At 33.5% G+C, this 72,089-nt stretch overlaps 1 protein-coding gene and 1 long non-coding RNA gene across 2 annotated transcripts; both read right to left on the reverse strand.

The window, feature by feature from the left end:
- Window positions 1-1,239: 1,239 nt before the first annotated feature.
- On the reverse strand, window positions 1,240-2,189 carry LOC120162880. The gene has a single exon (XM_039172945.1). The coding sequence runs from the start codon at window positions 2,172-2,174 to the stop codon at window positions 1,287-1,289; it is 888 nt and encodes a 295-aa protein (XP_039028876.1). The 5' UTR covers window positions 2,175-2,189; the 3' UTR covers window positions 1,240-1,286.
- Window positions 2,190-4,114: 1,925 nt separating this feature from the next.
- On the reverse strand, window positions 4,115-42,023 carry LOC120162884. The gene is made up of 3 exons (XR_005519583.1): window positions 41,961-42,023; window positions 14,978-15,008; window positions 4,115-4,258 (listed from the first exon to the last, which is right to left on the reverse strand). It is a non-coding gene; the product is annotated as an uncharacterized LOC120162884 (long non-coding RNA).
- Window positions 42,024-72,089: the final 30,066 nt, after the last annotated feature.

Here is a 72,089-nt window from a genome sequence, read left to right on the forward strand (position 1 = left end):
TCAAAAAAATTAAATAAGTCTTAAATTTAAAAAAAAATTAATTTGACCATTAAACACGATAAAAAAATTAATTTAGCCCATCTGTCATGTCATTAATCACTATAGACTATTGTATCAGTATCGTAAAGTATCACATCAATATTGTAAATTTTCACTTAAGTTTTGTAGCAATCAATGATGAAAAACGTTTGTCAAAAGACCACAATAAATATAAAAATAGTTCGAAAGTCATATTGATTTTCTTAAAAAGTACAATGGTCTCATATACCTTTTTTGTATTGAACGCTTATACTCATACATACGTAATACTCAAATTCAAAATTTTAAAGATAAATTCAGAATTTTAAAAAATAACAATAATTTCTTAGTTTTTAAGATTGTTTAATCCGTACAAAGATCTTATAAATTAGGAAACTTTTCGTTTGAATTTCATTAGGCACAAAACAAATTATAACATCATATTAAACATGAGATTCAAAACCCGTCTTCAGGGGTGTTTTGTCTCGAATTTAATTAAATTAACTGATGGAATCGAATTAATTCCGCTAAAATTGTCAGCCACCAAATTAATTTAGTCAGAGAAAGATTGATTTCCTTAATATCCAATTAACGGTTAATTCGATTCAAAATCTGTTAATTAATCGTATTAACTGAAAATATTAAATTTTAATATATTATATATTAAATACATATTTTAAGTTAAATCTCATTAAAAAAATAAGATTCAACTACTTTTTTTAATGATGCTAGACTCATTAAATTGTCAAGGCCTAATTAAATTTCAACCAAAATGAAAAAAAAAATCTCTGTTAAACTCAAATTAATCTAAATAAAAAAAATTATAAAAAATTGATTAATTCTATCAATGACTGAACTTTATTAAGTTTGGTTAATAATTTTTAAAAAAATTCAATTCGATTAATGATTAAAAAAATAATTAATTCAATTATAGGGAATTTGATTGATTCATTGACCGAACTGGTTGTTTGAACACTTATACTCCTATATCCAATAATATATATATAAAATCCAAGGGTCTATTGTTTTAATATAAATGGTGGAAAAGTTTATGGATAGATATAAGACTTTATATTAGAAATATAAAGTTATAAAATTTTGGAATGAAAAAACTTATAAATTTTAAGAAAAAATAAATTATTAATAAAAATATAAAAAATATTTGAATAATATATGGAATAATGGTAAATAGTATGGATAATACTTCACCTTTTATCATCTGATCCACCAATGCTGTTCTTGAATAAATTAATGGCAGTTTTCAAACTTCAATCCCATCCATCTCTGAGAATCTGATTCAATCCTTCAACATACCCTTTGTTTCTCTGCTCTAAATAGTCCAAAGCCTCTGCCACAATCTTCGGATCCTTTCCTTCTTCCCTGCAAACACCGCCTGGTTTTGCCCGTTTCCCATCATCATCACCATTCATCTTCATCTTCCATTTCGAACATAACTCGGAAACAACAAAACACAACTTGTCTGGTCTGAAATTCGATCCCAAATGCTGTGTTGTCTCTTCGCCTTGGCCGAATCCGGCTCTCATCCATATGTACTCCGCCATGCCGTCGATGAGCCAAGGTGGAGCACCACCACTGGACTCGCCATCCCACACCCATATACGAGCCATGGCAAGTTGTATAGCTGATACCACACTGTACTTGAAATTACTCTCCTCCATTATCGATGCACTTAAGCTGATGATGTAAACGGATTCTTTCTCTTTGCTTCTGGCCACACTGACTTTGGTCTTCGACGGGTTATCTTCTCCGGCGGCGGTTAACTGAAGAACGACATGATGAACTGGCTTCTTTGTTTGGTGGGGATGATTGGGGTAAAGAATGTTTTCGACCACGGCGCTTGTGCTCAAGATGATTCGAGTGGCTTCATCGTTGGATACGTAAAAGAGATGGAAGCGTCTCCCCGCCGGGGAGTGTTTGATGGCGGCGCTGTTGATTACGGTTACCTTGAATCCTTTTGATGCTTCGTGTTTTGCCCATACGGAGATTGTTCCGATGAGGATTACCAAGAGAAGACGGCAAATGATACCGGAAGTACTTGGTGAGGAAGCCCTATTTTTAGCATCTTCATTGGCAGCGCCGCTTGTAGCGGTGGCGGTTTTAGTTAAGAGAGGTATGGGAAGGGTGTAGTCCTCCATTAGTGGTGAATGGAAGCTGGGCCATGGTGAGAAAGCAAATATAATGGGGAAATAGAAGACAATGACCGGGAGCCAACTGTTCCACGAGGAAACTCTATCAAGTCTCACGTGGCCTAGACGTGGCATTTGGAATATTTTAGCCCGATACGTTACAAATCTTATTTAGCTTTAGGGTAAAACACGTAAATGGTCCGTGACTATACAATATTGTTTTATTGAGGGTGTTCTTTTGAATCCACTTACTATTAAAAGTTACAAAATGATCACCTGATTATTTATATGTTCCAAACTCATCATTTTTCTTTAAAATATTGGTGGCCGTATGAGATAGACGTTAACTTGTTGACTTGGATATGATAAAATCTAACTCTATAATCGTTTTAGCTATATTTTGTTGATCGAATATCTGTTTACATTATGCCATCGAGCATGTTCTTGAATTGTTATGATGTCGAGTTAGTGCTCAAAATCAACTGTGGTGTCAGTAGTCATCATTAAAATATGATTTTATCATCTCTCATTCAACAGTTTATCATCCAACTCAGACGAGCATCAAATATTTAACAGAAAAGGACAATTTTGGAACATATGAATAGTCGAGGGACCATTTGGTAACTTTTAGTAGTCATGGAACTTAACAAAGCAGTACCCTATAATCGAGGATCATTTTGTAACTTTTAATAGTCAGAAGACTCGTTTTAACTTGAAAAGTGTAATACTAAGTTCAACTTGACTTGAAAACTCACTAGTTTGTCAAGCTCGACATGAACTTGAAATACAAAATTAAAGCTCGACTCGAAAGCTCGTGAGTTTAAAATTTTCAAACTTGACTCCAAATAAAAAGTTGCAGCTCGACTCGAGCTTAAAAAACTTAAACTCAAAATATTCTCAAACTTAGCTCAATTGAAGCTAAAACTCGAGCTCGAACCAAAACCTTAAGTACATAAAAGTCTTATATTATATTTTTTTTAAAATAACAACATATAAATGTTAATATTATAAATAATTGAATTAAAAATCTAAAAATTTAATATACTATTTTTTCGAGTTGCTCGTGAGCTTTTCAAGTCGAGTATCAAGTAGTTCATTTCGGCTCGTTAAGAATTCGAGTCGATTTCGAGCTCGAGTCGAGTTCATTTGATTTGAGAGTTGACCGAGCTTTGATCGAATCGATCTCGAGTGGCTCGCGATCTATCTTGTCTCATTTATAGCCTTCCCTATAATCCGGGACTATTTGTGTACTTTACCCTTAGCTTTATTACTCTATTTAGATAAATATTTATGTTTCATTTCCCTATATATGAGAATATTTGGAATAATTTAAAACATAAGTTAAATGCAAGTGTAATTGAAAGTGACTCCGAATTCTTAAATAATTTGTGAATGCAGAAAAGATAATTATATAGCATGTCAACACACGATAAAGAAAACAACAGATGAAGGCAAATACATGAACCCATTCCTAAAACTAAAGTCAAAGATATTAAGAAAAATTATTCTTTCCTATCAATTTTGATTTGTTATTTATCAATAGTTTTTCTAATAATTAATTCTCTTTTATAGTTTATTTGTTGATACAATCAAATATATTTATATCTACATTTTGTTCAAGTTTATTAAGTCTTTTAACTTTTTCCTTGCACGATTCTCGTATAATCTTCCGTGGTTAATTTTTTTTACTATTGATTATAGAAAATATTATTTATTATGTATTTAGTTTATAATTGTGATGTAAATTTTCATTATAATTTAAGTATTTATCTATTTTTTTCAATAAAACGTGTTGCTTCTATTAAAAAACTTTCTATCGTTCACATTGGTTCACCATAGTTTCCAAAAAAAAAATTAAAACCTAGTGGCAACCGACAAAAGAAATAAAAAATAATGATGGTCTTCATTTGTTTTATTCATATTATCTGCCTAGCAACTGCCGCAGTACGAGGCATGTCACGGCGGTGAAAAGCGGCTGTCCAGGTGGTTTTAATCGGATAGCGGCGGCCGACGATGGAGACGGGTTGTAAGGCACAACACCGAATACATTTGAACCGTTTGAATTGGTGGTGTTTAAGATGGAAGAAGTTGTGCTGCAATGTCAATTAAATGTTAATTTCATGTAAATAAAAGGGCAAACTATACGAATAGTCCTTTTGTTTAGGGTTTGATTGATTTTGGTCACCAGTATAAAAATTAAGGGTAAATGGTCCCTCACATATCGGTCCGTCTGGTTTAAGTCCCTCTGCTATGAATTTCCGTTAATCCCCTTTTTTTTCAAGTCCCTAATATGATTGAGAGACTAAAATTGAATGGGAGTTAACGGCTGAGGGGCTAAAGTTGAATGGATCGATAATATTAGAGATTAAAATCAAACGAATCAATAACATTAGGGACCATTTTCACTTAATTTTTAAATTGGTGATCAAGGTCGGTGATAACTCCGTAAAAAGGTCATATTTGGGACATTTTCACTTAAGTTATTGATTGTCTAAAAGCTCATATAGGATCATATAGATGCATTTAGGAGCATATAGTTGAATGTGGTGAAATTCTATTTGCCGCGACATTTTATTTTGTAATCAGTGCCGCTTTATGGGAAGGTGTTTTATTTGATGATGTGCAGGATTAGGGAGAAATGATAAGCAAAAGGGAATTCCATGACATGATGAGACTACTGAGCAAAATGTGATTGCCGCGATAACTCGGACGGTATTTCTGGGAAGAAAAAGTCAAAGAAAATATTTTTAGTAAGAGCCAGTTGTCATGACATAAAAAGTGATTTATGCAATCAGCCATAATGGAGGGGTCAGTTACCATATTTTCACTGACTCTCACATAAAATGAATGAACTTTAGGGTGCTAGTATAATTTTAACACAAAACCCTAGGTTCATTCTCCCCTATAAATAGAAGATGAAGCCTGACTTTTTGAGGAGACTTGGAGATTTTTAGACAGTCGCCAAGAGCCTAAAAATTCAGAGAAAAAGTTATCTCTTTTTCCGTCAATCGTTTTTACAATGGCATTCCTCCGTTAACAGGCTATAGAGAGTGGCGAACTAGGCGTCCGAGAGGAGCTAGATCACTGGGACTGTTCGTGGTGGCCGAGGGAAGCTCCAATAGTGCACGTCGAAGGCTTTTCCTCCTTCCCTTTGCTCTTTGCTTTCATATTTATCTTTTGGGTTGTAAGGAACGGATTAACTTGCTTTGTGCTTTCTTATTTCGAACCCCACCATGAACTAATCCTATTTGGTGGGAGTTTATTTTGGATATTTAAGTTTTGCTTTAATGAATGGTTATTTTTCTATGTTATATTCTGTTTTGTTTATGAAGCTTAGCGCCTTAAGGTTGTAGGAGCTACGAGAGTAGCCGTTCCTTAGGGGATTACTTAGTATTCGAGAGAATGTCTAGGTAGCACGTCTTTAGTGTTCGAGAGAAACTAGGGAGGAACCATATAAACAAGGGGTTCTAGATAGTAACTAGGCCTAATCCACCTTAGAGATAAGGCTAGGATTTCATTCGACTAAAAGGAGTTGTGTAGGAGCGATAGGTTAGATATTAATGTTGCCGCAAAAAGGTATTGCTGAGACATATCCTGTTATCTGGACCAATAGGATCCCTGCAGTAGCTAACACCGATCAGTTTTGCCAAGGCATCTTCAATCTGTCGAGTCCCTTACTAGAGATAGCATAGGGCACCCTTAGTAAACTCTGTCGGGTAGAGAAGGCATAGAAGTAAGACCATTCTGAGAAGTAGACTTAAATTTCCTAAGTAACTCCTATCACTCATTCCAATAGTAGCTTGTCGTGTGAGGAGTCTAAAGTCCTTATAAGCAAATCCAATATTTACAATTTATTTTGGCTTTACATTTTTATTTGTTTGTACTCAGCACAATTCAATTAGCCATAACATCTCAATCTGCTACCATATTACCATCAGACAATTTCCACAACATCCATTCATTTTGCCACAACATTTTCATTTGCAAATAACATGACTAACTTTACTTAAGTGACATAGTAAAGAGCTTTGATTGAACTTATCAATTTCCTCCAATCTCTGTGGAGACGATACTCACTCATCACTGTATTACTTGTTTGATTGTGTATACTTGCACATATTTCCACACCCATATATAGTACTCACAAATAGCGGACAAGTTTTTGGCGCCGTTGCCGGGGATTGGCAACTAGAATTAATTTGTTTTGTCAAAGTATTTTTATTTTACTTTTTATTTTACTTTTTTTTAGATAGCTTTACTTTTTTATTTTTTATCTATTTCAGGTTTTTCGCGGTGTATGACCAGAAGACATTCGAACGAGCCATTAGAACCGGTTGAACCTGAGATCGAGAGGCTTTTTAGGCAAAGAAGACGTGCTCAACGTGAAAATATGTATCAAATCAGAAATCAATGCATTGGTCATGAGGAAGATAAGGATGCCGAGGCAAATCTAAATACTGAGAATGCAGCCTGACCTCGTGCTATTCGTGATCACTTAAACCTGATCTTAGATGACTTAAATCCTGGAATAGTGGCACCAAAAATTCAGGCAGCCCACTTCGAGCTCAAACCTGTCATGTTCAATATGCTGAATTCCATAGGGCAATTTGGGGGCATGCCAAATAAAGATGCCAGGCAGCATATTCGTAACTTCTTGGAGGTGTGCGATTCCTTTCGCCAACAAGGAGTGAACGAAGATGTTCTAAAATTAAAGATATTTCCATATTCCTTGCATGACCGAGCAAGAGCTTGGTTGAGTGGCGTTCCAGCGGGTTCAATGGAGTCGTGGACTGATCTGTGCAAAAAATATTTGCTGCGGTAAAATCCTCTGAACATGAACACCCAACTAAGGAATGACATTGCTTCTTTTTGTCAAGCTGATGACGAGTCGATGTATGAGTGGTGGGATCGATACAAAGCATTGCTTTGCAAATGTTCAAATCATGGTTTTGAAGATTGAACACAAGTGGTGATGTTCTACAATGGAGTTAATGCACCCACGAGGATGATGCTAGATGCCTCGGCAAATGGGACTTTACTTGACAAATCACCAGCAGAGGCATTTAACATTCTGGATTTGATTGCCGCCAATGATTATCAGTTTCCATCCACAAGGCTTGGACTTGGGTAAAAATCATATGGAGCTTTCGAGCTAGACACTAAGGATTCAGTGTTTGGCAAACTTGCTGCTATCACTAATATGCTGAAGAATTTGTAAAGACCAAGCGAGGTGAGAGAAGTAAAGGCAACCCATTCAACATGTTTATTATGCCATGTCAATCACAATGAGAGTGACTGTTCGACCAATCAAGAATCCATCAATTATGTTGGAAACATCAACCGAGGCAATAACAACCCCTATTCTAACACATATAATCATGGATGGCGTCAACATCCAAACTTTTCGTGGGGAAACCAAGGAACTAGAAATGCTCATCAACCAGCTCGGCAGTAGAATTTCAATGACTCCCAGTGATTTCAATCGAATATGCCATGGCATAATTCCAACAAGGGAGGGTCATCTTCATATAACACCAGTACTTTGGAGGCAACAATGCAAGCGTTCATAGCAACAATGAAGACAATGCTGCAAGACCATGTAACCTCCATAAAAAAACCAAGGGGCTCTGCTTCAGAGCCACAGTTCATCGCTGAGGACATTGGAGAACCAGGTTGGTCAAATTGCCGCAGCATTACAAGAACGACGACCAGGACATCTGTTGAGTGACACTGAAGTCACAAACCTCATGGAAAAGAGCACTGTAGTGTGCTAACTCTACGAAGTGGTACACGAATTAATGTCGAAGACAAGTTTGGGGGAAGATCGAAGGATAATTCACCCAATGAGACTGTACAAGCTGATCAAGAAGTGCTAGAAGAAGGACCAAAGGATGAGTATAAGGATGAGAGTTCATCAAGTAAAGTGACTGAGGGAGGAAACAAAAATTCCAAGGCAAATTCTATTCCCACCCCGTCAGTACAGGAAGCCAGACCCTCACCTCCTTTTCCGTAAAGACTGAAAAAGCATAACAAGGATATTCAATTCAGAAAGTTTGTTGACATTCTGAGTCAACTTCAAATCAATGTTCCTTTTCTGGAGGCTATGGAAAAAATTCCTATATATGCTAAGTTCCTCAAGGAGATTGTGACCAAGAAAAGAAAGGCTGAGCAGTACGAGACAATTGCCACGGCAAAAGAATTTTACTCATCCTTAAACAAGCTACCACCGAAGAGACATGATCCGGGCAATTTTATCATCCCATGTTCGATAGGAGACAAATTTGTTAGGAAAGCACTATGTGACCTTGGCTCAAGTGTGAACTTGATGCCTAAGTCAATTTTTGTAAAGCTAAGATAGGAAATGCGAGACTCACATCCGTCATCTTGCAATTAGCCGATCGTTCACATGTGCATCCTGAAGGGCGAATTGAAGATGTCATTGTGCTGGTTGAGAAGTTCATTTTTCCTGTTGATTTTCTGATTCTGGACTGTGAGGTCGATGCTACAGCACCCATCATCTTGGGGAGACCTTTCCTAGCTACCGTTCATATTCTCATTGACTACGAGAGGGGTGAACTGACCATGAGAGTAGCCGATCAACATGTCACTGTGAATGTCTTCTGATCCCTCAAGTATATGGATGATTATGAAGAATGCCAAAGCATTTTAGAAGTGGATACAATAATCACAAAAGAAGCAGATCAATTTTTCCAGGACAATTTCATTCAGCTGGGACCTGATAAGGGGTTATTCGAAGACTTAAACGCTGGAGAGCCTAATGATTTTTCTATCGAGGAACAATAGGCTAGCTTCCTCAAAGCTAGCCCAGGTACGCGTTTTGAACCTTTGAATTTTGATGAATTTGTTCCTCCCAAGCCCTCATTACAACATGCTCCTATCCTAGAACTTAAGAATTTGCCACATCATCTTAAATATGCTTATCTGGGTAGTAATGAAACTTTTCCTGTGATTATTTCCTCTGCCCTTACTCCTAACCAAGAATCTAGTTTGCTAAGTGTTTTGTCACAGCATAAGAAATCGTTAGGATGGACGATGACAGATCTGAAGGGAATAAGTCCAACTATTTGCATGCACAAAATCCTGCTGGATGAATGCCATGGCAAATCTATAGAGACACAACGAAGATTGAACCCAATCATGAAGCAAGTTGTGATGAAAGAGATTCTCAAATGGCTTGATGCTAGAGTGATTTACCCCATTTTGGATAGCTCTTGGGTGAGTCCCTTCCAATGTGTGCCAAAGAAGGGAGGCACGACCGTGGTGACAAGCGAAAACAACGAGTTTCTATCTACACACACAGTCATCGGGTGGCGAATCTGCATGGACTACCGCAATCTCAACAAGGCCACCAAGAAGGATCATTTCCCTTTGCTGTTCATCGATCAAATGCTGGATTGACTTGTTGACAAGGCATTTTATTGTTTCTTGGATGGATACTCAGGGTATAATCAAATTGGCATCGCACCGGAGGATAAAGAGAAGACAACATTTATGTGTCCTTATGGCACATATGCTTTTCGAAGAATGTCTTTTGGACTCTGTAATGCTCCGACAACTTTTCAGCGCTGCATGCAAGCCATATTTTCTAACATGGTTGAGGATTTCCTGGAAATTTTCATGGATGATTTTTCTGTTTCTGGAGATGATTTTCAAAAATGCCTTAGTAATTTGGCAAAGGTACTGAAGCGATGTCAGAAGGCTGATCTCGTGCTGAACTGGGAAAAATGCCACTTCATGGTAACCGAAGGCATTGTTCTAGGCCATAAGATTTCTGCAAAGGGCATTGAGGTTGACAAAGCCAAGATCGAGGTGATCGAGAAGCTACTGCCACCAACTTCTGTCAAGGGCATTCGGAGTTTCCTTGGACATGATGGATTTTATAGACGATTCATCAAGGACTTCTCCATAATATCCAAGCTCTTGTGCACCTTGCTGCAACATAACCAACCATTTGTATTCGATTAGAACTACCATGGCGCATTCGAAGAGCTGAAGCAAAGACTTATCTCTGCACCGATCGTAGTTCCCCCAGATTGGACGGCACCGTTCGAACTAATGTGTGATGCAAATGATTTTGTCGTGGGAGCTGTGCTTGGGCAACGTAGAGGTAAAATCTTTCATGTTATATATTATGCTAGTCGTACCTTGAATGAGTCACAATTAAACTATACCACCACTGAGAAAGAATTACTTGCCGTGGTATTTTCATTTGACAAGTTTAGGCCATACTTGATAGGCACCAAAGTCATAGTTCACACCGATCACTAAGCTATAAAATACTTAGTGAACAAGAAAGATGCCAAGCCTAGACTCATTAGGTGGATATTACTATTGCAAGAGTTCGACTTAGAGGTAGTTGATAGGAAAGGTATAGAAAACTAGGTTGCATACCATTTATCTAGGCTAGAAAACATTTTTGAATGCCATGACATTTTTTATATTAAAGAAGAATTCCCTGACGAGAAAATTTTATATGCCACGGAAATTCCGTGGTACGCTGACCTCGTTAATTTTCTTGTTAGTGGTGTTTTTCCATATGAATTGAACATCCAGGGCAAAAAGAGGTTTCTGCATGATGCCAAGTTCTATTTTTGGGACGAGCCGTACTTGTTCAAGCAATGTACCGATCAAATGATTCGACGGTGTTTCCCCGAAGAGGAGCAACACGATATCTTACACCATTGCCACATAGCACCCTATAGAGGGCATTTTGGAGGTACGAGGACTGCTGCCAAGGTCCTCCAATCAGGTTTCTACTGGCCATTGCTATTTAAGGATGCCCACAAATTTTGCAAGGCCTACAACAGATGCCAGTGTACTAGGAACATTTCCAGACGACACGAAATACCGCTGCAAAATATTTTGGAGATAGAGCTATTCGATGTTTGGGGCATCGATTTTATGGGATCGTTCCCATCTTCTTTTGGAAACTTATACGTTTTACTCGCAGTGGACTATGTATCCAACTGGGTTGAAGTGATTACGATACCAAGGAATAACTCGAAGACGGTGCTCAAGTTCTTTCACAAGAACATTTTCACTCGATTTGGAGCACTAAGAGCCATTATCTGTGACGAGGGAACCCACTTTGACAACAAGCTAATTGCCAAGGCATTACAGAAATAAGGAGTGCGACATAAAATTGCCACGTCATATCACCCACAAACAAATGGGCAAGCTGAAGTTTCCAACCGTGAAGTCAAGCAGATTCTCGAGAAAGTGGTGAACCCCCGACGGAAAGACTGGTCCCCAAAACTCAATAAACCGCTCTGGGCATACCGGATGGTATTTAAAACACCTTTGGGAATGTCACCCTTCAAGATGGTATTTGGAAAGCCTGCCACCTGCTAGTTGAGCTAGAACATAAGGCATACTGGGCAATCAAGAAGCTGAACTTCGACGCACAACTAGCTGGGGAGAAACAGCTGCTCAATCTGAATGAGATGGAAGAGTTTCGAGCACAAGCGTATGAAAATGCCAAGATCTACATGGAAAAAATGAAGAAGTGGCATGACAAAATTATTTTTCCACGACATTTTCATGTTGGACATAAAGTGCTCATGTTTAACTCTAGGCTCAAACTCTTCCCTGGCAAACTGAAGTCACGATGGCCGGGACCATTCGAAGTCCACCATGTTTACCCGTATGGTGCTGTGGATATCAAGAACATAGACGATGGGTCTGTCTTTAAAGTCAATGGCTAGCGCCTGAAGGCATACCAAGGAGTCCCACCATTACGTGACAAGACTGCACTTCTCTTGCATGAAGTTGATACTGGCCTAACATCTTAAGGATGCCATGACATTTTAGTTTTACTCCTGTGCATAAATAAATGGTTATTTTGTTACTATTTTTATTCAACTTCCTTTTAATTTACTATTTTATTTTTATTTACAAGGTTAGGGTCTATCCAGATTTCAACCGTACCAATATCGGATTCTGAACATTCCAACCCCACACAATTACAAAAGCGCACAAGTCGCACTACCGCCGCACCACCACAAGCATGAAGTCAAGGTACCTTGCATTACATTGAATTTCATAGCATGTAGTTTAGATTTTTCCTTAATTTTTATTTAGCATTGAGGACAACGCTTCTCTTAAGTTTGGGGGAGGTAGGGTTCCCAAATCATTGTATTATAGTATTAGTAGAATGAATATGCCATGACATTAATAAGTGGTTGAATTGGTTTTCTGGAATAAATTAAGGATGCCCGATGATGATGAATTCTTGATGGCTAGGATTGAATGTACATGACTGTTGAGGATGATAGAACCAAATCTAGGACTTGCTTCTTTGAAACCCTTGAATACATGATTGTATGTTTTCCATGCTTACGGAACTTAGAAATTTTTTATAAAAGAACTCTTGCATGTCTAGGCATAAACAATGAAAACCCCACTTTGTAAAAAAAGAAAAAAAAGAAAAAAAATGAAGTTGTGAATAAATGCTTCGGCATATCTATAGAGGGACACTCCGCTATGCCATAGCATTTCCTAGAACCTACAAATAAATAAATGGCAACTATGGTATATGAGTGAATGAAAGTAGTCACGGGATAACTCTACCTTACTAGCTCGGGGGTAGAAGGTCTGCTCCATTTTAACTAGAGTGTGGGATGGTAGGTGTGATGGGCTGACTCCCGTCGTAGCAGTGTTAAAAAAAAGAAAAAAGGAAAAGAAAACAATGTGGGAGTAAAAATTTTAAATATCGTGGCAAAACAAGAAAAATTGCGTAGAAAATTTTTAGGTTTGTTAAGCATGGACTGGATACAAACACGCACATACCCACACAAAGAATCTTGCCCTAGGGGACAATACTTGATTTCTCAAACTAGTCTAGCATGTTGAAGCCAAATGTTCTGAGGGCTGAAATTCTATCCCATAGAACTATTCTGCTTCTGAACTTACCATGGTATTTTTATTTTGCTTAATACTATCCATTGCTTGAGGACAAGCAATAGCTTAAGTTTGGGGGTGTGATAACTCCGTAAAAAGGTCATATTTGGGACATTTTCACTTAAGTTATTAACTGTCTAAAAGATCATATAGGATCATATAGATGCATTTAGGAGCATATAGTTGCATGTGGTGAAATTATGTTTGCCGCGACATTTTATTTTGTAATCAGTGTTGCTTTATGGGGAATGTGTTTTGTTTGATGATGTGCAGGATTTGGGAGCAATGATAAGAAAAGGGAATTGCCATGACATGATGGACTACTGAGCAAAATGTGATTGCCGCGACAACTCGGACGGTATTTCTGGACAGAAAAAGTCAAAGAAAATATTTTTAGTAAGGGCCAACTGTCATGGTATAAAAAGTGATTTCTGGAATCAACCATAATGGAGAGGCCAGTTACCATCTTTACACCGACTCTCACATAAAAGGAATGAACTTTAGGGTGCTAGTGTAATTTTAACACAAAACCCTAGGTTCATTCTCCTCTATAAATAGAAGATTAAGCCTGACTTTTTGAGGAGACTTGGAGATTTTTAGACAGTCGCCAAGAGCCTAAAAATTCGGAGAAAAAGTTATCTCTTTTTCCGTCAATCATTTTTGCAGTGGCATTCCTCTGTTGACAGGCTATAGGGAGTGACGAACTAGGCGTCCGAGAGGAGCTAAATTACTGGGACTGTTCGTGGTGGCCGAGGGAAGCTCCGGCAGTGCACTTCGAAGGCTTTTCCTCTTTCCTTTTGCTCTTTGCTTTCATATTAATCTTTTGGGTTGTAAGGAATGGATTAACTTGCTTTGTGCTTTCTTATTTCGAACCCCACCATGAACTAATCCTATTTGGTGGGAGTTTACTTTGGATATTTAAGTTTTGCTTTAATGAATGGTTATTTTTCTATGTTATATTCTGTTTTGTTTATGAAGCTTAGCGCCTTAAGGTTGTAGGAGCTACGAGAGTAGTCATTCTTTAGGGGATTACTTAGTGTTCGAGAGAATGTCTAGGTAACACGTCTTTAGTGTTTGAGAGAAACTAGGGAGGAACCACATAAGCAAGGGGTTCTAGATAGTAACTAGGCCTAATCCACCTTAGAGATAAGGCTAGGATTTCATTCTACTAAAAGGAGTTGTGTATGAGTGATAGGTTAGATGTTAATGCTGCCGCAAAAAGGTATTGCCGAGACATATCCTGTTATCTGGACCAATAGGATCCCTGCAGTAGCTAACGCCAATCAGTTTTGCCAAGGCATCTTCAATCTGTCGAGTCACTTACTAGAGATAGCATAGGGCACCCTTAGTAAACTCTGTCGGGCAGAGAAAGCATAGAAGTAAGATTATTCTGAGAAGTAGACTTAAATTTCTTAAGTAACTCATATCACTCATTCCCATAGTAGCTTGTCGTGCGAGGAGTCTAAAGTCCTTATAAGCAAATCCAATATTTACAATTTATTTTTCCTTTACATTTTTATTTGTTTGTACTCGGCACAATTCAATTTGCCAAAACATCTCAATCTGCTACTATATTACCATCATACAATTTCCACAACATCAATTCATTTTGCCACAACATTTTCATTTGCAAATAACATCACTAACTTTACTTAGGTGACATAGTAAAACGCTATGATTGAACTTATCAATTTCCTCCAATCCCTGTGGAGACGATACTCACTCATCACTGTATTACTTGTTCGATTGTGTATACTTGCACATATTTCCGCACCCATATATAGTACTCACAAATAGCGGACAGTCAGTTAGACCGAAAACATATAACACTATTAGCATAGTTTACCCTAATAAAACTCTTAGTTTAACTGTAAATAGAAATGAAAGGCTACCTTGTGTATTGATACCAACATGTCCCACTACCTGAAATAATATTTATTTTTTAATATTATAATAAATGAAATATATCAATTTAAATTATAAGAAAATTTAAAAAAATATTATCAAATAAAAATAAATTTATAATAATTATGAACACATCTAATTATGAACCTAATAAATTTATAACGACTGTCATAGGATTTTTTTGGCCAATCCAATCGGTGTTGCAGCACACCGCCACCACTGTCAGCTTCATCGGCGACGTGCGAACAAAACCCAAGTGAGCGATACCTCCATCGCTGCGTTGTCGTCGACCTCCATAGGGGATAAGCTTCGAGTGTTTTTCGATTAATTTAGATTTGGCTGATTTTTGATTGGTTGTTGGTTGCTCGTGGGAAGATCGACCGTTCAAAACAACCCTTATCGAAGCCGCACTCGCCGCCACGCTCCGGCAGTATGCACGAGGCTCCTTTGCTGGTCCAGGAAACCTTCTAGAACGATCCAGGTGGATCGAACCGACCTAACCCGGTCTGAACCTGGTCTGATAGACCGAACTGGTCTGAGTTAACCCGAACCATCTGACTCTTTGACCTTGACCTGAACCATTGACTATTGACTTTAACAAAAAGTCAAATTTTCTAAAAAGTCATATTTCATGTTTTTCGACATCCTAAGTCTGAATCCAAAGTTCGTTTTGCCAAATTCAAACTCGGTAAGCTGTTTTTCGGAATTTTATCTCCCAATTCAATACGATTTTTCATGTTTAAGTTCTGTTTCTAATGTAATTGGTTTTTCCATGTATCAGAGACATTATGGGATGAGGAATTAAAGTTTGAGCATGATCAAATAGAGTTTAACTGGTTAACCGATGTGGCACAAAAGTCGAGGTAATACTCTACTACATTATGTATGCTTTTCAAAACTCATTGATAATTGATAAATGCAAAAATGGAAATGATTGGTTAATAAGGTGTATTTAATTATCATTAGACTCAAACTGAATATAGAATAAAGGCAAAACATTGTATAAGACTCAGACGACTCGCAAAAGAAATTGGTAGACCGATCAGAAATAATTCTAAGTTCAGGGATTAGTTAGTAAATAAATTGACTTCAGGATCCAAAATTCTGATTAAATTCTTTAAAGGTTAAATATCAGGAATACTTGGTTAAAAATTACAAAATAACTCTATGGAGTAAAATTAAAAAAATGTCCTTGTACTGTAAAAAGACAAAGATGGCCCATGAAGGTGAAAATTAACCCATAAATGACATACTTGACCAAGTACCAGAAAAAGTGCATATATTTGGATTAAAAAGAATTACCAAAATATCATCGAGCTACAAAATAACTAAAATAACCTTCGATATTCAAATGATTGAAATGCCCCTAAACCCCAAAAGAATTTGAATACCTTCAACTCTAAGATGACCGAAGTAACCTCGATTGTTGAAATAACCTAAATATCCTAACAACTTGGAATAAGTGAATGTCTTTGGATAAATTCTAGAAACACTAATAAACTTATGTTGTATCATTCCTAAAGGTTATGGAGCATAACTCAAGTATGTTGAGTATTCTTGATACTGATACATGACAAAAATATATAATACCATAGAATACCTGATCGTCTCTTCTAGTTCCGTTCAGTGGTGATTATGAAAGTGGCTAATTCAACCAGTGTAATCAATATTAAGAAGTGATTATTCGTGAAGTATATCAGTCCGGATTATTGACAAGTTTTACAAGGTAGAGATCGATTAGTACGATTTGACTCAAAATCATGATAATTTGATATAAATTCAGAATAATGCAAACTATCGTTTTACCATTATTGGATTAAGTTACTAAGAATCCATCAGAAATTAAAATGTCCAAAATACCCCTATTTGCCTGAATAATGGAAACACTCATGTTATATCTAGATCTTCAATATTCTGATGTAAAGGTTCATGAGTACCTTTTTAATACTTTCGAATCTTAAATGATTTTTGAAACATCAATATCTGAATGTTGATTAGATCTGCTAATGAACGAACCCTTTTTATAGGGACCTCGATTCTGAATTCCGTCCAATCTACAGAAGTTACAAGTTTTTCCTTCTTGATAACGATCAATTGCCTCCGAAAAATAACTAAATATTCTGGTGTGTTCCTTATATGCTACTTGACCATTTTATTTGTATTGAAATTATAAATTGATATCTGGTTAATTTACGATTGTTTTTATTAATTGATATAATGATTTATTGTTTACTTGTTTTACTATAAAATGAAATATGCCTAAAGTATGGATCATGAAACTACTGGTTACTACTTGAAATTTTTTATTGGGACACTATCTGGGTAGGCTGGAGTATGGAGGTTTATCTCTGATCAAGCTGGTAATTCCTTACGGATCTAAGATGACCTTTGGGTAGACTCTAAGGCCCCAAGGTACTCCCTTAATACGAAGACTATATTTTGGTGTACGGTTGGAGGGTATTTATGTGATTTAAATAACTACATTGTAATTTTTACAATATTCTACTGGATCATGATTTTGATATTAAATTTATTGCTCAATTTGAATTCTACTAGATACTATATAGGTAGGAGTCTGGAGTATGAAGGTTTAGCCTTGATCAAGCTGGTAAATCCTTACAGACCTAAGGAGCCCTTGGGTAGACCCATATGCCCCAAGGTACTCCCTTAGGGTGACTCATTTTCTGTGTGCTTAGGGTAACTCCTTGTGGATGCAGTTATGGGGAACTGCATATGGAGTATTCTGGTAGAGGGTATTACAGTGATTTTAAAACTTGTTTTACTGAAATAAACTACTATTTTTTGAAACTATGATCAGATATATTCTGGTTTTGAAGGAACACACTAGACTTTTCATCTCAATCTCTAAAGTCTCTCTCTCTGATTATTTTCTTCAGATTTTGATTTCCTGACTGTTACCTGAAGAAATGATTAATGAAATATGAGCTCGTCGGTAGAACCTGGTGATGTATGTATCATTAAGAAAATTCATGCTTTACTTATACCTGATGGCCTATTGAATTCATATGGTAGTTCAATATTATTGAGCTTCCCAAAGCTCACTCTTTACTCACCATTTCAGGTTAAAAGAATCGATCCAATGCAACTAACAAATTTAGTATTAGGAATTCCTTTGTCTTTGCTTGTAGCATACAATACAGTGTGTAATTAGGGGAACATGTAGGTTGCATTTGAAATTTTTTGTATATTGAGTTTGAAACTTGTATGATTTAAATTCGGTTTGTAATATATGAATGATTTTCTATGCTTTCATTTTATTTATAAATTGTTTTATGATTTTACACATTTTAACAAAAAAATTTAAATTTTCTTGGATTTTTACTGTGGGTCGCTCCGGTGGCCCTAATGTGACACCTCGGATTGGATTGGGTCACCCACATTGATATGAGGGTGTTACATTTAGTGGTATCAAAGCTTAGGTTGAGTCGATTCCTTCTGCGTAGATCGACCGATCGACTGTCATAGGATGTCTGGTCAGTACATGCCCCTAGACTATAATCGTACTTCTCTAAGTCAGAATACCAATAACGTTTGTCCAAATTCTGTAAAGTGCCTCACGAGTAATGTAAGAGTTACTTATCCAAGAAATTCAGACAGGACTCCAAAAATAAAATTGGAATATGTTATCGCTCTATGAGCCTAACATCGTAACCAAGGTCGAATTGTTTCCAATTGATAATTTTGTTCATATTCTTTTATTATGATAAGGGGAGTTATGACGAGAATGTATATTCAGCTGGTTAAGGATTAGTAGAGGACCCGTACTTCTATAAAAGCTACCTGAAGATATTGAAGAATTACTAAAAGCTTCACTTATGCATTTCTGTGACTTGAGTGAATTTCGAGGATGAAATTCTTTTAAGGGGAGGAGAATTATCACACATGAAAATTCTTGAGCTTTATTAAGTATTAATTTAATTAGTTTTAAGGGACAAATTTTTTAGATTATAAATATTTCAGGATAATTCTCAAATATTCATAAAGTTCATGGTCTCAGCCTTGTATTTTCTCATTTTTATTCTATAAAAAAATTAATTAATTTAATAAAATTGGGGACCAAATTGCAAAATTTCAAGACTTGTAGACTGTTTTAACACTTGCAAAAAGTTTAGGGACCTAACCCTAAATTTCCCCTTTTTCTATTGGCATGAAAAAAATAAAAAGAATAGATTATGTGCCACATAGGATTCGAATCCCTATCCCCGGGTTAAGGTCGCCCATGCCCTAGCCGTTTTGGCTAAGGTATTGTTGGTGGTATTTTTATTAAATATATAATATATAAGTTAAAGATATGGTATTGCCCCAAAAATCCCCAAATTAAAAACCCCAATCCCTAGCCGTTGACCCTTCTACTGCCAAATCCACCACTGTCCGACCACCATTGGAGCGCACTGCCACCTCGCCCTGTCCAAATCCCCCTTGGTTTCAAGCTGATAACCATTGTTATTCGTCGTTAATCGACGTTCCATCAAATTATCGAGGAAACCTTTGGTCGAATTGAGTTAACCCGGTCTGAACCGGGTCTGTTAAGCTGAATTGCGTTAACCCGAAATAGCCTGAGTCAACCTGAACTGCTCTAACCTGTTGACCTTGACCCGACCCATTGACCTTGACCTGAATCGTTGACTTTGATTTGACCATTAACCGTTAACTTTGACCAAAAAGTCAAATTTTTTGAAAAGTCATATTTTATGTTTTTCGACATCTTGAGTCCGACTCCAAAGTCCGTTTTGCCAAATTAAACTTGTAAGTCATTTTTCGGTATTTTATCTCCTAATTCAATACGAATTTTCACATTTAAGTTATGTTTCTAATGTAATTGTTTTTCCATGTATCCGAGACATTATGGACATGGAATTAATGTTCGAGGGAGATCAAATGGAGTTTAATTAGTTAACCGATGTGGCTTAAAAATTGAGGTAATACTCTACTGCCTTTTGTATGATTTTCGGAACTCGTTGATAATTAGTAAAAGCAGGAATTGAAATAATTGGTCAATTAGGTGTATTTAATTATCATTGGACTCAAACTGAATATGGTGGACTCAATTAGTAAAGGCAGAACACTATATAAGACTCAGACGGCTCAAAAAAGAAAGTGGTAGACCGATCGGAAACAATTCTAAGTTCAGGGATTAGTTAGTAAATAAATTGACCTCAAGATCCAAAATTCTGATTAAATTCTTTAAAGGTTAAATGCCAGGAATACTTGGTTAAGAAATTACAAAAATAGCTCTATGTAGTAAAATTACAAAAAATGCTCTTGTACTATAAAAGACCAAAATTGTCCCTGATGGTGAAAAATAACCCAGAAAGGACATACTTGACCAAGTATAAGAAAAAATGCATATGTTTAGATTGAAAAGAATTACCAAAATGTCATCGAGCTGCGAAATAACTAAAATAACCTCCGATATTCAAATGACTGAAATACCCTTAAACCCCAAAAGGATTTGAATACCTTGAACTTTAAGATGGCCAAAGTAACCTCGAGTGTTGAAGTGACCTATATATCCTAACGACTTAGAATAAGTGAATGTCTTTGGATAAATTATAGAAACACCAATAAACTTATGTTGTATCATCCCTAAAGGTTATAGAGCATAACTCAAGTATGATGAGTATTCTTTATACATATACATCACATAAATATATAATACCATCGAATACCTTATTGTCTCCTCTAGTTCTGTTCAGTGGTGATTCTGAAAGTGACCAGTTCAACTAGTGTAATCAATATTAAGAAGTGATTATTCGTGAAGTATATCAGTCCCAATTATTAACAAGTTTTATAAGGTGGAGATTGGTTAGTATGATTTGACTCAAAATCATGATAATTCGATATAAATTCATAATAATGCAAACTAATATTTTACCCTTATTGGATTAAATTACTAAGAATCCATCATAAATTAAAATGTCTGAAATACCCCTATTTGCCTGAATAATAGAAACGCTCATTGTAACACCCCTAACCCGTATCCGACTCGAATACGAGTCCGAGATGTCAAATTAACTTTTCAAATCATTTAATTATATAAAATAGAGAAGAATTTTCAAACTTAATTTAAACATATTGAATAATTTACATACATTATATCAAAGGTATACAAAAAGATCTTATACAATTTAATTCTTTAAGTACATCCCAACGTTATTTAATACAATACAGAAACCTACTATTTAATTTCTTCTGATCTGATCTCCGATGAAGTTATGATGTCTCCACCTATATTTGCTTTCAACCTTCTCAGATCCTACGTGTGAAACACTCATACGCTAACTCATAGACTTAGTAAGACATATAAATAAATACTGGAAACTTTAATTACTAATAAATGCATATACATTAAATATAATCATATCATACCAACTCATATAACAAATGCTTATATACTCATGTACCATCATTTTCTGACTGCTGGAGGTCTTCCACGGAAGCTGCTCTCAACCTGACATTGGGGGCAGCCTACTACCTTACCTCCCCCTCACCCCATTACATATGGGAATAGGATCAACTATTTTTTTATATAACAAGTCATATATATATATATATATATATATATATATATATATATATATATATATATATATATATATATATATGTCACATACAATATATTTGTTTTATCTCTTTGTTAGCCCATGTATACTTTTGAGAACTAAAGATATGTGAGTACATTGAGGTTGTGTACATATATTGTCACCACAGCTTGTATAAGGTCCCACTAGGGGCATATAAAATTGTCCCGAAGGACCACATAGAAATGTCCCGAAGGACCACATAGAAATGTCACGAATAATCACATTTATGTCCCGAAAGACGACATATATGTCTCGAAGGACCACATATAACCCTCGACTCTTAGCATGCCAACTATACCCCTAGCTCTTATATCACATAACATGGGCATTATCATTTATATTTATCACATATTCACATATTCATATAGACATTGACATATAGTCACATAGATCACTTTCACATATCTCTTGTCACATGTCTTATCTCTTATGATCATATAATCATATAACTTATTATCACATAACTCATAGTCACATAATTTATCACACATATATACATTCACATAGAACACATATAGAGATGCACTTAACCTCTAGACATATGCATATACTAATGTACATATAAACATCGTATCACTACATGCTTGTATTAATGTACTCAAGTAATCTAATATCAGAATTAGACTCATCGCAAGTCTTAATTCCATAGAATAACTTATACTTAATATCATGTACTCACCTTGGTCTCACTAGTCGATACCAATCTCTTATCACTCTCTCAGAAATTCTTACTCTGTCGATTTGTCCGGACTTTGCTTTTGATCGATATCTACACAAATATACAATCCAATAAATATCAGGATTTGAATTACTCGAAAAGATTCTTACTAATATAAACTAAACAAAACACTAATTTTTTAATTCCAACTTATGTAGTATCGGTACTACAAGCACTATACCGATACCTCAATACTTGTAGTATTGATACCCTCTCACGGTATCGATACATTTCCTTGATTCTGGAATTTTAGCACAAGAATGGTACCGATACCTCCAGATTGGTATCAATACCCATGGTACCGATACTATCACTTCAATATCGATACCCCATGAAGATCTATCCCATTTTTGCCTTATGGTATTGATATTGTTCATGTAGTATCGATACCTACATATAATTATCACTTAATATTGCCTTGTAGTATATGTACTTACTCAACCAGTACCGATACTACTAACCCATATTCTATTTCTTTAACCAGAAAATTACCACCACTTTACCTAAACTCCACTTTTAACACTCCCTTCATACACTAAACTCAACTACATATACTTAAACCATCATTTATCACTATAACACATCATCATCATTAATATTTAACCACAACTCTTGAATTTAATAAATTTACCAAACTTTCATCATGTTCTAAACTCATTTATAATACTTTAGACTTCTTAATCCTTTTTATGACAAGCCAAATTTATCAATAAAACTTTAAAAACTATATCATATCAATAATTCACTTATACACCCTTATAATAATTCCCTTTCTAATTCTCTCTTCTTGTTGTTTTAATCTTATATAAGCTTTCCTTAAGCTTATATAACACCAAAAGAATAAAAACCAACTTAAAAATTCAAGAAATATACATCTAAAACTTAACTCATCTTTAAGATTGAGCTAACGGAAATAAGACAAGAGGAAATAAGCTTCCAGATAACTCTCTCAACCCCACTTATATATCTCTTAATAAGGAGATAAATATCCTTTAAATGAAAAAACCACATTACCCTTCATTCTATCCTTCCCTGTTATTTAATCCAATACCAAAATATTCATATTTGAGGCCCTGAACTTATTATTTTTTCCTAAATTAATAACCAAATTTCAAAAACTTTCATTTTAGTCACTAGCCCTGTTGTTGGGATGTTACACTCATGTTATATCTAGATCTTCAATAATTATGATGTAAAGGTTCCTAAGTACTTTTTTAATACACTCGAATCTTAAATGATTTTTAAAACATCAATTTCTGAATGTTGATTAGATCTGTTAATGAACGAACCCCTTTTTATAGGGACCTCAGTTTTGAATTTAATCCAATCTACATAAGTTATACGTTTTTCCTTCCTGATAATGATCAATTGCCTCCTAAAAATAATTGAATCTTCTTGTGTGTTCCCTATATATTACCTGGCCATTTTATTTGTATTGAAATTATAAATTGATATCTGGTTGATTTACGATTGTTTTTATTGATTGATATAATGATTTATTGGTTACTTGTTTTACTGTAAAAATGAAATATGCTTGAAGTATGGATCATGGAACTACTGATTACTACTTGAACTATTTTATTGGGACACTATCTGGGTAGGCTAGAGTATGGAGGTTCAGCTCTGATCAAGCTGGTAATTTCTTACGGACCTAAGGTGACCTTTGGGTAGACTCATTTAGTATGAGACTATATTTTGGTGTACGGTTGGAGGGCATTTATGTGATTTAAATAATTACATTGTCATTTTTACAACGTTCTACTGGATCATGGTTTTGATATTAATGTTATTGCTCAATCTGAATTCTACGGGATACTATATGTGTAGGAGTCTGGAGTACGGGGGTTCAACTCTGATCAAGCTAGTAAATTCGTACGGACCTAAGGAGACCCTTGGGCAGGCCCATAGGTCCCAAGGTACTCCCTTAGGGTGGCTCATTTGATGTGTGCTTAGGGTAAGTCCTTATGGATACAGTTTTGGGGGACTGCATATAGAGTATACAAGTGGAGGGTATTACAATGATTTTAAAACCTGTTTTATTGAAATAAACAACTATTGTTTTTTTGAAATAAACTACTATTGTTTTTAAACTATTGTCGATACCATTTTTCGCCCGGGTGGGAAAAACCTAGTTTGACTAAGGGGTTTTTCTTTGAAAAGGTTTTGAAATTTAAGGAGTTACCACCAATCATTTTAAGGTGCGATCGAGACACCATAAAATTCGGGTGATTTTAATAAAATATTTTATTTTTATCAAAATATCAAGTTCTAGGGTATGCGAAAACAAAAAAAAAGGTTCAGAAGTTTGTTACGTGTGGGGAAGGATTAGTACCCCCACAACGCCCAAAAATTGGTACCTAGCTGATTACCAGATATTTAGAATAAAAAATCTTAAGCTCAAACATTATATAATTTAAAAATCATTACAAATGCAAAATTAGAAAGGGTATTCGTTTATTAAAGTCAATAGCATTTTCCCCCTAGCATGAATGCGGGAGATCAACTATTGTGCCCAATAATCGGACATTGCTTGATTTTATGAATCATGATGTAGTCTTGAAAAGGATGTCGACATATTTCAGGAATCACCAGTAGTCACCCCTTAAGCATGCTTATGGGAGATATACCTTTGACTCCTTAATAAGTGAACATTGCCTTAGATTTTAAAACATAATGCAATCAAACAATTTATTAATCCTAATTAAACTAAAGGTATATTAAGGCTTTTTCTATCTTAAAGTGTCAAATTACGGATAATTGAATAGCTAGAGGCATAAACCTAAAAATGTAGACTCTAATATTAATCCTACTTGATTTTAACCTGTTATTGAATCGAATAATCGATATGGTCGCTTGAGCATTTAAACGAGGGCCAACTCAGATTACTCTCTAAATTAAAGGGACTAAATTGAAATCTTTATCTAAAGGTGGAGGCTCTATTTAACTTATTTAATTATATTAATTTAAAAATCTATTTAAAGTTTAAGAACTAAAAAAATAAGAGAACTACAATTAGGAGATTTAAATATAAAAGTCTAAAGATTAAGGATCTAAGTATATAATACTTAAAGTTTAAGGAGTAGCCAATAAATCACAACTCTAATAATTGTGCTAATTAACTATTAAAAATTATGGGATTGATTTAAATAAGTTTTAAAAAATTAGTTAATGATTAAAAATTTAGGTATTCGAACAATCGACTCGAGTAATCGAGCATTTTATGTGAAAACTAGAATCGAATTATTCCCTAATTAAGACTAAGGTAAAATCATACTTACTAATCAAATTTTAAACTTAAAGATTCTAATTCATGGACAAATTCTAAAAGGCTAATTAAATTAAATTAAATAATCATGTATTTTAAAGTGTCAAACAAACAATCAATAATAAATAAATAAATAAACAAATAAATACGAATTTTTTATCAAGATCTAACAAATTAAATATAAAGGGTCTAAATCAAATTATCATTAAATTATAGGGATTAAAAAATAAATTAAATATGTAATACAAGGACTAAATTAAAACTGATTAAAAATTAAATAACTAAATCAAAACAAAATAAAAAACAAATTAGTGACCAAGATAGAAAACATGCTAAAATTATAGGGGTTAAACAATAATTATTCATCTTTCAAGCCTAAAATACACTATATAAAAAATGAAAAATTGCAAAATCAATTCATCAAAATTAAAATAAAATTAAATATTCACTGCAGGTAACCAAAAGTGCAAAAACACGCTAAAACTAGGGGGACCTAAGCGTGATTATACCAATCAATATATAGCATGAGTAAAAAAGGGGGAAATAACAGATTTGGTCCTCGTAGGTGACCAAAGTGCAAAAACACACTAAAACTAGAGGGGCCTAAGCATGAATAATCCAAAAACTCCTATATAAAACATACTTCTCTTTTTTTTATTTCATTTTCACCAATTCTTTAAAAAAAACTCAAAAAAGCTCTCCCTAACTCTCTCTCGGCCAGCCTCTATCGACACTTTCCCCGTCGCTCCGACCACCGCCTATGGTGGCCGAAATTCCTAAATCGACCCAAGAAAAATAAAAAAATAGCCCCAAACCTTATTTCAACCTCCTAACCCCAAATCCAAGGTCTAAATCTCCTAATAAGGCTTCTAAATACCATAAAAATTCTCCTAGATGCTTCAACTTCTTTATATCTGGCCACCTCACCGATAAACAACCCCCGACCGACTACCCCCTCTCAGGTTACTGCTCGGCTTCCCCTTTTTTGTTGTGTTTTTTTATTTTCGAAACTAAGAAAGAAAGAAAATACCTCAATATTTTTGTTTTTATATTGCTCAAATAATGAAGGGAAAAAATTCCAATTTTACACTATTTTTTCTGGGTTTTATACCCAATCTTACAGAACAAAAATAAAATAAAAAAAGAATAAAAGAGAAACCTAATCTATACTTGCTTCTGACGATTATTGTGCGTGATGATTTTCGGTTTTTAATGCCTCAAATTTTTTGGGTTTTGTTGAGATATCTGATTGATATGTTTGGGTAGGCTTGATGGTGGCTGATCGGCGCGACTGTGATGGTGGGAAAGTGTTGGAAACTAAGACGCCATAGGCTTTATAATGAAACCATATAAGGTTTGGTGATGGCATCGATGACTACCAACCATATAAATTTGATAATAAAACCTTAAAGCAACAACTGATATGGACTATCAGATTAGATCTGATCTAACAACTGTGGATTCTGGTGGTTGTAGAGAAAATTACAAAACCCTAATCTATATAGGCCTCCTTTTATGGGCTTCGTGTCTTCTAATTTTGTATTTGGGTTTCGGGCTTGAATATTGGGCCCGAGTTTAGGTTTTTGTAAAAAAAATAAGTAATAATATTTTATAATGATAATAATAATAATAATAATAATACATAAAAGTTAAAAAATGGTGATCATATCTACCCCTCTTTGCTCATTGTAGTGAAACAAGAATGAAGCAAAGACACAAAACAACATTTTTCAACATGGTCTCTGCTTGTCAAACTGCGAACTCCTCGCTGGGGATGTCAATCCACCTCCTTTTGTGATGGATAAGACGTGATTGAACAAGTTCTTCTCATTATGAACTTATTCTCTCGGGAACGTTGACCTAACTCCTTCTGCGATAGTTGACCTAAGGTGACGCTGATCCAACTCCTTATGCGATGGACGAGCCAAGGTGATAGGGTCAAGCTAAGTTTGAACTAGTTCTTATTATGAACTTCTTCTCCCTCATCGGATGAGTTCTTCTCATTACAAACTCTTCACTAGAAATGTCGATCCACCTCCTTCTGTGATGGAATCGAACCAAGGTTGAACAAGTTCTTCTCATTATGAACTTTATCTCCCTCATTGGATGAGTTATTCTCATTATAAATTCTCCACTGGAAATGTTAATCCACCTCCTTCTGTGATGGAATCGAACAAAGTGATGATACTGATCCAACTCCGTATGCGATGGATGAGCCAAGTATTGGTGTTGTTCTAACTCCTTATGTGATGGAAACGAGTTGAGGTTGAACAAGTTCTTCTCATTATGAACTTCTTCTCCCTCATTGGATGAGTTCTTCTCGTTATGAAGTCTCCACTGGAACTGTTGATCCATCTCATTATGTGATGGAATCGAACAAAGTGACGATGTTGATCTAACTCCATATGCGATGGATGAGCCAAGTATTGATGATGTTCCAACTCATTATGTGATGGAAACGAGCTGAAGTTGAACAAGTTTCTTCTCATTATGAACTTCTTCTCCCTCATCGAATGAGTTCTTATCATTATGAACTTTCCACTGGAAATGTTGATCCACCTTCTTCTATGATGGAATCGAACAAAGTGATGATGTTGATCCAACTCCATATGCGATGGATGAGCTAAGGTTGAACAAGTTCTTCTCATTATGAACTTCCCGCTCATTGGATGAGTTCTTCTCATTATGAACTCTCCCATTAGAAATATTGGTTGGTTTATCCTCTCTTTGAAAAGTTTTAAACCTGCAAAAGATTATCATATATCATTGATTTATATTTTAAGAACCCAAAGGTAATGACCCAAAGGTCCTCAAATCTTTGCTGAGATCCACATTTTCAACGATTGAAAAGTGGACTAATTTTTTGCTGAAATCTTCTCCAACATGGAAATGTGAAATCTTAGCTAACTTTGTAATTCCTATCAAATATTCAACATCTGGATGAAAATGAATAAGAAATTTGTTTCAAGAGAAGTTATCTTAGGAGAGATAAATTTTTGTTTCGAGTGAAATAATTTCAAAACTTGCATTTCAAAGAAAACTGTCTCAAGTGAGATAAAGTTTATCATAAGAAAAACAATCTCAAGTGAGACAAAATTCTTTGTTCCGAGTGAAACAATTTCAAAATTTTCATTTAAAGAGAAAGTGTCTCAGATGAGCTAAAAATTTGTTTCGAGTGAAACAATCTCAAAATTAGTGTTTCAAGGCAAACTGTCTCAAGCGAGAAGAAACTTGTTTAAAGAAAAACAATCTTAAGTGAGATAAATTTTTTATCTTTTCTTGAAAATATTAAATCTGAAGATGATTTCTCATTCTTGCTAAAGTCATCTAGTTGTCTTTGATTTTATTCTTTCCTGAAAGATCTGTAAAAAAAAATATGTACCTGAATGTAACTATCCTGAATATTTCTACGAAATACGAATGAATTTTGAATTTATCCTCATGAAAGGAGAAAATGTCTTTAAGACAAGATTTCAAGGGAAATTTTAAAAGTATCCTCATGAGAGGGAAAATCAAAGTCTTTATTGCACATGATGATAGATGTTTGATGCAACGAGGCAAAAATCATGTATGTGTGTGCCGATACATGTTTTCTTGATTAATGGCAGTGAAGAGGTGCTCAAGAAATTTTGATTATCTTCTTGATCTATTCGTATTTATTCTTTTCCCACACCAGAGTGTACCATTGTATTTTTTTTTGGCAAAAATCTGCTCTTTTGACTCCCTAACATTCTTATCATTTGCCCTTGTTTTCTGATTCTGAGCTTCTAGGTCTGAGAGATTTTTTTCCATTTCCAAGATATACTCTCTAGAGAGATTTTCATGTTTGAAAATATTTTGAGAGATTGTCATGTTTGAAAATATTTTTCTTTCTTTTAATTTTCAAAATATGGAACGTTTATTGAAGAGAAAAAATATACTTCTTTTAGGCTCACAATTGAAGCAAATCACATAATATGAGTTCACTAAATATCAAAAGAATCAACAGCTCTTTTAAAATTTTCAAAGTTATAGAACTTTGACAAGTGTCAAAATTGATGGGTTAGTTTTAAGTTAGCTCCTTAAAGTTTATAAGGTTTCAGTTATCAAAAGATGTCATTTCTTTCTCGGTCCTTGTGAACATTATAACATGCCCCTTTTTCTTGGCTTGGTAATTTAGTTGGATGCGAACAAAATGACGCAACTAGCATAATAAATTACTAGACTTTCTAGAACACTTCTATTTCGGTTCTCTGAAATCTTCCATTTTTTCAAGCTTCATAAACTCCCTTAGCAGTGGTAGTGCAGAGACACCAGTCTAAATATAAATTCTTGAGTGCTTGTGTGCGGTCAACTATAACTGGTGTTCCTCGACTCCCTTAGTTCATTTTCATCGAAACTTATTATTAGATTCACCATAGGCATTAGAGCCTTTATTTATTGGAATTTATTTAGTTTTCCTTTGTTCAGGCATAGCTGAAGGGTACATTTCGTCAGAAAGTCTTCGAATTGACAATCACAATGGAGCAAACACTGAATTGGCAAGTACCCGAGAAATGTCATGGTTTGAATGCAATCTATTCATAAAGCCATGACATTTGAGCTTCCTCTATAACCAATTGCTTTTTTGGAATAGCTCAGCTTTATTGTATAATTTATAATAATAATAATTTATTAACCTTTTGAGTATTCAGATTTAGAATTTCTTAAGCTCATCGGGAAGAACGTGTTATAGTCTAGGTGTCCTTGATGGTCAGAAAATCCCATATTTAGAGTTCAGTTCCTAAACAAACTTACCTATACTAAATTCATTCACTCCACCATTCCATTTGTGAAGATTATAATCATCACTGAACGTCCACAAAAGAAGTGTAGTCTAGGCAGTTTTGCAATGTCATACACAAGAGATGCCACATGTTGTCCGTTCCTATGCATACCTGAATGCCAAGCCTCTTGATCATTTCCTCATGAGAAGAGAAGGCTAAATTGGTCCTGTAATAAAAGGGTATGGTGTTCGAGTGTATTTTTTTGAGTAGGATCAAGGGTCCTTGTTTTATGAAGGTTTAATATTGTCACTTTATCAAAGATCTATAACTCTGATTTTTTTAAAGAGCTTTTAATCTAATTGATACTTAAAGAATTTCAAGATTGAATTTTACTCATTGATCATAACCTTAGAATCTAGCATTTTATTTAATATGTTTGATAGTCAAGTGACTTACAAACCTTTTAACGAAAAGAGAAAGAAAAGAAATTCAAACAAGACAATATGTGAGTGCAACGAAGATTCCTAGTGGATGCAATGATTTCTTCTGGGTTTGCATCAGAATGCCCCATCATTAACTGAATAAGATCTTATTGTATTGACCTCAATTATTTTCTCATCGTTATCACTGTCGGAGCCTCTTATCCTACCATTCTTGATAGTTGTTTCGATCATTTCTACACACATGATGATGTTAGAGAAATTCTTAGTGGAAACCCCTATCATGTGATTAATATAAGGAGATTTTAATATATTGATGAACAAAATAGTGAACTCCCTTTCAGTCATTGGTGGATGCACTTGAGAAGCGATGTCCCTCCACCGTTACAAATATTGTCGGAAGCTCTTATTGTACTTCATCTCCATGTTTTGCAATGTTGTTCAATCAGGGGCTACATCAGTCATATGCTTGTATTGACCCAAAAAGGCTTGAGCTAAGTCTTTCCAAGAATGGATTTGAGTATGTTTTAGCTGGGTATACCATTGGGAAGCAAGTCCAGATAAACTGTCTTGAAAACAATGGATCAACAACATCTCATTCTCCACGTAGCCAGTCATCCGACGACAATACATGGTGATATGGGATAAAAGGCATGTGGTCACATTATACTTCTCGAAATCTGGAAACTTGAATTTTGGTGAGAGAACCAGGTCGGGGACCAAACTTATCTCTTTGGCGTCAAACCATAGAATGACTTGACAATCTCCCTAGATTTTATCACCTCTTCTATACTTTTCAGTCGTTGGGTAAATTTTTCTTCTTAGCTAATTCATTCAGGTTAGGGACCTCATTATTAGTATAAAAATCACTTGGCTTCAACCCAGAAGCAGCAGGACAGTCAGTGGGAAATAAAGCTACAACATGATGTTGTGGGTTCTCAATAGTGAAATAGACTGGTGGTCAGATTTACTGATGCGCAGAGGTGTTCTTAGGAATGTGAATAGGTGTAAGAGCCGGAGGATATATGGGGTCTTCAACAATACTCTTTCCAGCGATCAAATACCTCTTAAACATTTCTTCCATATTGTTCAATAGATCGGGCTGAGAGTTTGTGATATCAGCCTCAATTTGTGCCAACTTGCTCACTTCTTCTTTCATCTCTTTCTGCTCTCTCTCAATTTTGGCTAGCATATCCTCTATTTTTAGGCATTTTTCTTGTGTCATGCGGGTGTTGAGTGTTCTTGCTACTAGTAGGAACCAGAATAATTACGATCAGAAACCTTATCATATTATTATTATTATAATGAATAAATGTTTTAATGCATGATTTGGAAATGTATTAAGCAATACAAATGTAATGCAAAATGAATGTATGCAAAAGACATTGATCCAAAAAGATAAATGTTTATAAAACAGTTCTCAAAGAACTGACAATGTCTCTTTACAGTGGGAAAGCAAAAAACGAAGATTTATGGAAAAAATCTAGCTCTATCTTCTAGCTCTTCAACTCCTGTGAGTAGTCGGATAATGTATCGTTCTTCATTATTCTATGGTATCATTAAAATCCATATCAAAGATTAATTAAGCAAGCTCGCGGTCTTCAGCTTCTCCTCTCAGCATTGAATCATGTTGAGTTCGAATCGTTTCTTTAGTAGATAGACTGTCTCTTGATTGAAGTTTTTTCTATTTTGACCACCAATCAATCTCTCAAATTCTATCTAACCCATCGGAAGACATTTTCGTTTTAATTACTTTTTAAGGCCAACAACTATTTCAGGGATCAATATCTTTGATGATATGTCATGTTCATGCAAAAAATAAACATAACAAAACACATAACAAGACAGAAGGAAATCAAGTTAGTGAAATAATGATCAAATAAAAGAAATGTGCGTAAAAAATCTAAAATGATTAAATTTAATCGGTAAATATAGTGAATAAAGCGTACATATAAAATTAGAACCATAACAGCATACATTCTAGTTCTCTTAGGGTATCCACAAGGCTCTAGCGGGGTAGGTTTACTAAATTCTCCACATGCTAAGGTTGATTTCGATTCTGGCCCAGTACAGACTTACGAATCAGACTCAGTTTAGGGGATCACACCACTAAAAGCGTATCTTGGAACTGATATCCGGATAGGCAACTTAGGATGCTTTCCAGAGGTAACTTGTCAGACCCACACAAGGAAGCCCAATGCTCCCCATGTGGTGTAACTTTTCCCTCTACTTAAGTAGATCGGGATTGAGCTCGGGTTTAGAGCTATGGTATGCAACAATCCTAAATATTCACAGAAGTGTAAGCATTAACCAGAGAGAAATATTTTTTTGAAATAACATAATGAACTGTGAATTTAATAAGATTGAACTCATAATTTCCATAATCCTAAATATAGGGTAACCAACTCTTGGCTTGACTCTCAATTTATTTTGGAAAACAAGACAACCCCAGTGGAGTCGTTAAGCTGCCGTCACCATTTTTCTCCCTGGTGGAAAAAAACTTAGTTCGACTTAGTGGTTTTTCTTTGAAAAGGTTTTGAAATGTTTGGAGTCAGTACCAATCATTTTAAGGTGTGATCGGGACACCATAAAAATTGAGTGATTTTAATAAAACATTTTAATTTTTTTTATCAAAATACCAAGTTTTAGGGTTTACAAAAACAAAAAAATGTTTCGGGATTCGGTTACACGTGGGGAAGGATTAGCACCCCCACAACGCCAAAAAATTGGTACCTAGTTGATTACCCTATATTTAGAATTAAAAATCTTGAGTTCGAACTTTATCTAATTTAAAAATCATTACGGATGCAAAGTTAAAAAGGGTATTTGTTTATTAAAGCCAATAACATTCGCACCCTAGCATGAATGCGAAAGATCAACTATTGTGCCCAATAACCGGATATTGCCTCGATTTTAGAAATCATGATGCAATCTTGAAAAGGATGTCGACCTATTTCGGGAATCACCAGTAGTCACCCCCTGAGCATGCTTGCGGGAGATATACCATTGACTCCTTAATAAGTGAACATTGCCTTAGATTTTAAAACATGATGCAATTAAACAATTTATTAATCTTAATTAAACTAAAGTTAGATTAAGGTTTTTACTATCTTAAAGTGTCAAATTACGGATAATTAAAGATCCTAGAGGCATAAACCTAAAAATGTAGGCTCTAATATTAATCTTCTTGATTTTAATCATTTATTGAATCGAATAATCGATATGGTCCCTTGAACATTTAGGCGAGGGCCAACTTAGATTACTCCCTAAATTAAAGGGACTAAATTGAAATCTTGATCTAAAGGTGGAGGCTCTATTTAACCTATTTAATTATATTAATTTAAAAATCTTTTTAAAGTTTAAGGACTAAAAAAAATAAGAGAACTACAATTAGGAGATCTAAATATAAAAGTCTAAAGATTAATGATATAAGTCTATAATACTTAAAGTTTATGGACTAGCCAATAAATAACAACTCTAATAATTGTACTAATTAACTATGAAAAATTATTGGATTGATCTAAATAAGTTTTAAAAAATTAGGTATTCTAACAATCAACTCAAGTAATCGAGCATTTTATGCGAAAACTAGAATCAAATTGTTCCCTAATTAAAACTAAGGTAAAACTATAATTACTAATCAAATTTAAACTTAAAGATTCTAATTCATGGACAAATTCTAAAAGGTTAATTAAATTAAATTAAATAATCATGTATTTTAAAGTGTCAAACAAACAATTAATAATAAAAAAATAAACAAACAAATAAATATGAATTTTTGATCAAGATCTAACAAATTAAATATGAAGGGTCTAAATCACATTGTCATTAAATTATAGGGATTAAAAAGAAATAAATTAAACATATAATACAAGGACTAAATTAAATCTGATTAAAAATTAAATAACTAAATCAAAACAAAATAAAAAAACAAATTAGTGACAAAGATATAAAATACGGTGAAATTATAGGGATTAAACAATAATTATTCATTTTTAAGCCTAAAATACACTATATAAAAATGCAAAAATTGCAAAGTCAACCCATCAAAATTAAAATAAATTTAAATAATCACTACAGGTGACCAAAGTGCAAAAACATGCTAAAACTAGGGGGACCTAAGCATGATTATACCAATCAATATATAGCATGAGTAAAATAGGGGAAATAATAGATTTGGTACTCACAGGTGACCAAAGTGAAAAATCACGCTAAAACTCTAGGGACCTAAGCGTGAATAACCCAAAAACTCTTATATAAAAAATACTTATATTTTTTCCTTTTATTTTCACTCATTCTTTAAAAAAACTAAAAAAAGCTCTCCCCAACTCTCTCTCAGCCAGCCCTTGCCGACACCTCCTCCGCCGCTCCGGCCACTGCCTATGGTGGACGGAATTCTTAAATCAACCAAAAAAATAAATAAAAACAACCCAAACCTTATTTCGGCCTCCTAACCCCAAATCTAAAGTCTAAATATCTTAATAAGTCTTCTAAATACCCTAAAAACTCTCCTAGACACTTCGACTTCTCAATCTTCGGCCACCTCACCGATGAACAACCCTCGATCGACTACCCCCTTTCAGGTGACTGCTTGACTTCCCCTTTTTTCTGTGTTTTGTTTTGTTTTTTAATTTTCGAAACTAAAAAAGAAGAAAAAAATTACCTCAATATTTTTTCTTTTCTATTGCTCCGAAGGTGAAGGAAAAAAAGTCCCCTTTACACTAATTTTTTCCAGGTTTTATACCCACTCTTTCAAAACTAAAATAAAATAAAAAAGAATAAAAGATAAACATAATCTATACTTGCTTCTAACGATTACTGTGTGTGATGATTTTGGGGTTTTAATCCCCCAAATTTTTTCATGTTTTGTTGAGATTCTTGACGGATTTGTTTGGCTAGACTTAACGACGACTAATCGGCGTAGCTGTGATAGTGGGAAGATATTGGAAACGGCTGCGGCATAGGCTTGGTGATGGCGTCGATGGCAATTAACCATTTAGGGTTGATAATGAAACCCTAAAGCTATAATTGATTTGGACCATCAGATCAGATTTGATCCAACAGCTGTGGCTTCTGGTGGTTGCAGAGAAAAGTATAAAACCCTAATCCATATGGGTCTGCTCTTATAGGCTTAAGGTCTTCCAATTTCATATTTGGGTTTCAGGCTTGAATATTGGGCCCGAGTTTAGGTTTTTGTAAATAATAAATAAGTAATAATATTTTATATTAATAATAATAATACATAAAAGTTGAAAAATGGTGATTACAACTATGATTACATTTATTTTGATTTTGAGGGAGCACACTAGACTCTTCATCTCAGTCTCTTGAGTCTCTCTCTCTGATTATTTTCTTCAGATTTTGATTTCCCTACTGTTACATGGAGAAATGATTAAAGAAATTTGAGCTCGTCGGTAGAAGCTGACGATTTCTGTATCAGTAAGAAAATTCATGCTTTACTTATACCTATTGGCCTATTGCATTCATCTGGTAGTTTTGTATTACTGAGCTTCCCAAAGCTCACTCTTTACTTACCATTTCAGGTAAAAAGAATCGATCCAGTGCAGCTAACAACTTCAGTATTGGGAATTCCTTTGGCTTTGCTTGTAGAGCATGGTACAATGTGAAATTAGGGGCATGTAGGTCACATTTGATTTTTTTATATACTGAGTCTGGAACTTGTATGATTTTAATTCGGTTTGTAATATATGAATGGTTTTTTGGGCTTGCATTTTATTTATAATTTGTTTTATGATTTTACACGTTTTAACAAAAAAATTAACTTTTCTTGGATTTTTACTTGGGGTCGCCAGTGGCCTTAATGTGACACCCAGATAGGATCGGGTCACCTGCATCGGTTTGAGGGTGTTACATATAATTTTGAATTTAAAAATATTTTTCAAATACATAAACTAAAATTTTAATTTTACACTAAGGTTGAAAAGTATTCTCAAACACGACTGTTTTTCTAAAAAAATCTATTTAATAATATTTATGAGATTAAAAATATTAAACTTTATAATTCATTAAACATTTCTTCTCCTTCATATAGTTCTTGCTAAGGGTGAATATTCGATTGAGTGGAGTTGAGTCAAAAGTTTTTAAGTTATTCGAGTTGATGAGTCGTATTTTATGACTTGAAGTTGACTTGAAATTTTTTCGAGTCGAGTTATTCAAATTTATATAAAAATTTAATTATAATTATTGATAGTATTATGATACAAACTGGTCCCACTTTTTTTAACTTTCTCTAACTATATGTATATATTTGTTCATTTTCTTTTCACATTATAATATTATTTAATATATTAAATAAAATCTAAAATTATAAAATATATAAACAATATTCTATTTTAAAGAAGTTTTTTAGTAAAATATCAATCAAAGTATAAAGGAGTCAAAGAATTGATGTGATTAAAGAATTTATAAACAATTACATTCAAGTAACCAAATTAAGTAAAACGCAAAGTCAAGGGCTAAATTAAATAAGAGAATACAATTTTAGTAAAAAAAAGTAGGAATTGAAATTATATAGGTATTCTATAGGGGTGTGTAAATTCAAATATTGGATCCGATCTGATCCGAAAATTTCAGATACCTAAAATAGTGATATGTATCCGATCTGAAAGAATCAGAGCCTAATTTTTGGATATCCAAATATAAAATTTAATTTGACAGAAAAGTAATTTTAAATTTTATGATTTAATGTAACTTATTTGATACATCTACTATATATATATATATATATATATATATATATAAAATTACCCGCACATAATAAAAATTTAAAAATCCTAATTTTTATTGGGTTTGAGCTTTAATGAGTTAGTGGGTTACTCATTTATTGGGCTTAATGGTATCTAAAATCTAAAAGTCAATTTTTTTGGATTTTTGAATAATTTAAAATTGGAATTTATCTGATCCGTATTTGATCCGATTACCCGAATTGTTTTTTTGGATATTCGATCCGAATTATTCAAAAATCACTACAACAAATTTATCAATCTATGACGAAATTCCTATATGACATTGTATATAACGTCACAAAATATATTAGTAACGTGACGCTTTTTTGTTTTTGTCACATTTAGTGATTGATGGCATATTTTTTATGACAATTTAAAAATTTATCATTGATTTTTTTTCATCATATTTTTGGGGCCAAAATTTTCCTCCAAAAAAATTTGTAGGAAACTTTTCAATGACGTGTAGACAAAATAGTGACGTTGTAAAATCGTCTTCAATGAAATGAAAGTATTAGTGACAATTTATTATTATGACGATACGATTTGAATTAATTACGCTTTAAATTTATCATTAATAAGTTCTATGTGTGACAATCTGATTCGTCATATTTTATAAAGCATAAAAGATGACATTTTAATAGTGTCACACAAATAACTTTAACTTGATAAATGTAATTATTTGTCACTCATTTTTTATCCTTGTCTTTTATATGAAGGTTTTAAAAGACACTACGAGATTGTGTCACTTAATGTTTGGCATAAAAAATTAATAGAAAAAATTGAGGGAAAGGTATGCAGTGGGATCTTTGATTCACAACTAATTAAAAATCTTATTAGTTGTGATTTTTCAATTGTTTTTGGATTTTAAGTTGATATTATCAATCACTCCTATTAGTTCCGTCAAACATATGTGTCCTATATATTTATATTATATATAATAATTTTTTATTATTACATATATTTACATGTATATTTAAGATTCTTTTTAATGTTAAAAATAATAATTAGTTGACCATGTCAAAGTTGAGTGCTAATAAGATAATCATATGACCTTAATGAATAATTTAATTTAGAAAAACTTGTTAGTATTTCTAATTTTTCATATTATAATGCCAATTAAAATTTGCTAACATTCATTGATTTTGTTTTAAAGGGAAATATAACGGTTTAGCTGTTTTGTTTAATTTACTTTAAGGCGAAAAATATGGTTGCCTGCAAAACTATACCTTTGCCCCTTAAAACTGTTTCAAGACTTTCTGCCCCTTGACTTTAAAACATACATAACGAGGTGTCTCATTTTTAACATTATTAAATTCCTTAAAACATTTCATATTATTAAAAAATAGAGCAATCATACCATTCCATGTGACACTTTTTTTTACCAAAGAAATGTTGATGACTTTAACAAGAGAAGGTAAAATGCATGTTATGTCTCTCAGGTTTTATTTTTGTTCAATTTATATTTAAAAAATAATAATATGAAATTGGCACCTATTTGTTTATATTTTTTAATTAAGAAACTAAATTGGAAAGAATCATAAATTTATAGTTATAAGTATAAAAATTTTGAAAGATGGTTCCATTGATGAAAATCCTAAGATATTTAGTAACTTGCTCTATAATTTATCCAAATTTAATTTTTATTGAGTGATTTCCTCCAAAAACCACCGGTTTCAATATTTGAGCTAGAAAAAAAATCTTTTCTTTAATGAGAAAAGATTTTAATTTAATAATGATATTTTAAAATATATATATATATATATATATATATATATATATGTGTGTGTGTTATCTAATGCCCTAATTTTAAAGCAGAACCCTTTTTCCCTTTCAAAATTCTCCTAACCCTAAAACAATTGGTTTAGAATTGTAATCCCAATCTAATAACCCAAAAGGTAGGAAGCAATGGCTCGATTTCATGGTGCAAAGAAATCAACTCCATACTTTCGTTGCTGGTTGACTGAATATATTGTGGCCATTCACGCGTTTTCCTTCTTGGTTTAATCCAGTGGTATGTGCCTTCAACCGGGTAAGTATATTTACCCCTCTCATTTTTTTCCTTCTTTATTAATCGTCATTTTAATTCATTCTCCCTAAAATAAATAAAATAATAATGGAAGATATGCATATATTACAGTCTATTTTTCAAAGCATTTACGCGAATCTTCCAATCTTATATGGCCCTTCATCAAATCAACCGAGTGGGTAATAATATTCAAAAGACCATATTTGCCCCTTTTTTTCTTGATTTTGATTTGTGTTGTTTGTGTTTGTTTTTTTTTTTTTGTTGGTAATAATATTTTTTGGCTTTAGTTAACCTTTTTTTTGTATTTATAAGGTTTCATGATGGTGGCCGGCGGAAGTGGTGACCAAGAGGTAGTGGCAGCGGAGAGGCCTAGGAATGTGGTTGAGATTGGGGGCTACTTTTTGGTATTTTAGAGGGAAAGGATTAAAATATAATGAATGTATAACTTTGGGTTTTTATTGTAAATTGTAAAAAGTATATTTCATTATTGTAATTTCTAAGAAATTTTGCTTTTTATTGTATTTTCTAAGAAGTTTTGGTCTTAACTATAATTTATAAAAAGTTTGTCCTCTGCTGTAATTTAAAAAATAATTTGTTATTTATTATCATTTATAAAAATGTTTACATCTTTTTATATTTTATAAAAACTTTAGACTTTTATTATAATTTATAAAAGGTTTGGACATTTATTTTAATGTAACTGTTTTTAAAATTTTCAAAAAATAACTTTTAATAATTTTAATAAAAATTGTGACGATATTGTTTTCGACATTTATATAATAAAATCATTATATTATTAGTGACGACTTGAATAATTAGTGATGAAATATTATATTATTTTGTGATATAATTAATTGTAAATGAATATAAATTATAATGTGGCATTATTCATTAATGTCACTATATGTTTCACTATGCGTGACGAAAATATAGATATCGTCACATTTGACATTTAGTGACACACCTAAGATGATTTTCACTATATGTTTCACTAGGGTGATTTTTGTCGTGACACCATTTTTTATGTCATAAAAGACAAATAATGACGTAAATGAAAGATTTAGTGACAATGTTTTAGATGCCATAAATACAAATATCTTTTGTAGTGAATTAAAAAACGGATCAGATAACCGAATTTCAAATCAGATCACCAGCTCAAAAAGATTGGATAGATCGAATCAGATCTTTTTGCACACCCCTAGTGTTCTATAGTGGTATATGAGCATGTAGTTTAAATTTGGTTAAAGCATACTTTAAATGAAAGATTAATTGAAGAAATCATGAGAATTGAGGGATTAAATTAAAAAATAGAAAACTTGTTATCAAAAGGAGGAATTTAAAGTACATAGGTATTCTATGATGATTTAGGAGCATGTAGTTTAAATTTGATAAAAAAAAACTAGACTTAAAATAAAAAAGAAATTGAAGGAATAAGAAAATCAGGGACTAAATCATAAAACTGTCAAAATACTTAACCAAATTTTTAATTTTTCGAGTGACTCAAAATTTTTAAATTTCATCTCGTTTCGATCTCGAAATTCAACTCGATAATTTGAGTTGACTCAAATAGCTTGAATAATTCAAAATTGAAAAAACTCAAATTTTTAGTTGAATTGAGGTTTGTTGACCCCTAATTCTTGCATTTAGAATAAAATTTTATTCAAAAAATTGGTGTATTTATTAATTTCATCTTTCTACTTTGCAAATATTGAGAAATTAATCTCTTTATGTTAATTCTTCAAATTTTGGTTCTCATACTTTGAAAATTAAGATATTAGTTTTTTTCTTGGGTAAACTATATGTTTAGTACCCAAACTATTACTTTTATTTTGTTTTGGTACTCAAACATCAATTTTTTCAAAATATACTTAACATTTAGTTGAAGTTTCATTTTAGTAGTCCGTTGTTATAAACTCAACGATAATATTGACGAGTCATCATAAAATAATGTCATATTATCACTGAAAAATTAAAAAAATGTCATGTCAATAATTTTATTAATTTTTTTGTGACAGGGTACCAAATTAAAAAATTAAAAAAATACCATATCAATAGTTTCTGTTATTTTTAGGATAAACCGTGTATTTAGTAATCCAACTACCACTTTGATTTTGTTTTTGTTATTCAATTATTTTTCTAAATTATCATTAACGTTATATTTTGGTTTCATTTTAACCCTGTAGTTAAAAAGTTAAATGTTATGATGATGTGTTATTATAAGTAAAGTCACATCATTATTGAAAAAATATATCACGAAAATAATTTTATTTTTTTTACGACATGTGATAAAAATGAAATCAAAATATAACCTTAGTAATGATTTTGAGGGGGAAAATAATTGAATGACAAAAATGAAACCTAAGTGAGATTAAATACGTACTTTACCCTATTTTTTAAAAATAAATATATCTGATTTTAAACTTACTTGGATCAATGCTGGTGGTAACGGAGCGCCTCCAAAATTACAGCTACTAGGGACTGGGTTATTCATGATGTAGCTGTTGAACACGTAGGAAGCATAAGCATGGATCGTGTTCGGATTGTAACACCTTCCACCCGACTGAATCACCGAACAGTCCGCACCACCGTTCCCGCACGCATAGTCTAGACCTACTAGCAATGACCTTTGTGATGCACTTTGGCTGGCCACGCACCAGCTGCTGCCGCCGCCCCTCGTTGTTGTTGTCATTGGAACCGCCCAAAATCGGCGACATTGTCATCGGAGATGTTGCCGAATCTGGAATTGAAGTGGGTTCAAGACTGGAGTTGATGAAATAGGAGAAGTGGTCGGAATCATTATTGGTATCGTTGCTAGAGGAGTTGTTTTGTCCTTTTTGTTGCTGTAAATATTAAACTTCCTTGTATCACTTGGACCTGGATCATATTAAAAAAAATAGTTAGATTATAATCCTGATGTGATACAAGAGACTTAATTAAGAATAAGTATTCGATCTAGTCAATTTTTTTAAATTAATTGAATTTCTGTTTAAATTTAATTGTAAATATTTATAATATTGTGATATTAATTGATTTCAATTTAAATGATTTTTTTATAATCATTAGTAATTTATATAAGGGTAAAATCATATTACACAATGTAAAATTCTTTTAATTTTAAACAGATTTAAGACTGTTGGATGAGTGAAAATAGATGAGTGGGATTAAGTGTAAGAAATGAGAAGATATTTACTGGAAAAAAAGAGTCAATCTTAGTCATCTATTTGCACTCATCCAACGGTCTTAAATCTGTGTAAAATTAAAAAGTTTTACATTGTGTAAGTGAATCATAAACTCATATATATATCATGCAAAATTGAAGGCTATTTGAACTTAAAAATCAATATATTAAGGGTAAAGTATACAAATGGTGATCCGTCTATAGGGTATTGTTTTATTAAATCCATCGACGATTAAAAATTATAAAATTATTCTCCGACTATAGGACGTTATTTTGTTGGGTCATCCGACTATTCATATGTTTTAAACTTGTCTTTTTTCGTTAAAAGTTAACGATCATATGAGCTAAATGTTAACCTGTTTACGAAGATATGATAAAATCAGTTTTTTCAACGATTTCTATTGACGACGTCGTTGCTTTCAAGTACTGGTTCAACATCATAATGTTTCAAGTACTAGCTAGAAGATATATTGTAAACGAATAGTTGATCCACAAAATACAACTCAAACGATTTTGAGATTAAATTTTATCATATCTCAATTAAGAGGTTAACATCTAGTTTAAAAGACCGCCAATTTTTTAACGAAAAAAAAAGTTTGGAACATGTAAACAATCGGCGATCATTTTATAACTTTTAATAATCGATGAACTCAATAAAATATCATAATATAGTCATAAAATTATTTTATAACTTTTAATAATTAAAAAACTCGATAAAATAACAACTTATAATTGATGGACCATTTGTATTTTAGGCATCCATTAACTACTAAAACTAAAACTTGAATTATCTAAATCCTACTCTACAATTTAAATTTTAAATAAAAAATTTCACTCTTCAAGTATTAATTTAAAAAATATATATATTTTTAATTTTTCGGTCCTCGTCTAAATACAACTAGAGCCTATATAAGATAAGAAAATATGGAGAAACATAGCACAGATATTGAGACAGGACAGACTGTTGAAATGAAGACTAACTACGTCATTTAGTCAGCGGTGATTTTTTCCAAAAATTACTTTTTTTTATATATATATATTTATCTGTCACATTCTTTCATATATATATTTCTTGATCTAACATATTTTGTAGAAAGACGAGACTTATGCACCACACTTTACATAAGGAACATGTAAAGGATTAGATATTAATTTTGTAATTTTTTTAAAATAATACCTAATATGTAATTAATTTCTGTTAGAATGATTTTTATGTAATAACATCAAATTTTTTATTTATTTTTTATGTGCGAAAAAAAATTATGCATTAAAATATTTAAATATTCTTTTTTAAATTATTTTATAACTCGATAAATTTTAATTTTTATATGAAATTACATAATACGTATAATCTAATATAGAAAAAAATTGAGTATAATTAATTTAAAATATGAATAATTTTATAAAAATTTTATAATTAGTATTTATTTTATAAAATGATGATAATAATAAATATTTTATAATTTAAAAAATTATAAATTTAATATATTTTTGAAAAATTTATTGACCTATAAAATTAATTGTTTAAAAATATAAAAAAAATATTAAAATAAACTTTTAATTATAATTGAGGGATCAAATGAATTATTATTCATTAATTATTATTTTTTAACAATTATTAATAATTTTTATTATTTTTAATAAAATAAATTATTAAAATAAATTTTTAATTACAAATGAGGGATCAAATGAATTATTATTTATTAATTATTAAACTTTAATGTCGGTTCCAAACATAAAGAACAATGGTGGATTTGAGAGAGAGAAAAAGAGACATTTTCCTTCATGGGATAGCCATGAAAATTCCAAGCAACGAAAAACAACAACGGAAAGCGGACGCCATGATAATTGAAAGAAAAGGGAAAACCCGAATTACCTGGAAAGTGCAAGAGGCAAAAGAGGAGGAAGATTTTGGAGAAGATTGCGGTTGAATCCATTGCTGTAACATCCGTCTTCTTCTTCTTCTTCTTCTTCAATTTGTTGTTTTGGTTGGGAGAAATGAAAGGAACTAAAGAAACAACAATGATCTTGTGTGAAGGACACTTTGGCATCAATATCACTCACGGTGCTGCTTCTGTGGGGGAAGAAGCTAAGGATGGAAAAAAGTTTAATAAAATAAGGAACAAAACAGAGACGTGGTTTGGAATTTAGGTTTGCTAAGGTGTGATGGTAACTGGGCTTTGATTTTCTTTTCCTTCCATTTTCTCTCTCACATACACACACACATACATATATATATATATATATATATATATATAGTAACTATAGTATTTTTTTTATTTAGGTGTGATAATTGAATACAAAATTTTAAAAGATAATAATCGATCCCTTAATTAATAAATCTACTTAGTTGGTGCTATTTTATCCATAACTTCATTAATGGGATGGGGGTGTTTTGTTTCTACAAATTTGTTAACAAAAAACAAAACGAATTATACTTCATTAAAGATTTCAATCATAAATATAAATTTTACAATGAATGACATTTTTACTATATAATTTAAAAAATACTTATAAATTTAAGATAAATATAAGTTAATATTTATTCAAAAATTCTTTAATTATTTAACAATAAATATTCATATTCATATTACTTCATATATAGTATTCCAACCTCAAATCTCAAAAAGTAATAATATAACCCTTAATTATCAAATTTGCTTGATTCCTCCTATTTATTCATGTTCCGTATTTATCATCAACCCCGATAATATTACTTACCATCATCATCAACTCTAATATTATTATTATTATCATTTTTATATAATCACTTATTTTCGATTTATTAATCTATTAATCGGGATCAGATATTGTAAAGATAAGACAATCTTCCTAACCCAATTCAACTTTAATATTATTGTTGACAATTACCATTAGTTTTAATCTATATATTTTTTTCTCCGACAACACACGATGTCTTTTTTTTTCACTTAGTATAAATTTTATTTTAAATTCCTAATTAATATTATAGAACCCCCATTTCTCTAATTTTTTATTAACCATTTTCTCAAAATTTACCTGCAATTGTCTCATTTTCACAGTTTGATAAATTTCTTTTTTGAAAAATCAGGAAAGCCTTGTATTCCATTTGAAAAAAGCTGATATTTTTTAGTTTTATATATTTTATCAAATTAAGCTTTGCTGATTGTATTAAACAGAAACTCGTGATCTCCTATTATCTTTAAAATTCTGAGATATAAATACAAGCTATAATAATATTAGGACAAAATAAAAATGTGATTAAAATTATAATATTCTAAATTAAATATAAGCTATAATATATTTTTTTACTTATTCAACATAAAATATTATGATTTTTATTATATTTTTGTTACGTTCCAAAATCGCTGTTTTTTAACCCGAGGTTAGGCAATCTGAACTAAAAATCTTATTGTTTTTTGTCGTTTAGGGAAAGTCTCTGTGTCAGTGTGAGTACCAGCTGCATTCTCTCTCTTTTCTCCATTTACTTTATTCTTTTCGGTGACAACAATTTACATAAAAACGCCACACTAAAATTGTACTAGTAAATCAAACTTTACCACTTAAGAAACAGTTCCATACAAATTAAAGTAGGTAAAATATACAAATAGTCCCCATAGTTCTTATTTGTAAATTATAAAATGATTAAATTTGACGTCCAATTCAAATAGACTGATAATTCTTTAGCAAATTTTCAATTCCATTCAAGAGTTCTTATTTGTTTCCACGACCCTTTAAAACCCCAAAATTTTGACAAATTTCTTTTCTTATATTAAGAACGCATACAAGGTTCATCACTACAAATAGAATAATGGTAACCCCACGAATAATGGCTTCATTTATGAATTTCATAGTAATATAAATACATGTTCTATTGAAACAAAAATTGTAACTTGCTATCCTCTTGCATAGCGGGCAATGATTTACTTTTGTGGAAAAGATGATTCATTCGGATCCACATGCAAGCCTAATTCCATAACATTGTAAGAATCATGTTGTATAATTGAAAGAGGTTGACTTCCTTGATTCTCTCATGGTACAATCATCTTCCCACTGAACCCCCTTTCTCTTCGGTCCACAAAAAAAAATTTGAAAAATATAAATAGTTGTGTAGATACTCGTTTTTTTTCCGGGGATACATCCAAGTTCATTTATGTTATTAATTAGTTTAAATGCAAAGAATTATTGGGCTAGTTATTTAGTTATATGTAGGGTGCATATTATATAGGTATATATATTATATTATATTATTATTAGTTATGTGAATATATATGTATTTAATTGCATGGGTTAATCATCATTATTGGTTATGCGTGCTTTTATATATATTAGTATTATATTATATTATGGCTTATATATATATATATATTATCAAAGTGTTACATATTATAAACAAAATATACATTATATATAGGGTTGCGTGTGTGGTATTTATTATAAGCATATAAATATATATATCACATATGTGAGTATGTTTATATTATATGCGTATAAATATATATATTATAAATAGTTAAATTGAACATATATACATAAAATATTAATGGACTTTACAAGGACCAGTTCCTATCAATTTCATTAACAAGTACATTTGTTACAAACAGGTTGGAGTCCTAACAGTAGCCCAATGGTTAGGGTTTAGAGGAAACTCTAGATTCACTCTCTTGTCCAACAACGCACAAGCTCACAACTGTTAGATCTGGACCCTATCAACAGTCTAAATAAGAGGTCAATTTAGGGTTTATTTTCCCTAGAACATTCATGCCGCCGCCAACGCGTTACAACTGTTGGATCCAATCAGTGATCCAACGGTTCAGATTCAGACGGGGAATATCAACGGTCCGGATTCACGCGTTGGATGCACACGCACCTCTCCAAATCCTCTACGTACCTGACCACAGTACCTACAGCAGCACCCATTTGTCTTCTTGCCACATTCCCTTGACAATTACAGAGAGAAGGGGCGTCGTGCAGCCATAAGACTCCAAGAGGACGAGCAAATCCTCTCTCGACCCTTGATTCATTCACTCCATTTGCACCTTTTCCCCTCCTCTAACATGCAAGAAAAACCGAAGAAATACCAGAAAAAAGAAGAATGGATATAAACTACACAAAACCAAAAGAAAAAATGGGACATTATTTCTCTCATCAGCAATAGTAAACAAAAAAGGGCTAAACTACGAGGGGGTTTCCTTTTTATGAGTGAGTCGAATACCCAAAAACCCGGGAGAAAAATAGTAATGAAGAAAGATTTTACCTTTTCTGTCGAAAAAGGAGCGTCGTCACCATCTCCTGGACTGAAAACCACCTTAAGTCGAAGGTAATATGTCTCTTGGGTTTTATTTAGGGAGTTTTTAGGGGTATCTCATCGGGTTTGAGTTATATTTGATGTTTGGGAAATCAGATGAAAGCGGTTTAGGGGAGTTTTGGTCCCTCACCGAAGCCCTTGAGCAGCGGCGACAATGGTGGCCGTTGGTTTAAGGAAAGAAAATGAAAGGAAAAAGAGAGAGAATGAAGGGTAAGTTGAGAGAAAACGGCGGGTTAGAGAGAAAAAGAAAAAGAAATAGTTGATACAAATGGGGCTTGTAACACCCCTAACCCATACCCGACCCGAATACGAGTCCGAGGTGTCACATTGACTTTTCAAACCTTGACTCTTGACAAAATTCAAAGAAAATTTAAAACTTTCATTAAAATAACAACGTTTTATTTACATAAATGACCATAACCAAAATCGATCAGAGCATATTTAACTCAATCATTTAGTACATGCCAACTATAATCAAATTAACCAAACACCTTTAAATTATCTATTTTATGATCTGAAATTTTGTAAGGGAGTTGCTAACATGTCTTGCTCTTCTTCGCTTCTCTTCTTGCTTCTTTAACCTACGTGTGAAACAATCACACGCTAAGTCGATGACCTAGTGAGGCATAAACAAACTGAATATAGCATATCATAACTAATTCTTATTATGCACATTTCATATAATCATGATAAACCATAAAATACATCCAAACATATATATATATATATATATATATATATATATATATATATATATATATATATATATATATATATATCATTCTGTATATCATATACATACATATTATTTCACAAAGCAGCACACATATCATCATATAATTCTAGTACATATTTCCTATCACAAAGCATATAAAGCGTATGTAATAAATTTCTCCTTATCTCTTTAATAGTCTTATTTTAGTTCTTTATCTTTTAGTCATATGTTCTTGTACTTATTCTTCTTAACCAAGCTATATACACCTATCAATCATATCACATATATCATTTCACCTCATAAAGATTACAAACAAAGCACACAATATCATACAAGGTTCTTTTATAATATCTTCTTTATTAGCCCATGTACACATGTGAGAACTATAGACATGTGAGTCTATAGAGGTTGTGCACTAATGCTGTCACCACAGCTCGTATAAATGCACCGAAGTGCCACGTAGAATTGCACCTAAGTGCCGCGTAGATATGCACCAAAGTGCCATATAAGATGTCCCTAAGGACCACGTAGAAAATTCCTTAAGAATCATATACATATGCTAAGGACCAAATATGTGTCTCAGAGACCTCATACATGTTCCAAAGAATACATATATGTCCCGAAGGACCGCGTAGACCCTCGACTCTTGGCATGCCAACTATACCCCTAGCTCTCATGACACATATCATGGGCATTATCTTTTATATCCTTTTTCATAATCATTTAAACATATCACATATTCATATAAACTCGTAGCTTCATTCACATATATATGTAATCACGTAGTTCATGCAAATTCTCATATCATGTCGTATTCATTGTATCACATGGCATATAACACTTCTCTTGTGTTCCTATAAACAAGTCATATCCTATGACTTATATCTTTTCATATAATTTATGCTTTAATCTCTTATATTCACTTGATTCAATATCATTTAACTTGTTTCACTTTCTTATATCACATATACTTTCTCTTCATATATCTAATGTCATGTATCATATCTTGTAATCGTATAAACATGTCTCTTTAATATAATTTACAATATAATGCCCTATATTTATATCATATAATGATTTAGCCTAAGTTATCCTTTATAAAATTATAATACATGTTCAAATAATCTCATTCTATCCTATAAATACTTTCTACTTATCTTATCTCACTTCCCCTTTTTCTTATATAATTCATAAACCATAGGTTTCTTTAACAATATAAATCTTCCCTATATAACTTATGTATCCTTATTTATGCATATGCCCTTGAATTTATACTATCATCATAGAGTCTTCTAACCTTTCTCTTGTAATCACCTATACCATGTAATATGACTTATACTTGATTATTTTATGCTCACTCGTTCATTACATTACTTATGTATCTATCATATAATTTATTTCATGTTCTTTCATTATTACATTTTAGTGTTTTACACAAATCCTATAGAATATACAAAGCATATCAATATTTTTAGTTATGCATCCATACAATTAATGTAAAACATATAATCACATATAACACATATAATTGTAACAAACACATAATCTTATTCACGACTTCATGCATATTATTCTAGGAAATAGACTCATTGCAAGTCCTATTTCTATTAATCAATATGTGTCCCTATTATGCACTTACCTGGCCTCACTAGTCAATACTGATCTGCTATCTTTTCCTTGATCGATCTTACTTGCCAAGTTTCAGAACTTGTTTAAGCTCTGTATCTACATAGTAATTCATTGATATTTATCAGTATACTAATTAATATATTCTAACTATCATTCCTTAGACTAAAAGAAAAGCCATTTTCATCTTTTAATGAAGGTATGCATCGATGCACCACACCCTGCATCGATGCATAAATCGTATTCGATGTTTAAATTTAAGGGGGTGCATCGATGCACTTTTTATGCATCGATGCATTGATGGCATTCGATGTTTTCATTTTAAAAGAGTGCATCGATGCACTTACATATACATGTTTAAACTCATTTATATTCATTTATCTCGTCTTTAACCTTAATATCCTCTCATCTTCATTATCTTCAAAAATCATACCAGATTTTCAACATATTTTAAAACTCATTCTATCACATCACATCTCTTAATTTAACTCTTGACAAGTCAAATTCAACTTCAAAATCTATTAACTCCTTCTATTTCAAAAATTCGCTTAAAACTCATTTTCTTTAATCTCTTCTATATCTTTCATCTTGTTGTTTTAGAATAAATTAAGCTTTCCTTAAGTTTAATTATCCTCTAATGATCATAATCTAACCTTAAAATCAATAATTAATCCACAAGCAAAGAACTCACCTTTGAGTTGGGAGATACGGGAGGAGGAAGAAAGACTGAAGAATGCTCTAGAGAAATTATCTCCTTCCCACGTGTTTTATAACCTTAAAAGAAAGATAAAAATCTTTATGGTCAAATGACCATTTTACCCTTTATTTCCTTTAATAATTACTAAATAACCTTCATAAATTATTTTCAATAATCATTGAACTATTTCATTCTTCTACTTTAGTCACCAAATTCAGAAACTTTATAATTTAGTCACTAACTCGGTATTACAGATGTTACAGGGCTAGGGTTTAGTTTTTCCCCCAAAATATCATATATATATATACTTACTAGAGCGGCATCGTTTGGGAGTTCTAGGGTCATATGTTTCGCTCATGGTTTATTTGTTGTATGGGCCACACATGTTTTCGCTTTAGTTCATTTTAGTCCTCGAGGCTTTTTGAATTTCTAATTTTGTCTTTATATTACATGAACTTTTCATTTTGGTCATTGAGCTCATTTTTTTAAAGTTTATGAATGATTATACATTCAACATGTAATTTTTCTGTTTTTTATTTCAGTCCATACTATATCTTTGCTTATATTTCATATCGTTCATGTTTCTGGTATGTCATCTCTCGAACTTTCATTTTAGTCAATGTATGCTTATGGGTTTATTTTAATTGTGGTACCTAGAATATATGACTTTTCGTGCTTTATGACCTATGTTTTTTTAACCTACTGATTAAGTCCTTAAGCTTGCTTTTTTTAAATTTGGTCACATTCTCATTAAACCCATTTAATTTTTGTTATTTCCATGTTTGTACCCAAACTGTTATGATGTGTGCACATATATTTTGTTTAGTCTAAATAAAAATATTACTAATCACTTTAATATGCATGTAAGTGGACAATTTATGGAACACATGGCATTATTTTGGATTGATATGTATGGAACCCTCATAAGTATAACTCAATTTGATTCAAATAATTGAATTAAGGATAATATCCTTTCATTTTAGAATTGTTGTGATGTAACTTCTTAAGGTATAAGAAAGTTACTTCCGATGATTTTAAAATGAAAGTATATCCTATTAAGTGAAACCTTAAAAAATTGACTACAGTTAAAATTTAGGAATGAGAGAATGAGGAACGTTCGTCAATTTAAATTCTTCGAGGAAAGATCGTTAGAACTTATAAAAGGTTCGATCTTGACGTCTTTAAATAATCGAATATCCTTTTTATTTCTAAAAGGATTGGTAATTTTAAATTTAATTTGTTTTATTTTATTATCATTCATGCATTTAAATTAAGAGAAAATAACCTCAGTGACCAAAAATGCCTTATAATATATGATTTTAACCAACTTTTTTTGGATTTTCCAAAATGACCAACAAAATCACAATGCGAAATAAAAATCGCAACGCGATCTCCAGAATCGCAAATCAGTTCCCATAATCGCAATGCGATAGTACAAATTCGCATTGCGATTTTCCAGAATCACAACGCGAATATGAAAATCGCAACGCGAACATATAAATCGCAACGCGATTCTGACTATCGCAACGAGTATCCGTAAAATCGTAACGCGTATCCGTAAATCGCAATGACAATACGTAAAATCACAACGCCTATCCGTAAATCGCAACGAGAATACGTAAATCGCAACGAGAATACGTAAATCGCAATGCATATCCGTAAATCGCAATGCATATCCGTAAATCGCAACGACAATACGTAAAATCGCAACGCGTATCCGTAAATCGCAACGCGATTTTTAAAGCACCATTAGAATCGCTACGCGTATTTTATTTTCAAATTCCAAACACGAATATTAATTATCGGAACACTGAACCGTCCACAGTATATCCCGTAATCGCAACTCATAACCTAAATCCTAAAATCACAACTCAGTCCCATCTCCATCTCTCACTCTCTACGGCGGAATTCGTCCCCATCTCCGAAGATTTCTGTCCCCATCTCCGGCGAAATCCCTCACAACCATTCACGGTCAGAAATCCCTCACAATCATTCAGAAATGGAAAATCAACCTCCGAGGGTTAGTTTTTTTAATTATTTTTATTTTGAAATTTTTGTATTATTTTAGGTTTTTCATATTGATATTGATGATAAGTTTACTGGTAATTTCAATAATAGATTAACCATTTCACTTAGATTTCTTATTAAATTCATTCAATTGCTGCTAATACTGCTAAACTGTTTAGTCTTTAACCATGTGAAGTTAGTATTTGTCTTTGTTTTGTCTTTTGGTTGAAGTAATGCAATCCATTAAAGTTTCAATTTGCAGAAGAAGAATAGTTTCTAAACTTAAAATCGCAACATGAAAATGAAAATCGCAACACGAAAATGACTATCGCAACGAGAGAAATGAAAATCGCAACGAGAGAATCGCAACGTGAAATGAAAATCGCAACGCGAAACCAAAATCGCATTGCGATTTTCATTTCGCGTTGCGATTCTCTCGTTGCGATTTTCATTTCGCGTTGCGATTCTCTCGTTGCGATAGTCATTTCCGCGTTGTGATAGTCATTCTCTCGTTGCGATTTTCATTTCAACCAAAAGACAAAACAGTGTTGCAAATTTTAGTTTCAAGAATAAACTACTACTCTTTATGTTTATTATTTTTGGTATATCTTCACAGTGTAGTTTTTGGTATATCTTCACAGTGTAGTTTTTGGTATATCTAACTTGGTATGTTTATTGTTTTTGTAGAAATTTTTTTCGGCTTCATTGACATTAAGGAATAAAGTTAGCCTAGCCACTACAATTGCTTCGAAGCTTTCACCTGCACAAAGAAAATTGTTTGAGGAAACTTGCTTCGGGCCATGGCTGAGAGTACAGCATCCGGGTGGAGATGCTAATTTGACCCATTTGTGGCTTCAGACCATGACTAGCGATCTACCCGACAGTATACAACATGGTGAGGAAGAGATATGGTTTCATTTTCCACCGGCGTATACTTGTTTTGGGCGGAAGGAGTTCTGCTTAATCACTGGTCTACGATTCGGACACGATGATGTAGGCCGGTACACTCGTCATATCACCCGCTCATCATGGTTATCTCGGGTTTTTCCTGATGAGTCAATAGAGAAGCCGAACTTACACGTCGACGACCTGAATAAATTGTTTAATAAGAAAGATGGTTTTACTCGGATAAATGACGTCGATGTTGTCCGAGTATGCCTTCTAGTACTTTTGTATGCCGGCTTTTTAGGCAGAGAGGCTAGACAACCTATTCCTCATGAGCTAATATTATTGGTAGAGGACCTAAATGCATGGAATCTGTTTCAGTGGGGTTCGTATATATGGAAAGCTACCTGGACTAAGTTGTCGTCTGCCTTTGATGACCGCAAAAGTTTGCATGGCGATGCGTCGAAATACACTTTGTCAGGCTTTGTTTGGGCCTTTAAGGTAAGAATTTCTATATAATGTTTTCAAAATTATAATTAATTATTTAACAATTACTAATGTTTGTTATTATATTGTTTGTAGATTTGGATATTCGAGGCTTTCCCCAGCATGCAGACATATGCATTAAAAACTTCAATTGATATTCCTAGGGCTATTTCCTGGAAGAGGAAACGTCTATTGGATTGGGAAGACTTAATACCATATGCTACAATAAATAATGTAAGTTAACACAAAAACTATCATATATAAACAAGTTATTAATAGTAGACGTTTAACTTTGTTTGAGTTTTTATATTTTTAGGAGGCCAACACTCCATTACAGAGACTGACACCCACGGAGGCTGAGCTTGCCACTGATTGGTGGCAAGCTAGTCAGCGTTTTTTTGATTGCACGAATGATGAGCAGCCTCCACTTCCTCCACTTCGAGAGCCATCACCTCATCGACCCGACTATACACCTCTACAACGAGAGCCATCACCTATCCCGTCACATCATCGAGCCTCTTCTCCACCATCACCTCATGATAGGCGACCGAAAAAGATGCCACGACTTATATCTCCCTGTTCTCCACCTCCACCTCCACGGGATGAGTCAAGGGAGTTACGTGATGAGGTCAATGCCTTGCGTGAGGAGATCAGTACTCTACGCGATAACGATGGTGCATGGCGTGTGGAGGTGTCTACTTTACGTAGTGAGGTTGCCACTCTACGTGAGATGGTAGTATCGTTGCAGAATGATGTTCATACTCTACGCAACGAGGTAAGTTTAAGATTTTCCATATTTAACTTGATGATAAATTTACTCGTAATTTCACTTAGATTAACCACTTCACTTAGATTGCTTAGTAAATTTATTCGGTTGCTACCAATACTGCTAAACTGTTTATTCTTTAACACTGTGAAGTTAGTATTTGTCTTTTGTTTTGTCTTTTGGTTGAAGTAAATTTATTCGGTTGCTGCCAATTCTGCTAAACTGTGTATTCTTTAACACAGTGAAGTTAGTATTTGTCTTTGTTTTGTCTTTTGGTTGAAAGTAAATTTGTTCGGTTGCTGCCAATTCTGCTAAACTGTGTATTCTTTAACACTGTGAAGTTAGTATTTGTCTTTGTTTTGTCTTTTGGTTGAAAGTAAATTTGTTCGGTTGCTGCCAATTCTGCTAAACTGTGTATTCTTTAATACTCTGAAGTTAGTATTTGTCTTTGTTTTGTCTTTTGGTTGAAGTAATGCAATCCATTCAAGTTTCAATTTGCAGAAGAAGAAATAGTTTACTTTCGCAACACGAAACTTAAAATCGCAACGTGAAAAATGAATTGCATTGCGATAGTCATTTTCGCATTGCGATAGTCATTTTCGCGTTGCGATTTTAAGTTTCAGATTCTATTCTTCTTCTGGAAATTGAAACTTGAATGAATTGCATTACTTCAACCAAAAGACAAATACTAACTTCACAGTGTTGAAAATTTAAGTTTCAATAATAAACTACTACTCTTTATGTTGTCATTGAACTTGCACTAAACCTATATGTTGTCCTTTTAAATGTTTATATAAGTGCTTACTTCTGGAATGTTATCTGATGCATTTTGTGAACAATGATATAATAATGACTTGGGTGAATACCGTGTAAGTTTGAAATATATTTGTCTTTGTTCTCACTATTTAATATCATGTCTGTTTATTTACTGATTTATGTATTAATTTATTTTTAGCGGCCCACTAAGGTGGATGCTCTACGTCGGGTTTTTCTTGCAAGATAGAGTTCACGCATCAGACGGCGTGCACGTGTCATTACGTCTCCGTTCACCCCAATAGTGCAAAGAATCCGTAAGAAAAAGCCCGACTCACCTGTCATCGTTCAAGAGGCCTCCCCTATCGTTCAAGAGGCCCCTATCATCCCTCAAGAGTCCCCTCCCACCGTTCAAGAGGCCACTGTCATCGTTGAAGAGGTCCCTCCCAACATTCTAGAGCCCGATTCACACATCGTAATATATCGAATTATTGAGAAGCCCACTCACGTACCGGACATGATGGATGACTATTGGCTTTCGTATAAGTTACCGGCCAGTACCATTTCGGCAGATGAAGTGGAGAGGAATTCAACTACCGGAAACAATTCTGGATAATACTCTTTGGGCTAAGACCGCAGTTGATTTTTATCTACATGAGCGGAGCCAAGGGTGTTACGCTGACATATACAAACTCAACGATGATATGCATTTGTTGATTGAACGGTCTTGGTGGGGTGTATTATTAGGGGTTGAAGACAATGGCTATTTCGATGGGGGGGGTAAGTCTTATATTTCTTATATTTCAGTTTGATTAATTTTTTTTAAAATTTATGTAATTCACTAATATATGTCTTTTTTTTGTAAAACAGCATATTGATGCATGGGTGACATGTCTTCTGATTGTAAGGAAATTGAAGAAAAATATTAAAAAAACGTGATATACAATTATGCCGACGTCTTTTCACTTAGTTCACTTGAAGAATCAACGACAGGAATCATATGTGTTGGCTAATGGACAAGCTAAACTTTATCCTGCATGGTGGGAGGTCGATAAGGTTAGTATATTTGTTTAAATATTTTAAAGGTGTTCATAAATAAGTGCGCAATTTGAATTATTGCATTTCGATACAGGTGTTTATCCCTGTTTTGGACCGTACTCATTGGCTTCTCGTCGAGCTTCAGCTCCCATCCCTAAAGATAATAGTATATGACAACATGATAAATTACATATCATTGTCTGATTTGAGAGATATGATTAAGGGATGGAGCTCTCATTTGGCTAAATTCTTGGATGCAATTGATTATTGGACTAAGTCTGGAAACAAGAAGTCAAAGAAGTTCAATGTTACAGTTATCAGAGACGAGACCGCGCCACAACAAACGAAGGAAGCCAGAGGGGATTGTGGTCCTCTCGTATGCATGTGCTTGGAGCGTTTGACGACAGGAAGTACACATTTTCTACCTCCCATCGATAGAGATAGAGGTGCAGTAGGCTTGTGGTTTCGGCATTTTATGGCTAGAGCGATATATGCGAGACGCTGCCTACCTGCATCCGCGTTATGAAAGTGTCCATAAACAATTTGTAAGTCAAATGCAAGTGTTGTTAGACATATTTACTCTTTTTGGTTTGAAAATGTTTGGTTAAGTAGCTAGAATTCAATAATTTGCTGTTTGTAGGTTTTAGATGTGTAAAAAGTGTTGTTGATTCAATGTTTGGTTTCTGCAGGTTAATCCTAAAGTGAGCTGCGTGAAATGGATGTATGGGTGCAAAAGTTGATTTCATTATTATTTTTTGATTGTTTAATTGATTTGTAAAAGATGATTTGTAAATGTTGATTTGTTTAATTGATGTGTACATAATATTTGTTCTTGTTTAATTGATTGAAATGTAATAGTTGATTTGTTGATTTCAATATGCATTATGTTGAATGCAAAACAGACTATCGCAACGCGGAAATGACTAGCGCAATGCGAAATGAAAATCGCAACGAGTGAATCGCAATGCGAAAATGAAAATTGCAACGTGAAACTAATTTTGCGTTGCGATTTTCATTTTCGCATTGCGATTCACTCGTTGCGATTCTCTCGTTGCGATAGTCATTACACGCAGGGTCTGTTTCTTTTTCTGAAAAATCATCAAAATCCGAGTATTGACCAAGATCAAAGTCCGGGTATTGACCAAGATCAAATTTCGAATACTGACTAGTACTCACAATTTTTTTTGTTGGCTCATCATCGTCTAACTGGTCAATACGAAAACCGGAATTTGCTGCTGAAAGTTGATTGGGATTTGGATTAGGGAAAGGTTGTGGTTTTTGAGATTGTGTTTGGTATTGGAAATGTGGTGAAACAATATTTGCTTGGTGATGAAATTGTGGTGGAACCATTAAATTTTGAGCACCATAAACTGGGGTTGAAAAAATTAGTTGATTACTACCTGCTACTGACCCAACTTCACTACTTCTAGGTTCAACAACATACAATGTAACATCATCACTTGAAACACTAATGTAAGCAATGAATCGTTCAACATCTTCATTGTCGGTTAACAAATAAATTTTACCATTTCTTTGATAAGATAGCCTAAATCCACTTAGGGGCTCTAAATTCAATTTATTTGCAACACGTAACATTAGAGTTTCATAAGTTAACTTTTTTAATGACAGTTTTAGTTGAAGATTCATGGGTAAAGGCATATATTGTAAAACACCATGAACATTCTCCCATGACCCTCCAAAACACAAATCTATCCAAACATGATCAACATTAGATGATTTCATTATTGTAAATTAATTTACTAAACAAACGAGCTGCGAAACTAAAACCTGTTGCCGGATGGGGAAGGATGCCGTTGGATATAGGAACGGATGTCGTTATATACCCAAAACATTTGTATTGCGAAATTAAAACCTGTTGCGAATTTGAAATTCAGTATTGCGATAGTCAGAATCTCGTTGCGATTTACAGATTCGCATTTCAATTTACGTATTCGCATTGCGATTTACGTAATCGCGTTGCGATTTACGTATTCGCATTGCGAATTAGGAAAATCACAACGTGAATTTGGGAAATTGCAATGCGATAGTCAGAATCGCGTTGCGAATCTGGAAACTGATTTGCGATACCGGAGATCGCGTTGCGAATTATCGATCGCGTTGCGATTTACGGATACCCGTTGCGATTTTACGTATTGTCGTTGCGATTTACGTATTCTCGTTGCGATTTATAGATACGAGTTGCGATTTACGTATTCTCGTTGCGATTTACAGATACGCATTGCGATTTTACGGATTGTCGTTGCGATTTACGGATACGCGTTGCGATTTTACGGATATTCGTTGCGATAGTCAGAATCACATTGTGATTTATATGTTCGCGTTGCAATTTTCATATTCGCGTTGCGATTCTGGAAAATCGCAATGCGAATTTGTACTATTGTATTGCGATTCTTCATAATCGCGTTGCGATTCTGGGAACCGATTTGCAATTCTGGAGATCGCGTTGCGATTTTTATTTCGCATTGCGATTTTGTTGGTCATTTTGGCAAATCCAAAAAAAGTTGGTTAAAATCGTATATTATAAGGCATTTTTTGTCACTGAGGTTATTTTCTCTTAAATTAATAATGAATTTTATAATGAAATAGTAATATTTCTTTATTTCGATTGGAGTGAGAATTAATTGCTTTAAGGCATGAGAGGTCTTTTCTTCTCGATAGGAAATAATTAAATATCGTTATTTTTGTCCTAAAATTCAAAGACTATTATTTGAAGGGATCTTAAATTAAATTAAATTTGAACTTGTAAGACTCATTGCAAAGACAACTAATTAATTGATTAAGTATCAATTTATGGCGCTGTGGGGGTGCTAATCCTTCCCCACGCGTAATCGACCCTCGAACTCAATTTTTGGTACACAGACCTTAAAATGTTGTTTAGATAATTTATAAATTAAATTTTATTAAAATGACAAAATATCTTGGGTGTCCAATCACACCCTAATCAAAAATTAGTGGCGACTCCCCGAACCATTTTTTAACTTTAAAAAGGAAACAATAAATTAATCGAGATGAGATTTTTTTAAATCACTTAATAAAAAATTAAATTTTTTTTAAGAAATCGTTTCGTTAGCTTGGTGACTCCACTGTGGACATTTTTAGAGAGTCATGTCGTTAGTCAATTAATTAATTATCTTTGCAATGAAAATTACAAGTTCGTTCTAATTTAGTTTTTGATCCCTTGTTTGGTTTAAATAAATTTTTTGTTTGCAATTTGATTAACCACTAAATATTAGGACTGATTCATTGGGAACAAGCTCAATGGAGAGTTAAGCAAAGGTATGAGCTCATTACAAGATACCTAGAACATGCTACTGTAAGTGAAGGATTGGAACTCGAGACTGAAGAAGATCAGAGGATTTTGGATTTACTTGGGCACATGCAACAATTAAGGGAGATAGCTCAGATCTATTTGTGATATGTTTAAGCCTTGTAATCGAACTTCGTTTCTAAAATAAAAAAGTTGTTCTAAGGAATCATTCCATAATCAACACCTTGCATTTTGCATCTGCATTTTACTTTTCTCATTGCATTTTACCTTTCACATAATGTTCATTCATATTCATATTTCTCATATTCATTAATAAAATATCACCTTACTAAATAAGACTGTGTGGAAAAATACTGGGAACTTCCAACCATCCGTACAACACCAGGGAAAAGGAAATGGATGACAAAATTGCCCAGATTGAGAAAATTCAACAAGAGATACAAGAAAACATGAAAAAGATGCAAGAAGATATGCTGAAAGCCCAGAGAGAAATGTTTGCTAAGTTTTCTAGTTTAATTGAAGGAAGGAATCCTGAGCATAGAAAAAGCCCGGTGCCTGAAACTGCGACTGAGGGACCACTCTACCCACCTAGGTTCACCCTGGTTCAATCCCAGACACTCCAAGAAATGCATATTCATACAGGGAAGGTGCACATTAATCTAGTTAGTTCCTCTGTGAACTTATATCCTAGGGCTAGCTCACACCAAGAAGAACATCAACATCTCCAAGTCCCAGATTTTGATGAAGAAGCCAGGTTGGAACAAAACAAACAGGTAGAAGATAAGTGGAAGCAACTAGAGGATGAAATTATGGCTATAAAGGAATATACTAGTGTGTATGGTATCGATGCCAAGGAGATGAGTTTGGTTCCTGATTTGGTGTTGCCTCCAAAATTTAAAGTTCATGACTTTTAAAAAAGTTTGATGGCACAAGTTGTCCCTCTACACATATCACAATGTTTTGTAAGAAAATGACTAATTACATACCCATTGTTTCCAAGAGAGTTTGGAAGGATCAACAATTTGATGGTTCAATCAGTTGAGCAGCGTTCATATCAGGTTGTGGAAAGATTTGGCCAAAGCTTCTCTTGAGAAATATAAGCATGTAAAGGATATGAAGCCCAATCGAATTATGCTACAAATCATGGAAAAGAGATCTAATGATAGATTCAGAAATTATGCTCAGAGATGGAGAGACATGGTTGTACAAGTTTATCTGCCACTTGAAGAAGAAAAGACAAACATGCTCTTTACAATCACTTTAAGAGCTCCTTTCATTAGCCACCTCATAGAGAATTCATATAAAAGTTTTGCTGACTTAGTTACAGCTGGGGAAATGATTGAGATGATAATTAAGAATGGGAGACTCGATAAAGGTGAGTCCAACAAGAAACCACCGATGAGAAAGAAGGATAATGAAGCCAATAACGTGAGGAAATATGACTCCAATAACATCACTGTGTCTCAAACTCAAGCCACATGATCATCTATACATAATTTCTCCAGGCATGGGGAAAGAGAGCCAAGGCAAGAGAGATAAGCTTAAGTTTGATTCAATCCTTATGTCCTACAAGAAATTGTTCCAGATCTTATATGACAGACATGTGGTGTCACCTTACCATGTGTCACCTCTACAACCTCCCTACCATAAATTGTATGATGCTATTGTCCAATGTGAGTATCACGTAGGGGTCCCTGGACATTCAATAGAGGATTGCAATACCTTTAAGAAGATTTCCAAAGGTTAAGCCAAAAGAACATCATCAATTTTGGTGATAGTGAGCAACCAAATGTGGCCTAGAACCCATTATCAGACCATGAAGGTACATGAATCAATGCACTTACTGAGGAAAGGGAAAAAAGATCATAACTAGTGAGGTAAAATCACTAATGCACTGGATATGGGGTCAGATAATCAAGGCAGGCCTATTGGTCCCTAATCTAGTAGTTGAATAAGTTAAGAATGAGAATGTATGCCCATATCACAATTTCGATGGACACGCCATACTAAGTTGTTATGAATTTTGAGCTTTGGTGCAAAGAATGATAGATGACAAAGAGATAAAATTTTATAAAGAAGCCGTTGAAGAAGAAAATATAGAGGTTTCTACATCTGAGGGTTCTTCTAGGGGAGTTTACAATGCAAATTGCCCTCCAGTCATCACACCAAAAACTCGTGTGGTAGAAAAAGTTAACTCCTAAGGTGATAATCATGCCCCTATCTCCATTCCCTTGTAAAGACAATAAGCAAGTTCCTTGGAGATATGAGTGCAAGATGGAAAATGTTGAGAAGAAGAAAGAAAAAGTGGGGGAAGTAGGTCATTTCACCATGAATGGGAGATGTTACTCTCCCAATCAGCCCAAAGAACTTGAGAAGAGATCTGCCACCGATAAAGGAAAAAAAGTTGACTTGTTAACGAAAGAGGATAAGTGATATGATCTTGATTATGAGTTTCAAATCATATATATGATTACGTGATAGTGATTCTAGTAAAAATTGAATTGCTTTCTTTGAATGGAAGATGATGGAAGTTGTAGTATGGATGTAATGAAAGTATGGTGAAGGTATGGGTTGGCAATGACGTAGAATATGAAAGATTGATTAAAAAGAAAATGTATTGTGGCCCTCTAACTATATGGAGTTAGGAACCATCAATATAAATAGATGGAATCGAAGTGGAAGTAGATGGAACGTGACCCACTAGCTATAGATGAGTTAGGAGCCAACACTATAACAAAAGGAAATGGATGAAGACAATAAGACTATCTTGAAGCCGATAAAGTTGTACAAGAGAACAAAAATGAAAGAAACCTCTCAAAGATGTTTTATATATTCAAATGTCTGTCTACAAATGATCTCAAAGGTGTCTATTTATAGTGTTTCTAAGCAGCATATGAAAAGACTCAAAAAATGAAAACATTCTCATCAATTTAGCAATAAAATGCACTTGAATGCTTTGTCTTCTTATCTTCAAGATTGGCTGAATATTCTAGATTATTTTGGGGATGAATCTAGACAATTTGAAGCTGAATTTGACCTTAATTTCGTCCAAGGGATGAAAGACTCTTGCTATTCCATGCTGAAAATTGTTTTAACAAGTGAATTAAATCACCCTTCATTGCATGCTCCCTTGAAGAATATGAACAGCCCTTGAACTTAGATGATAACAATCAGATTTGAATGCGTTTAATGGGTGAATAAGAGTACTTCAATGTCTTGTCACTAGGCTGAAGTTGAAAAGACTATCCCTTGGCTCAAACTCATCCAAATCATCCATGCATAAAATTCCCGTAACAAAATTCCAGCATGCACTGTCTTCAATAAATCGATCATATCTCAAGCTCCCGATATCGGATTAAGATGATTCAAAAGGAATTGGAAAGATAAGAGATAGAGGAATAATTTCTAATTGATTTCTAGAACCAAACACATCTGTATCGAATCCAGAATTGGAAGACATTCTGACTGACATTCTTGCATATGATGAAACCATTCAACTTCTCTCATGCACCTAGACACAAAGGTGAACTTTATTCAATATTTAATTGAAAACATGCATCAAAACAATTAAGAGTTAATTTAATAAACGAACTAGTTTGATGAATGAACTAGTTTAATTAATGAACTACTTCCCTAAATGAACTAGATGATTTAAATGCAATGCATGCTTGAATGAACAACGCACTTATTAAATGCAATGAATGTTATGCAAACTTTAAATTCTCATGCAATTCATGCATAAGCAACGTAAAGTGTTCTTCCCTTATTATTCCTCCTTCATCACATTCGAAACTTGATATAAACATACCCTCCATGGATGCTTGAAACTCCTTATCCCTTGCTCGTGTGATGGGGCCACTTGGGTACTTCTCTGGGTCTTCGCTATTGGCGATCATATCAATAAGCCAATCATTAATGAGCATGTGATAGAAAATGAGGCTGTGAAATTTCTAAAAATTTTAATACACAACGAATATAGTATTTTTGAACAACTGCACATGCTACTTGCTCACATCTCGATACTAGCTCTTCTATTGAGTTCTGAGGCACACCGAGACGCTCTGTTGAAAGTCTTGAATCATACTTTCGTGCTAAAGGATTTACCTGTGAATAAGCTAGATAGATTGGTTGCGAATATTCAAGCTGATAACTTTATTTCCTTTTCCGATGACGAGATCCCGTCTGGGATGATTGGCAACCACAAGGCTCTACATATCACTATTAGGTGCAAAGGGCATGTTTTATCTCGAGTACTAGTTAACAATGGCTCTGCACTAAATGTGATGCCATTGGTAACCCTAAAAAAGTTTCATGTTGACAGTACACACATGAGGAGTTGTCGTTTGAACATTCGATGGAACCAAAAGAGAAGTGCTAGGGAAGATTAAAACCCCCTGATCATCGACCTGTCTACCTATGAGGTTGAGTTCCTTGTAATAGATATCATGCCTACCTACAATTGTCTACTGGGAATACATTGGATTCATCAAACAGGGGTAGTTCCATCTAAGCTACACCAAAAGTTAAAATTTTTGATTGAGGGGAAGTTGATTTGCATTAACGCTGAGGAAGACATTATTGCTTCTGTTTCCACTACTGCCCCTTATGTTGAAGTAGATGAGAAAGATGTGGAATGTTCCTTCAGATCTCTATAGTTTGTCAATGCAACATTCGTGGCTAAGAGAAGAAAGATGCCCAATCCTAGACTGTCAAACTATACCCAAATGGAACTCAAGCTAACTCTGGGAAGGGGAGCCAAGGCTGAAAAAAGGCTAGGGAGCCACCTACAGGAACCTTTTAATCTCATTTTTCCCACCACCAAAAGAGATCGATTTGGCTTGAGATATCATCCAACCTTGAGGGAAAATTGAAGGGAATCCAAAAGAGCCAATAGAGAAGAAGAGCTAGGTTAGTTGGAGAGGACCTCAGTTGGGAGTCGATGACTTTACCATCGTTGCATGATATCTTTGTGTTTAGAGGTCATATATTTTATGGAAGACAGCAAATTTTGATTGTCGAGGATGCCTTGAAAGATCTAGGCATCAATGTGATATTGGATGATGAGGCTGAGGAAGGAAGAGTTGTAGGCATCTATCCCGCACCGCCAGGCTTCGTGCTTAACAATTGGACTTCTAAGGAGTTACCTGTAGTTTACAAAAAAAAAATTCAGAGTAATACATGAAAACTTTTCCTATTTCCTAAACTTGGGGCAATAGGTGATCTTATGTAACGGGTTAATCTATCTGTTTTAATTTTCAATAAAAGATGTATTTCTATTAATTCACAAAGTGGCAAACATTATCCCATCCATTTATTCATTTTTGTTCTTTATATATTATTATTATTTACTTCTATTTATCTTGATATGAGATATATTCTCCTGTATGTGTATATGTATTTATATCCTCCAGTTCTTTATTCCTTCAAGATCTCAAATATCAATAGCATGAATGCATATGACACTGATCTGGAGATTGATTTCGAGCTATCCATATGTCAAGAGGAAATCGAGGTTTGTGATAATGATGAGGAATGTGACTTACCTTCTGAACTACTAAAAATGGTGAAAAGGGAGGATAAACAGATTTTTCCTTATGAAGAGCCCACTGAAACTTTGAATATGGGATCAGATGAAGATAGAAAAGAGATAAAGATTGACACCACATTATCTACCGAGGGATGTCAGAGTATGATTGAACTGCTTCGAGAGTGCATGGATGTATTTGCTTGGTCATATGAAGACATGCCGGGTTTGGACACGTAATTGGTGGTACATAAATTATCGAGAAAGCCATAATATAGACTTGTGCAACAAAAGATTAGAAGGATGAGACCCGAGATGCTGCTAAAAATTAAAGAAAAAACAAATAAGCAATTCGATACTGGTTTCCTTAAAGTGGCCAAGTATCCTGAATGGGTGAAAAATATCGTCCCAGTACCAAACAAGGATGTGAAGGTTCGTATGTGCATTGACTACAGAGATCTCCATAGAGCCAGTCTAAAGTATGATTTTCCTTTGCTATAGATAGACACGCTGGTGGACAATACTGTTGGAAATTCCCTATTTTTGTTCATTGATGGGTTCTCTGGCTACAATCAAATAAAGATGCGTCTGAAGATATGAAAAAAAAACTACATTCGTCACTATGTGGGGAACCTCTTGCTATAATGTGATACCGTTTGGGCTAAGGAATGTAGGGGAAATATACCAGAGAGCCATGATAATAATGTTTCATGACATGATGCATAAAAAAATAGAAGTTATGTCGATGATATGATTTTCAAGGCCAAGACAAAGGAAGAACACGTTGAGAATTTGAGGAAACTCTTCCAGAGATTGAAGAAATGCTAACTGAAACTTAATCCAAGTAAGTGTACCTTTGGAGTGACGTCTGTGAAGCTCTTGGGGTTTTTAGTGAGAAAAAAGGGGATTAAAATAGATCCAGACAAAGTCAAAGTTATTCAAAACTTACCACCCCCACAAACAAAAAAAAGTTAGAGGATTCCTGGGAGATTAAATTACATTGCTCGGTTTATCTTACAATTGACCGAGAAATGTGATCCTATTTTTTGCCTTCTCCGCAAAAAGAACTCAGGGGTATGGAGTGATGATTATCAAGAAGCTTTTGAAGTATTCAAGCAATATTTGTCAAATACCCTAGTCTTAGTGCTACCTATCTCAGGCAACCTATTAATTCTTTACTTGTCAGTCTTTAAGAACCCAATGGGGTGTGTCTTAGGGAAGCATGACCAAACTAAGAAGAAATAGAGAGCAATTTACTATCTCAGCAAAAAGTTCACTGATTGCAAGGGAAGGTACTCATCGATCAAAAAGTTCTGATATGCTTTGGTTTAGGTTACTAAAAGGCTCAGGCAGTATATGTTGTATCACACCACTTGGTTAATATTCAAACTTGACCCTTTGAAATATCTTATGGGTGTACCTGCTCTATCTGGAAGGTTAGCTCGGTGGCGAATTCTATTGTCATAATTTTACATCTAATATGTAAGCCAGAAAGTAGTTAAGGGGAGTGCCATAACAGATTTCATCGCAAGCAAGGCTTCTGAATAATATGAGCCACTGAGTTTTGATTTCCCAGATGAAGATTTAATGGATATTTTAGTAGAAGAAGCAACTATATCTTCCAATGAATATTGGAAGTTTAACTTTGATGGTGCTTCGAATGCCTTGGAGCACAAAATTGGGGTAATTTTGGTCTCACTGTAATACCCCAAATATCAAGTCAGTGACTTTATTAAAAATATTTAAAATATGAGGGTTTATTTGATTAAATGATAAAAGATGAGAAATGATTTGGAATAGTAGTTTAGACTAAATTGTAACAATGGATGATTAAAAGGGCAGTTTGGTCATTTGAAATCAAATAAATTTAAAATACATATCCTTATTAGGGATTTAATAGGGGAAAAGAGAAAAAAAGGAAGTTAATTACTCATTTTCTTTTTCCCGTGGGTGGTACTCTTCTCCATAGAAAAAGGTAAATCTTATTTAAGTAGTTTTTCCTTTCGATTATGGTTTGTTATTACAACCTTAAGTGATATGTAAGCTTAAGAAATGGTTAAATGAGGTTAAAACTAGGAGATGGATGAGTTATTAGAGATTAGATAAAATGGGGTTTTGAATGATATGTTGGAATATGAGTTTTTAATGATGTTTATTAGCATATTTGACTTGTCAAAGAAGTAAATAAGAGATTAAAATCTTTAGATATAAGTAAAAACATGTTAGAAAAAGTGGTGTGATTCTTATATTGAAATGTTCTTGGGAGATTTTAGATGTTTTAAGAATCTAAATGAAGGAAAGTTAGTAAGGATAAGTAAAGAAGAGTTTAATAGGATTTTTGGGTGTAAACCTAAGGAAATTTGACCGAATTTGGGTAAGAATCAGGCTGAAAAATGGAAAATCTGGGTAAGGGTATCAATACTGATAGAACAATACCGATACTATAGGCTTAAATGGGTAGAAATGTGACGGATAGTATCGGTACCGATGCAAGTCGTATCGATATTGATGGAGTATCGATACTAAAAAGAAAGTATCGATACCATGGATAACAGAATGTCAAAATGGTATCAATATTGAAAAGGGAGTATCGGTACCATAATGTAGTAGTATCGATACTGAGAGAAAGGTATCAATACCATAGTATAGAAGTATCTATACCTTGGTAGGGGTATCGATACTATTGAGCCTGGAACTATAAGATAGGTTGAAATTGTTATAGAAATGTAAATAATTGTACTTATGAATATTATTAAAGTATAAATGTTAGGAAATATACTAATATTTGATATTGTATGTATCTTTAATAGATGCTTGAGTAGATCGAAATCAAACTCCTGAGTTAAGCAATACGAAAGACAAAAGCAAAGTAGCTGAGTAATTAGATTTGTGTTCTGGATATAATCACGAGGCAAGCCAGATGAGCACATTTATTGTAAATATTTGAGATGATAAGATTCACAATGATTCAAATTAGAACGTTTTAAGTTAATGTATGTTTTATAGTATTTAATATGTTATCATTATATGTATGGAAATGATATTATGAATGAGTTTTTGAGTATGAACTGCTCTAAAATGATTCCATAAATAAAATGCATGAAAGAATTCATTAAGGCATGAAAGGATGTTGTAAATGAAATGCATGAAATGATGCATTAAGGCATGAAAGGATCCCATAAATGAAATACATGAAAGGATGCATTAAGGCATGAAATGATGGATTAAGGCATGAAAGAAAGATATAAATGAATTGCATGAAATGATGCATTAAGGCATGAAAGGATGCATAAATGAAATACATGAAAGAATGCATTAAGGCAAGAAAGGATGTCATAAATGAAATGCATGAAAAGATGCATTAAGGCATGAAAGGATGTCATAAATGAAATTAACAAATAATTACTAAAGAAAAATGAAAAGAAAAATGTATAAGAAAGAAAGGTATGTTGGACATACTCAGGATGTTTATGATAATAGTATGAAAGAAGTTTAGTTTCAATAATATGGACTTATCTAATCCTTATGGATGCGAATTAGTTCAAAAAAATAATAAATTCATAATAAGTTTATGAATTTCTGTATGGACACTGTGTGCAAAAACTAAGAAATTAATAATAAGTTTATGAATTTCCATATTGGTAGTGGGCGTGCAACCCATGTAAATTATAGTAATGTTTGGGGAATGATTGTTTTGGCACTACAGTTGTAAACTATAGAATTTATAATGAAATTAAATGGTTATTTGATAATATGATTAATTATTAGAGTAGGATATGTTCTAAAATAAAAGACTAATGGTCGAGTTGTGTATTTGACAGAAAGGTGTCAATCATGCCAGATAGATGAAAGGTTAAATACCTTTGAGTAAAAGACTAAAAGCCTAATTGTGTCTTTGACAGAAAGGTGTCAATCATGTCAGTTAGATAAAAGGTTAAATACCTTTGGGTAAAAGACTAAATGTCTAATGGTGTATTTGGCAGAAAGATGTCAATAATGCAAGTTGGATGAAGGACTAATTGATTACTCATGCTAATTGATATGAAAGGATGCCATAAATGAAAATATATAACCACACATAATTGGTAAGGAAGAATGCCATGAATGAATATATATAGATATATAACAGTGCATAATTGGCATGAAAGAATGCCATGAATGAATATATATAGATATATAACAGTGCATAATTGGCATGAAAGAATGCCACAAATGAAAATACATAACGATATATTAATGGTGTATAAGGTGCCACTCATGATAATTATAAAAGATAAAGGACTAATTGACACTTTGGTACAATACATGTGCATTACTTTCTCATTTAACATACATATGGCAAATAAAGAATAATTGGGAAAAATATACGGAAGGATTAGTAGGCTGGACCTACTAAGAATAAATTCCTTGAGTGTATAAAAGAAACTTGGTTGAACTGAGAAGGTTTTATTTGATCCTTATGGAATATGCGATTTAATTCGCCATTTAATAGTATAAGATACGTATGTATAAATTTCAATTTCTTTATAATATTATGCCTCACTAAGTAAATAATTAACGTGTTTTGATTTCATGCGTAGGTTAAAGCAAAGACTAGTTTGATACGGGGTGCAGTAGCAGCTATCATACATCTAAAGTTGACTCACATCAGTAAGGGTAGGACAATCATTTTTATTTTGAACATTGCTGGCATGTAATCAAAATTAAGAAAAATGCTCTGGAAAGTATATAAAATGGAAATTTTGGTAGTAAATTTCAACAACTATTTTACGGGTTAAATTTTACGGGTTTTCAAACGAAAAATTGTTTTAAAAGTGATGTGACATCTATATCTCATGTACGGAAAAAGTAAACGAGAGATGGGTGTTACACTAACCTAAGGGAGAACACTATTCTTTCACCAATCGGTTGAATTTTGATTGCACAAATAATATGGTCGAGTACGAAGTTTGTGTTTTAGGTATCAAAGCTTCCATTGAGCGCAAAGTAAAAGTACTCAAAGTATATGGTGATTCAACTCTAGTTATTTATCAACTCAGAGGTGAATGGGAAACAAAAGATCCCAAACTGGTGGAATACCATAAATTGGTCATGGAGCTTATAAAATTTTTTGAAAAAGTGATATTCAATTACCTCCCCAGAGAAGAAATCAAATGGAAGATGCCCTGGCCACTTTGGAAGCATCATTTAAAAGAAATGAACATTTGAATATGTTGCCCATTAAGATGCAGACTTATGAATATCCAACCCATTGTTATAACATCGAAGAGGAGGAAGATGGAAATCCTTGGTATTATGATATATTGTAATACATCAGATATCAAAGTTATCCTGAGCAGGCAACCGAGAATAACAAAAGAACTATTAGAAGGATGGCTGCAGGGTATGTGCTTGATGGTGAGATATTGTACAAGAAAAGTCCATATCAGGTTCTATTGAGGTGTATGGATTCTAAGAAAGCTAAAATAATCACCGAGGAAGTGCATGAAGGGGTGTGTGGTACATATGCCAATGGACATGCAATGGCTAGACATGTAATGAGATTTGGGTATTATTGGTCAACAATGGAGACCGATTGCATCAATTATGCCAGAAAATGTCATAAGTGTCAGATTTATTGAGACAAGGTCCATACTCCTCATTATCTATTGCACGTGATGACAACTCCGTGACCGTTCTCTATGTGGGGCATGGATGTCATTGGATAAATTTTGCCTAAGGCTTCAAATGGTCACCGTTTCATCTTAGAGGTAATAGACTACTTCACTAAATGGGTAAAAGCGACTTCTTATATAAATGTCACCTAGTCAATAGTTTGCAAGTTCTTGAAGAAATAAATCATTTGTCGTTATGGTTTACCAGAAACAATCATCTCCGACAATGCTTTGAACCTAAACAATAAGATGATGGAATCAATCTATGAACAGTTCAAGATAAAGCATCATAATTCCACTACTTATCGCCCGAAGATGAATGGGGCAGTAGAGGCAGCTAATAAGAACATCATGAGGCTTATAGAGAATATGACTGAGACTTATAAATATTGGCATGAGAATTTACCATTTTCTCTATTTGCTTATCAAACTTCGGTACTAACGTCAACTTGGGCAACTCCATTTTCATTAGCCTATGGAATGGATGTTGTGTTACCCATTGAGGTAGAAATACCCATTTTCTTTACCATTTAAGCTTTGTCAGAGGTGAATCTAGATGAGGCAGAATTTGTACAATCTAGGTACGACCAATTGAATCTGATTGAAGAAAATATATTGAAAGTTATTTGTCAGGGTAAAATGTACCATG

This window comes from Hibiscus syriacus, unplaced genomic scaffold, assembly GCF_006381635.1.
Source record: "Hibiscus syriacus cultivar Baekdansim isolate YM2019G1 unplaced genomic scaffold, ASM638163v2 tig00111409_pilon, whole genome shotgun sequence".
Classification (NCBI taxonomy): Eukaryota; Viridiplantae; Streptophyta; class Magnoliopsida; order Malvales; family Malvaceae; genus Hibiscus; species Hibiscus syriacus.

Coding starts and splice junctions, on each gene's coding strand:
- LOC120162880 (XM_039172945.1), bottom strand. CDS start 2,174: ATGGAGGACTACACCCTTCCCATACCTCTCTTAACTAAAACCGCCACC.